We start from the raw sequence: 65,773 nt of genomic DNA on the forward strand, positions 1-65,773 counted from the left end.
ACTGACATTCAAAATCACTGCTCAGAAAATTACTGTAATTACTGTAAAATGAACTGTAATGTCCAAAATTAACAAATGTTATTTGCGTAGTTGCAGATAACTTTAAATATAATTCCACTCAGATTTTACGCAATATCTTGGATCAGTTTGCAATGTTTTTCGTTTCAGTGATGAATGATTCATGGTGACTCATAACACTGCACACCTTCTCTTTTGTGTGACTGTCCACATGAACAGTTTCTTAAACGGTGTTTCTCCGGCTCTGTGTGGAACAGCTGCCATCTAGAGGAGATAAACAGACCTCAAGATATGCACTGAAGGTCAAAACATTTCAGTAATATAATTACAATAATTATTACAGTAGAAATGAATCTGCTCTCCTATTAATTCACTTATCAAAATAATGACAGGAATTTCGAATTAGATCATTATATAAAAACAGCTTGAACAAACATGAATAAAAAAATACAAATAAACCGGAGCTGACTTTCACCTTCAAACAACATATGAACCAGGAATTAACACTGTAAAACAACAGTTTGAAAACATTATCTTTTATTTTTGTTCTTCAGACAAAAGTTCTTCACAGAAGACCCTGATCACTTCACAAAAATGTGAAACACTCAAATGACCAAAAAAAAAAAAAAAATCACATTCCTACTTACTAAAAACTATATATAAAAAGTCTGTAAACTGAACGTTCTGATTTGGCAGACATGATTTGCATCTGAAAATATTAAAAATAACAGAAACCCATCAGAAACTAGAGAAACAAAAACATTTATCATTACCACAGAATATGAATTAACATTCCAAAACTTATAAAGGGGACAAAATAACTGCACTATTATTAGAAGTGAATAGAAAAAAAAATCATTTTGGAAAAAAAAATAATACATCCCAAAAATAATTTAATTATTTAAATATAAATATTTCCAGCTTTTATTATTTTGGGCTATTTTGATTCTCTTACATATCAATAATTATGTGAGAAAACAAACAAATTTTGCTCATATCTATATTAGATATAAGCATAAAAACAATATATTTTTTTCTTCTCCTGATAGTATGAATATTCCATGTTCAAATTTATAGTAAATAAAATATCTTAAGAAATCCACTTTTAAAAATGATACAAATGGTAAAAAAAAAAACAATTGAACAACAAGGATATTGTTTTCTCTATAATCAATGCATTATTTCAGACTATAAAAAAAAAGATTGCTTGTGGGTTGCTTACTATCTGAAAAAACAACAACAAACAAACAATAAACAACAACAACAATAACCTAGATTGCTTATGGTTATGGATCATTAAAATATTTAGCATATTCCCTTATCAAGTTAAACAAAATGAACTATTTCGTTACATATGATTCACATACCCAAATAATAATGTTGTAAAAACAAAATGATGATGTTGTATGAACCTGATTAAGTGCCTTATTAAACACAAACAGACCAATCAGAGCAGTCCACACTGGAAAATGACTGATCATGCCCTAGTGATGAACAGGAAGTAGTTCTTTCACTTCCTGTGTGGTTCAGGCAGGCCATCATTCAGTCACACAAATTCCAAATTTCAAATAAATTTGAATGAAATTCAAGACACAAAAATTCCAGGATATTCCAGTTAATTCCAGAGTTCTGGCAGGTTGCTTATAGTCAATACAGCAAAATCATCTTTAAATGTTGTGGTCTGGCTTTGGTTTCAGTGTATTCCTTTTTTCAAACAGAGAAAAAAAAAATGTACAAAAAGTTGTATTTTTTTTTTTTCCAAGTTGTTGATGATTGGATATGTTAGTGAGCACATGTATGTCCCTGATCTTCCACTCAGTAGTACAAACAGCAGGAGCGGGAGCTTCATCCTCCTCGTCTTTGGCTCAGTTTGTTGTACAGTAGGACAGAAGGAGAGCAGGGGCTTGTAAAGGAATGTCTGACTCTTAAGGACAGATGGATTCAAAGAAAATGAACAGTAAGATAAGCTCTATGAAGGTAGATTAGTGTCGCTCAGCTACAGAGTAAACTTTTATCAGAGCAGACAGGAGTAAGAAGCCACCGAGAGTGGACGGGGAGAGAGAGAGAGAGAGAGAGAGAGAGAGAGAGAGAGAGAGAGAGAGAGAGAGAGACTGCCAGGAAGGAAATGGAGGGATGGAGATTAATAGCGTGACAAAAATGACAGAGCAAAGGAGAATGAGAAAGAGAGAGAGAGTCTGTGTGTGTGTAATCTACAGAAGTAGTACAAGCATTTACTGTAACACAACTGGTTACGGAGGAATATCTGCCACAACAGAGAACTTGGTTTTAGTTTTTAAGTTTTAGGAAGAGATATTAGAGAAAAAAAGGCAACAAGAGGAACATGAGGAAGAGAGGAAGTCGTCCGACTGTCACTGGATGGACAGCGCTGCTGTGTGACGGCCTCTCTGTGGCTATAATAATCATAAAAAGTGAAAAAGATGTTAAAACATATGCAAAGAAAAAAAATCATGTAATTGTTTTGTCCATTTTAACAGTCACATAATTATCTAGCACCTATTATGTCACCTCAAAACTAAGAATGCAGTTTTAGATGAATAAAAATAAACCATGAATAAAAGATTATTTGAATAAAAAATGTAAACCATGATAAAAATAATAATTATTAATACACACACACACACTTATACATATAACGCATATAATTAAATCATTAGCTTTTTTCAATGAATAAAATAAATGATATCAATTTTTTAATTCTATATCATATAAACCAAGGGATTAGACACTAACCTTCTTGTCTTGATGATTCAGCTGTTGCTAGAGGATTTACAAAGAGGGTGAGAGAGACAGACAGACAGACATGTGAGGTCTAATTTTTACTTTTTTTTTTTTTTTGGAGAGCTACAAACTTGAAACATCATTCTTGAGAACAAATGAGGAGAAAAATGCACATGGAGACACATTTACTATTACTCAGGCAGAAACATACTGAAAAATTACTAACGGCTGCGCAACCCCAAAATACATCCTCAATGTATATTCTCTTAAAGGTCGCACACAGAAATTGTATAGCGGGGTAAAAAATGAAGGTGGAAGGAGATGAAAGATTCTGCAAGAAACACAAAAGTGGACTGGGAGGATGAACAAGAGAAAGGAGCGTGGAAATGGAAAGATTTAGAGGGGGAAAAGGAGCAAGAGATACAAGACTGAACAGAGAAGGGCCACAAAAGCAACAAAGATAGAGTGATGGAGCGAAACACTGGAGACGACAGAGAAGAGAAAAGACGAGAGGAAGAAGTGTGAGAAAAGCAGAGGGAGAACGAACAGGGAAGCTGAGAACCTGAAAGAAGGTCAGACGGTAAAAGGAAAGAGACGAAAGTTGGAAGGAGGGAGGGAGTTTGTGTCTGAGTGTCACTCTCTCAACGGGGGGTCAGACTGAGAAACATAATGGAGAAAAGATGAATGGAGAGAGAGAGAGAGAGAGAGAAGTGGAGGAAAGTAGAGCGTAATAGACTAAACAAGAGCAGTTGTCTAAAACTATAGAGCGAGATGAAAGTAGAGGACAAGTGTACAAACAAATACTTAAGATAAACATTAAAAAGAATCAACATGAAAATAAAAAAGTTTATGTGGTATTCTATGACTGTGCACTTAAATTTAGTTCGGAAATCGACTTCTTGCCTTCATTGGTTTGTTTGTTTAAAATGGACAAATAACAATAATAAAAAATATTTTAAAGTTACAATTAATTTAATGTACGTTCTCAGTTAATCTGCTCAAACTGCATTTATAAAAATGATAAAATATCTGGAAAAATGGCTTACATGATTTTAGCCTATAGCATGTCACACCGCAGGACACGTCAGTTTTCCAAAAGCATTTCACCTCAACTAATTGGCTGCTCGTTAAGCTAAATCAAGTTAACACATATTAGTTCAAGTTAGTTTAACCCATTATTAACACTTGACCAAACGGAGAGATGGAATCCGTCATTAAAGATTTCATTCAGATAAAATGAAACTGCCTCATTAGAACAGAACTACAAATGAGTATCAAACAATCGAAACGTATCAATATTAAATCATAGTTAATTAAAAGTTCAAAAACATAATATTAATAAATGTAATGCATTTATAATGAACCACTAATCATCACATGGACTGCCATACATCATGTACATGTACATTTACATTAAGCCATTTAGCAGACGCTTTTATTCAAAGTGACTTACAAACGAGGACAATAGAATTAATCTAAATAAAAAAAGGGGAAATAATATGCAAGTGCTATGACAAGTCTCGGTTAGCATAACTCTGTACACTTAGCAAGGACTTTTTTATGATTATATAATAAATAAATAAATCAATAAAATATATAGAGCAGAAAAAGAATAGAGAAAGCTAGAGTTAGAGGCCTTTTTTTTTAAAGAGTACGAGTTAGAAAACAAATCTTTTTTTTTATTATATAATAAATAAAAAGAAACCAAATAGATAAAATAGAATTTGAATAAAGAGTGTTAGAATTATAAGGTCAAATAAAGATGGAAGAAATGTGATTGTACCATAATGTACCATTCTTCTACCCCCCCCCCCCCCCCCCAAAATATTTATTTGAATACTAAACTATTAATCTATAATTGTTATAGCTTGAAGGGTTAATCTGTAATATAGGATTTATCTAATTGTTTTAAACAAAAATAAGATTAATAAATAAACAAATCATTATTAATAAGATTAAACAAAAAATAAGTTTGACAATACACAAAAACAGCATGCAATGTTTGATTTTGATATGCTGAGAGTCTCAATTTAACAGTGGTTTACATCTAACAACATACAAAAAAAGGTTAAAAGTAAACTTATTTAATAAAATCAGAAATCTACAAATACAATATATGTATTAATTTACAAAGTAATGGTACATTTAGCCATGCAATCACACAAAACCTTAATCAGGCATTAAATATAATGATGATAAATATAAATACAAATACAATACAATATTTTCTTATCTTCTAGAATTATCAATAAAATATTCCAAAGTAGCCTTAATTATCTTCTATTTTTTTTTTTTTTGCACATTGTTTTAAACAGAAATGTCAGGACTTAACTGAAAAAAAGGGAAAACAGAGAGAGAATATAATTACAGTCTTGATGTAAAATCTATTATTTGGACAAAATTTAAACCTATTTTTCCCTCTTACTAAAGTGAAATGAAATGTTTGCGTCAACAAAATGGCAGTTATTTTGTTTTCAAGCACAAAATGGCTGCAGTTGCACTTTCCATGCATTAAACATGGCTACCATGCTACTGTATGATGCAGTGGACGACTGGGAAGAGGATGCGAGAGATGGAGAACAGCGTTCCTGCTTCATTCATCTCCGCATTTTTACCCTTTACTTGTTATAACAAAACGAAAACATTCGACTGACATGCCAAAAAACCTAATCGTATTTTCTTGTTTATAGTTTCCAAAAAAATCAGTCACTTCAAGGAAAAACTACAATTGTGAAAAGGCACCGAATTACAGTTTTTTTCTTTTTCTCGCTTTAGAAAAATGCTCTGGTGAATGACGAAAACCAACAAGCCGAGAGAGATGAGTAAAAGGGGGAGGACGAGGTATCCTCTGAGGTGGGCAGCGCAAAACGGACAGAGTTTGGGGTTTTTAAAACAATTAAAATGATTGAGAAACGGACAGAAACTGGAAAAGGAAATGGTGCGCTCACAGCAGGACCGAGCGAGTTAAAAAAGAGTCAAAAAAGACAGGGATCAATTAGAGAGAAAGTAGAACTGACTGAATTAGTTTTTCACAGCGGGGGATAGAAGGACCGAGTAAGACGCCGAATGAGAGCGAGGAGGGGAAAAAACAACAGCAGAATTAATGTTTTGACAAGTTGCCCCGAGTAAGTGCAGGGAGCGGAGCAAAGTGAATAGGATGAAAGACGAGGGCACCCGGGAGCCGTTTTCCACGAGACGCCGCTCAATCAAGACCGAATTTTGCCGTGTTTTTGTTCTGCTCGCACTTTTATAGTTTGAGCGAGGTGTCTTGCTACCAAACTCCAGGTATGAACATCACAAAGCTTTTATTTTCTTTCTTCTCATTTTGCGATACATACGAGTGAGGGGATGGATTTAACTGCGACACGTTGCCAGCTTTTAGGGATCCTTCAAGCATGAGACTGTTGCTGTTCAGGGGGAACCATTTCACTGTTACACTCCATGAATCCGTCATGCTCTATAATGAGTGCTACATTCAGTTATTTCCAATATACCAGACTTCTAATAATTTGCATGCATCTCAATAAATTTAAAATGAATAGAAAAGCTTATTACTTAGCATTAACCAACCTTGCAACCAACTTAGACTGGATTCCCTCTGGAATTGCAGATCTATTTGCAGTTCTGTTTCCCATGACTGGTCATTAAGGCTCAAATGACCTAGCGAAATGAGCTCGACTTAATTAAACTTTAAATAAGCTTGCTGCTAGTGCCGCGTGACTGAGATTTAGCTCCAGCTGCAGTGAACACCGACAGGACCCTCAGTCCAACACGGTCTGTCAGATAAAAGACCTGCCACAGGAAGGAACCGAAGTCGGTTTGTGGCATTACCAGGAGGGACAAACACCAGCTGTGCAAAACATGCCCTGTCTTTACATACAAATGATCAGAGGAAAACTGCACAGGACAAATGCTGTAAAGGTGTGCAAGAAAGATGGAGGGTATGAAAGCAAAATGTGGCGGAGAATGTGGAGATATATGAAAGCAGATGAGGAAAATAAGAGCAAGACATTTTGTTTTTAGGCTTGTAGTAAAGAAACCGTGAATGAAATACATTTTAGTAAAAGAAAAAAAACCTGGTTAGGCTAATCGAGACTTGTCATTTGCACGTCTGGTAAATGACTAAATGTAAATGTACAGTAGTTGATGTCAGGAAGGGTTGAACCTCGGTCAATGGCAATAAATATTACAATTTAATGTAATAAACTATACACACAAAATTGCAGAATTTAAATGAACATTTATTTAGCTTGTCATGGACGATGAAATGTTAACTGGACTAATCAAAAATTAAAGAAAATAAAATTGTGAATAAATAAAAAAGTAAATGCATGAAAACCGTATGAATTCTCCTACAGAAAAAAATTATGTTTGAAAATAATTATAACAAAGATACAAAACCTCTCCTATCGATTATGAATAAAATATAAATAAATATAATTTAAATCATTAATTGTATTTTGTATTATGTGATATTATATAATATTAGATGAAAAAGTATTTGATTGTATTATATAACACTCTTACTGCACAAAAAATGCTAAAATGTGTTATACATTGACAAAGAAAGAAAGATAAAAAGAAAAAATAATATGATATACATAAATAATACAATTATATTATATAATATTCTTCTTATGGCAAAAAAAAGGCTAAAAGATGTGTGCCATACTTTTAAAAAAGAAAGAAAATGTATCCTGCTAAAATATATACTGCTAAAGACAAAATATATAATGTTTGAAAGAAATAAGAGATACAAAATCTCTTCAAAAGATTATGAATAAAAATAAAAATATCAATAACTAAAAAATTAATGGTATTATTTTGTATTGAATGATATTATATAATTAGATAATAATTTAATAATGAGATTAAATTATATGTTATTGTATTATAATATAACACATTAATACAGCACAAAAAAAAATTGTGTAATACCTTGACAAAACTGTCACAAGAATGCATAAATACTTATATTAATTGGCCAGAAAAGCACAACAGTCAGCTAAAATGCTTAAAAATGGTCAAATATATATTTATGAATATAAATAGATCTGTCTATAACTATTCAAGAACATGATGCAATGGACAGATGGAATGGAATATGAGGAGAAACCCAGAAATGGACCGAGTTTGAAGAGAGTGGAGACTCAGGGAAAGTGTAGTGGATAAGACTCTGATTAGTTTTGCTCTGGTAACGACAGATCATAAAAATGAGGGAGAGAAGGAAAAGACTAAAAGAAACAGAGTGGGGGAGATTAGTGCCACTCCAGGAACGACTAAACACTCGAGGAGAAAGGAAAAAAGAGAGGGAGGGAGGGAGAAGAAGGGATGCTACAGTTTAGTCAGGATTAGTTTCGGTCAGAGAACAGAAAAAGAGGGGAAAAGATAGAGAGAAAGGGGAAGAGAGGGATAAAAGAGATGGACCATCTGAAGCGAGAGCATGAGAGGAGGAAAATGTGAAAAGAGGAAGAAAAGTTGTCATTCCATGCATTCATTAAAGCATCCACAGATAAAGGAAATGTTAAGTCTGATTGAATGAAGAACATTTTCCTTCTCAAAACAACAAAAAACTCCATCTTCCCTTATCAAATTTTGCTCCTAAAATACACAACATCCACCTCAGATCATGATGTTTCACATAAAAACATTTCAAATCAATTGCACAAGCATTTCCTGCTCCAACCACAAGCTAGAAACTAGAAATTTCACAATACATCTCCTTAAAGACTTCAAGAATTTGATTTCACAACAAAAAGTTTGTTTGATTTACTTTATGTGGAAAAAATGCAATGGTTACCCACTTTTCCAGCTATGAAAAAGTAACTTAGATGTTTAAATACAGTGCTATTGATCTCCAGTCAAACTAGCCCATAACGAACATAAATCATTTTCATAGCTGAGTAAGTACAAATGGTGTCATGAAAAGTTAAAGAGAGTGCGAGAGGCCAGAAGGCAGGTTTGGGGCCAGGACAGGACTTGGATATTGGGTTCGACAGCTTCTGAGTTGGTGTGTGTGTCTGTGCATGTGTGTGAAGCAGGAGGTGGAACTGGGTCGGACGGCTTACGGACTGGCCTGCCATTCCGACTCTTATGGGCGACATTCCCTGCTGATCCCGCATCAGCCAAGCCGAGCGGAAGGTCAACATAACTGCAGGGGTCTGAGAGCCAGCCTCGCTCCAAGCACACACACACACACACACACACACACACACACACAAAGTACATTTAAATGCACTTGACTATATAGACAATATTTTTCTAGATTATCTTCTATTCTTCTAAATATACATATAAATTCCAATTTCAAAACAAAATGTATTTTTCATTATAAGTTTACTGTATGTCAAATAATAATAATAATAATAATAGTTTGCTTTTGTAAATACATTAATTGTATACAACTTTTGTTTCTATAACAATCTAATGATTGTTTCGGTTATATATCTACAAAAATACATAATACAAATTTGAATTTCAAAACAAATGTATTTTTATTATGTTTATTGTAATTCAAATGAATAATAATAATAATAATAATAATAATAATAATGTATTTGTTTAAATACATTGAACAAACATTATTCATATATATACATTTTATTTTGTTTCTATATTATTTAACTACAAAATATACATATACGACAAATTTGAATTTGAATAAAAATATATTTATAATATGTTTAAATTCAAAATAATAATAAATAGCAATGCTGTGTTTGTTATTATTATTATTATTATTATTATGGTGTTGTTTGTTTTTGTATATACATTGTATATACTTGCATTATTTGCATATAAATTAGATTGTTGCTTTTTATTTACACAAAATAAATAAGTTTCAATTTAATTACAAATTTATAATTTTTATGAATGTTTATTATAATATTAATGTGTTGTCACATATTATTGTTATTATACATTTTTATTACATAATATAAATATATTTTGATATGTAATTCTACTATTAGTGGTAGTAGTCAACAGAGGTTGGTAAAAGTGGATTTTGTTGTTATATTATTCATCTACAAAAAAAAGCATACAAAATCCAATTTAAAAAAAAAAATATTATTGAGGTAATGTTGCTTATAGTGTGTATTGTATACCTATAAAACATAAAAATTCTCATTTGAAAATAAATGTGTTGTTTTCCATGTACCATCTAAGGCGACTTTTAAGCCCAAAACAAGTATGCGACTTTCTTTACAATTTATTTTGCTGCATTTTAATCTGCATTTTAACCATCGAGAAAAAAAGAAGAAAGGATGAAAAATAGAATGATGAACCAGAGAAAGGGTGAATGCATTAGCAGAAGAGGAGAAGTGGGAAGATGAGGACAAATCTGCAGTAGGTAGGCAGAGAGGAGGGAAAGCGAGTGAGCGAGCGGTTGCGTGCAGACAGAGGGGCATGTCTGATTGCGTGAGAGGGTGTGTGTGGGGGGGTGACATGCTTTTTTTCACAAGGAAATAGCGTGGACAAAAAAAAACCTAGAGGGTGAAGAGAGGACTGTACTTACTCGGTGGACAGCACACAGTAACTCGTAGTTTCATACATGGGAGGGGGGGTCCGTCATCTGTGGATAGTGCTGGAAGGAAAGGCAGACAGAGAGCGAGAGTAAAACAGGAGACTGATGTCTTTAACACTGGGAAAGAGGAACCTAAATTTGTTGCCACCAAATCGATGGTTTAGACTGCAAACACAAAACACAAATACACACATAACCCAGAACTATAAAACGAGTGCTTGACTCTGATGGAATGGCTAATCCATTAGCGCTAGCAGGAGCTGTAACGGGCTCGTTAATGCTGAGCTCAGCACGACCGACTGTGAGCCGTTCCACAAATGATGGACACTCTGATTCAGTCATTCACACTTCATAAACTTACATGATTACACTGTTACGACATTTTTTACACACTTGGAGGTCATATTTGCTTTCAGCTCATCTCTAAGTATGATCCAAGCATGACTGCATGAACAAAATTCCACAGCACAGTAGCTTTAAAATGCTCAAAACACAGAAAAAAAAGGTTGAACGTGCTCTGATTATGAAACATTCAGGATATTGATGGTAATGTGTATGTATTTTACATTACACTACACTTCTGCTTTGTTCTTTACTGCAAATTAAAGGTTGTGAGAGTGTTTAAGCTCTTTAGGAAGCATATAATGATATTCATTTAAGGCTATACTGAAGCTGCAGCTTGTCAAGCTGCTCATTTAAAGTTGTTCAACTGCAGTCAAGAGAAGCTTTTGGAAAAAGTAGTTCAAAATACAGCGAGCACACAGACACTGAAACTGAAAAAAAGACTCAAGGTTATGATTGAATTGAGTCATTTGATAAATTTTTACACTACGTCTTCGTCGTAAGTTGAGCTGAACCTGTCTGACATATTATAAGAGACCCAATTTCAGTTATAACACAATTTTGACTAAATGTGTAGTTACTGCATTTGCTGTATCTAATTATAAGCATCTAATTTTTTTTTTATAATAAATTTCACAGGCGTGTGAAAGCATTACACTGCACTTTACATTAAATATTACCAAATACTTCACAAGAACTCTAAAACATAATAATGAACAGTCCTATTTAATTAAATACTATATTATGTTGTAAAATTCATAAAAGAATAACAGCGTTTTACGACAAAATAAATAAATAAAATTACTTCCCACTGGTAAAAAGAATTGCAAAAAAAAGTCACATGGAAATGATTTGTAGATATATTTAATGCATGAAATATATAAATGCACCAAACCAAAATGGTTGCATATATCAGACCCCATGAGACGACCATCTCCATGTCAAATAAAACAGCTTTTAATGGGCTACTTATGAGTTTTTATCTCATGAGTGCACACCATTTTAATGTATTTTGCAAAAAAAAAAGTCATTAATTTCTACATTAAAGAATAAAAAAAATCTCGCTGCACCTTTAAATTGATGTCTCGTTCTGCTAGAGTCTGCTGCTGGAGTTTTTAGCATGCTGCCTTAACATCAAGGGTAAGTCTGACGTTACAGATGTAGATACAGACAGAATTCATGTATATGAACACACACACACAAACACCCAGCAACATGTGGTCTATAACGCTGTGTGTTTACACACACTCATACCTCATTAGCATCAGGCCATGTTATGAGCGCTGTAAAACGATAATGAATCTCTTCCCAGAACCTGAGCAGCAAGTCTGAGGTAGACTTGAGTGGGTCTGCCGTTTTAAAGAGCGTCTCTGGCTCCACGTTTAATCATAACCATAAATCTATAACAGCCATTTCAGTAACACACACCACAGCAGCGGCCATTTTCATCTAGTAGAGAGGCTTTTAACCGAACGTCTAACAACCACGGATACATCCATTTAGTATGTGCAGTAATTTCACATTGACGATAATGAGAAAGGCTGACTACAACGGGGCTTTCTCTCTCTCCCTCTCTGTGTGTGTGTGTGTTTATGTGTTTGGTGGTGTGTGTTTTGGTTTTTTGAATCCCATAGGCATTCAACCGTACCTTTTGGGTTTTGTGTATATTGCTTTTGAGTGACTTTGGATTTTAAAGCAAAAGTCTGAGACCAATAGTAACACTGCCTCTCTCTTTCTTATTGAATGCCATAATCAGCATAGAAAATTAAGTGGCAAGTTTAATTGAAAACAGGAAATTAAAAATGTATTGGTATTTTGTATGGTTGAGGGGGGGGGAGGTAGACGCCATACTGTTTACATGATAAACACAAAAAAAATCTTGTAGAAATCTAGTTTAAAATGTGCCATGTTTTTAGAAAGTGTACTCTTTGTGTTCATATTTGTTTCATTTGGTTTTGAAACTCTTTTTGATCTTTTTGATGATTTGGAGGACACATTTTTTTATAATATTTTATTTTAATTATTAATCTTTTCTAAGAAATATGAAAAAACATTTTTATTTAATCTTAATACAAAGTAAAACACGCTCATTTTAGAATTGCGTCCAGTCAATGTATAAATTTTATGTACATTTTTAGTGTATCTTTTAATAAAAAATAAAAGAAACACGTCATCATGTTATTGATTCAACTCTTTAGTAGTTATCTCTTCCATTTCATCCTCAAATGCTCTTGCACGTGCGCACGCACGCACATGCACACACGCACACGCACCCACGCACACACACACACACACACACACACACACACACACACACACACACTTAAACTACAACTTGAATTTAGATTGGACACACTGATCCCTTGTTTTCAGCTACAGGATTGAGCTTAAACAATTAAAAAGACAGACACATTGTTACTCTTTCTTTGAAGTGAACAATAGACAAACACACACACACACACACACACACACACACACACACACACACACACACACACAGAGTATTAGGGTAGGGGTGGGATCGTGAAGTTTGACACAATGGCTCTGTGCTGTGTATACACTCTCATGCTTGAACAATGCTCTATTGTCCAGGTCAGCATTGCTGTAATTTATGTAAAGATACTTTCCCCCCTTTCTGTCTCTTCCTCTTTTTCCCACCCTCTCTCTGGCCTTTGTTGCCTCACTCTTTCTTTTAAGGACACGCTTTCCTCTTCTTCTACGCTCTCCCTTTCGACCATCATCCTTCATCCCAGAAGACCCCAGTGTTTGCAGTCCACTGCTCCACAGTTTTTCCCCCTCCGTTTATTTTGTGTTCCTACAGTATATCGATTCTCTTTCTATTCTTGGCTTTATCATGCTATTCCTAGGATTTTATTACGACTCTTTCAGATTGTGGCACATTGATATTATATGGTAAACTTCCAAAGTTTCAAAAAGCTAAATCTAATTGTTCTCACAGCATGTTAGATAAACTCATAATCAATTTAGCATTAAAATACTAAAAGCAGCTAGTTTTAAGCATAAAATATCTGTATCCCTATAGAGTGATTTTTGGTCTACCTATCATAACTCTTTTTATTACTATTTACTGTTTTATAATTAACTGCAAACTGTTTAAATAACAATTTTTAATGACAAAACCCCTAATATTTAGCCCTAATATTTCTTATTCTGTGCACAACCATGTTACTACATTACAAAGAGCATAACACTGCTTACAATTGCAACAGTGTAGCAACACATGCAATCTCATCTCAACAGCCCATATATTTTGCTTGACCTCCTGAGGTTAATGTCAACATTTTCTAAAGGTTAAGCACCTTCTGTCACTGACCAAAGGTTTAAAAAATGTTTTTATTTATATATTTATTTTCCCCAAAGAAATATTAACGAAAAATGCCTTGTGCGCTTTTCTAACCCAGAGAGAGAGAGAGAGAGAGAGAGAGAGAGATGAGAGAGAGAGAGAGAGATGAGAGATGAGAGAGAGATGAGAGAGAGAGAGATAGAGAGAGAGAGAGATAGAGAGAGAGAGAGAGAGAGAGAGAGAGAGAGAGAGAGATGAGAGATGAGAGGAGGGAACTTAAAAGCTTTGGCTTGAAACCAAAGCTGTAAAAAAAGGAAAACTGTCACGTAATTTTATGGCCACAGACCATCTTTCCTTCCTTTCTGGAGCCGAGAGGATGAGGGCGGAGCCAAAAGTAAGAAAATTAAAATTTTCACTTAGACTCTCGTGAATATTCATAAGCAGATAAACACAAAAGCATAGACCATCTCCTTCTCACCAGTGTATAGTGTAGTAACTAAATCAAAGTTGCTGTACCCGAATGTGTTTTCATAACATTACATACCATACTACATGACATAGGCTGTATCATTAATATATATGTACTGTATCTGTTCAAGGTTATGCTGTCACCCTGATTGATGTTTTTGTGTATGTTCTCCACTTACAGCTATAGTAGTAATGGTGTCCGGGCAGGAATTCAAAGCCCAGGGAGAAGGGTGTGAAGCGCTGGATCTTTTCAGAGAATCTGACAGGGCCATAGGGAGCGAACGGCTGGTTGCACTCCCATCTCTTAATGGCCTCTTTAGTCTCCACGCAGCCCCTGAACTGGCCCTCAGCCACCAGGTAGAGAGCCAGAGTCTCCACAGGGCCGCTCGACGTGTGTTCGGCAGGATAGTTTGGACATAGTATATCAAGATAATCACTCAGATTGACCTGGACAGAGTAATCATCACCTGTTAACCTGAGAGCAAGAGAGGGAGAAAGAGAGGTATATTAGAGGGTATATTTCTATCATGAGAGAAATTCATGGCCACAATCATTAAAATGGCATTTTTCCAAGTCCACAGAACAGATTTCAGATGCGTCAGCAAGATCTGCACTGAATCACACTCACGTCGGCACTCGCTTGGCCGCTCCGTGGAATATTATTAAGAGTTAGTGATCAGTCACTGCTGGGAAACAAATGCTTCAACGCCTCAGAAAATTAGTTATACCTGATGATACGGATAGAAGAATGCAATGACGATGCTTAACTGTAAAATAAAGATTAAAGTTCAGCAAGCTACGTAATTTAGGCAAATTTTATGTTAGGCTACTCAAACGATAGTGCACACAAATGCTGAAAGGGAAGAGAAACCCATGAGATTTCAGTAAGGTCAAAAGATTCACAGAGAAGAAGATACGGACTGTGGCTCTCAATAACGGCTCCATGCTAATTAGAGAGACTTTCATTCTTGGCTTGCCACACACAAAGTCAAAAGTCAAGCTGCACTAATAGGGGAAGAATTAACATAGAATGGCCCTTAGTGGCTTGGTAAATAAATTCACATTGCCATTTGTTTACACACTGTTGACTTTAAAAGGAAGTGTGTACAAGACACCATCAATAAAAAGAACGTGAGAGAAACAAAGAACAACAGAGGAAAAATAAAAAATATAAAAGGGTTAAAAAAAGAATAAAAGATGGAGAAACAAAGAAAGACAGACAGACAGACAGACAGACAGACACACACACACACACGCACGCACGCACGCGCGCACACACACACACACACACACACACACACACACACACACACACACACACACACAGACACACAGACAGACAGACATAACTAGAAACAAACACAGACAGAAAGAAAAAAAACAACAGTAAAAAGAAAAAGTTTGCAGCTAAGTTCACAGGTAGTTAAGAAGTGCAGATCAACTAAAAGACTGTGGAAAAACAAGTGAGAACCAGAGCAAAGGAGCAGCGGAGACGAAGCGAGACAGGAAGAGAGGTGAGGACTGAGAGAGAGAAGGGTTAGACAGCGGAGAGACAGACACATGGAGGGAGGTAAAGAAAGGGTTCTATTTTAATTAGTGGCCCTAGAGAGAGTTTGGTGGGAGACAGCAAGAAGACAAGATGGATTTTAATTGGTCTTTCTTCACAGCGAACGTGCGTGTGTGCCAGAGAAAGAACGCGATCGAGGGATGAGAGGAGGCCACGGCGGAGAGGAAGAAAAGACAGGATGTGAGAGTGAGGCGGTCGGTCCAGGTCCGTCACCGGGAGTCTTTTGTGAAAAAGCGACAGAGCGAAGGAGGCAGAGGAAGTCTGAGAAGGAAAGAAGGGAGAAAGGGAGCGCACACGGACAGAAGATTGAGGAGGGGGTTATCCAGAGTTAAGTGGGTGGACAGAGAGACGACGGAAAAAGGCTAATGAAAGACTCCAGACCAGAGAGAGAAAGAGCAAGGGAGCCAAACAGATGGACAGCAAAGGGAGAAACAGACAAAGTTAGAGACTAAACTAAGAATCTGACCCGCCGTCTATGACCTAGTTAAGAAATTACCTCGATACCTGATTGCGTAAACTCGTTACAAAAGCCAGAAAATACAAGATGTGGTCTGGCTGAGGTCATCTTTCCATATTAAATCATCAACAGTGACTGGAGATGAAGAAAAAGATCATATCTTCATCAAACTATCATGTCATAGTCAATCCAAGATCTGACAGCAAATGTCATATTTACAAATACTGCAAGCTTGGCCAGTGATGAGACATCCATAAGTTGCTAATTAGCTGTCAAGCAAATGTAATTTTCATCAATCAGGCCCATTTGAAGGGACAATCATCTCATGTCGTGAGCGTTTATGGTGTCACAGCTGAATGAATGAACAACGGACCAGAATAAATGGAGTTTGTTTGACCTTTTCTCTGTTTTTTCACATGTTAATGCATTAAGAAATTAATCTGAGGATTAGTTTTCATGTTTAATTGCATTAGAGATCGGTACTGGGTATTATTTATCGGTTAAGGAATAAAGAGCCATTCATACCAAGGGTGGTAACTATAACTATAGATGTTATAATAATCATTCTAATTCTATTAGAATACTGAAATCCATACCACATCTATAATGATAATGATGTTTGGTTGGAATCACTTTCAGAACAATGTTTTCCAGCAGATGAATGATAACATGGAAGTCAATGGAGACCAGCAACTGTTTGGTTACTAATCTTCTTTTGTGTTCAGCAGAAGAAACAAAATGTATACAGGTTTGGAACAAATTGAGGCTGAGTAAAAGACCAAATTTAAAATTTTGGTATAAAGAGAATTTAAAGTGACAGATGATATAACTGCAGTGCACATTCTGAATAAACAAAACGTTATCATCCATTAATATGGAGACCATCAATATAGTTTTTGTTATATTTCCTGGTGTGAATAGGCCTAGATTGCAGAGTAATGCCTTAAATTATAAAATAAAATGTGTTATTGTGAGATAAAGATTAAAATAAAGTCACAGTCACAACTGCAAGATATCAAGTTACAGTTGTGAGATATAAAAGCCACATAGAGATGGCAATTAATACTGTAGGATGTTGTTGCATTTGTGATCTAGAATGTTTCTTCAGTGGTGGAATCTTACTGTCACAGGTTATCTGTGTTTTTGAGTTTATGCTGCCTTCAAGTGCTATCAGAAATTTTTCTATACACCACTTCTGAAGTTGTAATTGAGTTTGTTGCATTCAAGTGCTTTGTTGTTATTAAATCATGGAGTATGGCCCATGAGTTTATTCTTGCCTATTTTTGGGGAAGCCTGATTAAAGTCAAAATGTATAGGAGATATTTAGTCAATATTCAAAAGATTTTAAATAAAAATGTAGCATCCAATCAACTGGTAACCATATAAACATTCACTGCATCTACATATGATATTCAACTTGCTAACAATTCTGAAATTTTGGTCAAATAAATCCTATTGTGTACAATACATACAATATACAGCAAATGGTTATTAAATGGTTACTTATATACAGGTGCATCTCAATAAATTATACTTCATGGAAAAGTTAATTTCAGTAATTCAACTGAAATTGTGAAACTTGTGTATTAAATAAATTAAATGCACAAAGACTGAAGTATATGAAGTCATTGGTTCTTTTAATTGTAATGATTTTGGCTCAAAATTTAACAAAACCCCACCAATTCACTATCTCAACAAATTAGAATATGGTGAATGCCAATCAGCTTATCAACTCAAAATACCTGCAAAGGTTTCCTGAGCTTTCAAAATAGCCTCTCAGTTTGGTTCACTAAGCTACACAATCATGGGGAATATCTGATCTGATCTGACAGTTGTCCAGAAGAAATCATTGACACCCTTCACAAGGAGGGTAAGCCACAAACATTCATTGCCAAAGAAGCTGGCTGTTCACAGAGTGCTGTATCCAATCATGTTAACAGAAAGTTGCGTGAAAGGAAAAAGTGAGGAAGAAATAAATGCACAACCAACCAAGAGAACTGCAGCCTTATGAGGATTGTCAAGCAAAATCGATTCAAGAATTTGAGTGAACTTCAGAAGGAATGGACTGAAGCTGGGGTCAAGGCATCAAGAGCCACCAAGGCTTACCTGGCATAGCATTTGAAGGCAGCAGTTTATTTGTCAAGAAAAGTTTCTTGAGCACCAAATCAGCATTTTGGAATGATTTCTGAAGGATCAATGATGCTGAAAATTCAGCGTTGCATCACAGGAATAAATTACATTTTAAAATACAATACAGGGTTTTTTCACAACATTACTGTTTATAAGTTTTTGATCAAATATTTTTGCCATTTTGACATCAAAATCTAATCTTATCGACCTTAAACATTTGAACAGTAGTGCGAAATAAGAAACTGTAAAATCTGAATACGTAAAATGAATTAAATAAAATTTTTCAGTGTTTAGTAAGTTTGAACCTCGAAGTGTAACCACACAAATGACAACATCAATCCAAACCAACTTCAAAAAGACTTTTCAAATCATGGGGTAATGCACCGCAATTACTACTATACATAAGTTATTATGATGAAGGCACTGTAAAACCACAGCCTGTCTGCAGAATTGAATGCTTAGATGGTTAAACCTACTGGAAAAAAAAGGTTAGCAAGGTGTAAATGTGAGTACTGGATCTGAACTTTGACAGTGTCAAACCACATTATACTTAAGTTATAATATTTAAACTGCCATTATTCACAGAAACCAGTAATTACATGTAGCTGAGCTTCCAATCTTAGCACACATCTCTTTTACAGTGTGGTGGAGATGAAAGAGCAATAAACAAGCAAAGGGAAATGTGTTTATGGCTCCCTCTCCTCCTCCACACAGCAACTCTAGCGATGACACAACCGGCGAGCTGATCAATAGCTGTGACTGAGTATTTGTGATCAATCTTCATGACAGGCCAAATAGATCAGGAGTCAGTCAAACGTAACTCAGACAAGGCCTTATAATAAATTTTGTGCTATGTTCAACACTCTCGAGCTGCATAACACATCTCAATTAACACAACCGCATACTCCCAAATACATATACACAAGTAAATTAAAGCTTTAATGAACTGTCAACTAAAATTTAGCATGTCAAACGACTTCCCCACACACTTTACTAAAAGCTAGTAAATGGACTTGTAGATTTACATAATACTTTACAGTGGGTTACTGAGAGTAAAAAGGTGAGGGAGCGAGAGGGAAAAGGGATCTGTAAGGGACAGGAGACATAAAGCAATCAGCAGTTAGAGGTTAAAGTGTCAGGCTCTGTCTGGTAGTCTGAAAAATGACAATGCTCTGAGTAATAGAGAACGAGTTTGGTGGTGGGTGGGTGGGGGGGGGGGGGGGGGGTCTGTAAACGATGTGGTAATCACAGTCATATTCAGCACACTGATAATACAGCTCCTTCTCTCGAACGGAGATCCACCGTGGACTTGGGCTTGATGCAATTCAATGGATGCATGAATAATAATAAAAAATATTTCTCAGTTTACTGAAGAAGAAATATTTTACACATTCATGCACTAGGGGCTGCCATTTTAATGTATTAATTTTGTGTGATTAATTACATTTTAAAATAATCCAAAAAAAAAAAAAAAGGATATTAGAAAGATGAAATATAAAAACTAGATTAGAAAATGGTTTGCTAGTGGACTGTAGAACACGATGGGGTTGTGATGAATGAATGAATGAAACCAGTAAATATTCAAATCAAATAAAATACAAATAAAAGCACAATTAAAAAAAATAATTATAAAAGAACACCAAAACATATAATTTAATGAATTTGAATAAATACATTAAAATTAACAGATTGGTCTTTATGATATCAACATTTTTGATACAATAGAAATGTAAAAATTATGTAAATTAAATATATTTCTGATTATGTCAGTTACAAAAGTGATTTAGTCAAAAGCATAAGAGATTTTCTCTCTTTTGTTGTTTGATTAACATGAATGACAGACAGCAGGAATATTAGACAGCTGTCACTTTAAGAGCTGCCTGGATCCAATATAGGCCTAATGTCGTATGTGTTTTCTTTCTCAGCTGTTTGCCTTCTCAAAACACAGTAATATAGGTCTTAAAGAGGATACTTTCATTCTGACATACAATTGTGTGTATTTAACTGTTTAAGGCCAAAAGCGGCAAAAATAACTCCATTTATTACTCCTGGGCTCTATAAGCACCGTCTTGATGTGCGCTGCTGCCTCTCTTACGGTGCTCGGAAACAGTCTCTCAGACAGCGTGCGTATGTAGTCAAATGAGTTCTCTTTTGCAGCTGATTGCGCTTCAATGGCCAGAAATCACTTTGTTTTTAAAATGCATTGCTTAAAGATGCGTGCAAACTTTTCTCAGAAAACATTGATATTTGCAGTTAATTGTGATTAATTCAATTAAAGAGATCACCCAAAAATGAAAATTCTCTTATACCATATTCACCCTAATTTCTATATCACTGTTTTTCTACAGATAATTTGAGATTTATTTTAACTTGATTTGTTTATTTTATTTGTTTGTCAGTACAATGGAAATCAATTGTAATCAAACCTGTTTGACTATACCAACATTTTTTAAAACATCATCTTTGTGTTCCACAAAAAAAAAAAAAGAAAATCATACATGTTTGGAACTACATGAGGGTAAGTAAATGATCACGGATCTGACAATTTTCTGGGTGAATTATTCTTTTAATTAATTTGCATATAATTTCCCCCATTTTTTTCCACAGACCTGCTATGCATGAAAAAATACTAAAAAGGCATGAGATCTTAAATGATTAAAACATTAAGTGATTAAATACAGACACAGTAGATTATCCTACAAGATCCACATAATGTCTACAACATATATTGTGTCTGATTAAATCCTGCAGCACTAGAGCCAAACTGGAGTCATTATACCATTACAGCAGGCGCTTCAAGATTTTAATAATAGAACATATTCATAGTAAAACTAAAAAAAACGCCTGTGTGGGAGTATTCGCCTGAGCACGAGCATGAATGAAAATAGGGGCCAACCGTGCCAGCAGCACCTTTGATCCCTTTATAAAAGAGAATAATTAAAACACGAACAATTTCACAACCATGGCGGAGGAATACAGAGCAGCTTTGACAAGGTGCGCATACCAAGTGAGCTACGCAATCCCGCTTCAGTCTTACTGTACGACATAACATAATTGCTAAATGGACCCGATAATTGATCAACAATGGCAGGCTATCCACAGAAAAACACGAAAACATGCTGGGAAAGGAAAGGGGGGTGTGAGGGGTTGGGTCTAAGCAGGTGAGCTGATTGGCTCCTTGAGCTTCAGGACTGTTGAAGGTGAAAGACAGGGGTCCTGATGGACTCGGCAGTAAAGGAACCTTCTGAGAACTCCGAAGTCAACCAATAAGGAAAGGAAGGGCAAGTTTATGTGGAGCTGCCCTGAGGCGGCCATCAGTAGGTTCATCTGAGGAGCTTTGATAGGAGATTGGAAAAAAATAGGGACTTGGAAAATTTTGAGAAGACACTATGTTGTGAAGACACAGGGACTGAGAGAAGAAGAGAAAGTTGTAGTGTTATTGCAAAAATTGAGGATTTGGTTGAGTTAAGACTCAAGGTGGGCTGGTGCGCTTGGCCAAGCTGAACTCTTCCAAGGAGGACACCAGCATGGGAACAAGGGATGCATGAGAAGCATGAGAGGAGCAGAAAGGGTAAAAAATAAAATATAAATAAAACAATCCTTCGAGACCTTGGCAACAGGCAAAGCATCTGAGGGGAATCGAGGGGGCTAGAGGGGTGAGAAAGAGAATGAGTTAGAGAACAAAAGAAAAAGAGAGCATACTCATTCCCCAAAGGGGATCCAACGCTTCACTGCACTTTCAGTCAATGGTTCATCCCTCCATCACAGAGAGTAACAGGAAGATGAGCAAACGAGGTGATTTAAATAAAAAAGATAAATATTTTATTTATAAAAAGAGGCCTTGGCGATAAAAAAGTGAGCTAATTTGGTGTATAGTTATGTTTAGAACTGTAGCTTTAAAACAACAAGTCAATTTTGCGCACATCTTGTGTTGATGGGTTCAGCACTCGATAGACACAATGCCCAATCAAAGGTGTTTAAGGTGGCAGAGGTGTCAGTGGCACATCCACCATAACCATTTAAAATCTGGCTTATATTTGATGCAAAAATGATGACATCGCAAAGGTCCGCCGAAGTTCAATAACTTAAGCAGAATCATACTTTGATTCTGTAAGGATAGTAAATGTTGAAATACAGTTTATGTACAAGATTAAAAGTAGGGAAAATCTGTTAGTGTTATTTTTTTTATGTTTCTGTTATGTTTGAGTTTTCGGGGTAACCTCATGCTGAAAGCCTGTGGTTAAGTCGAGGATGAACTCAAGCATAAGACTATCTTTATGCAGTTTTGTTTAACCACATCAACTCTGGGGACCCACCGGTGGGTCCAATATTGCATATGCCTAATTCTCAATAAATCAAAATAACAGCTCAAGTGGTTAAAAGCAGTATTGACACTTGTTGATACAGTAGCCGCGTTTCCACTGCTGGGCTAAAAGCGGGTGAGCTAGTACGTGCCAGGGCCAGTCGCATTTCCACTGTCACTTGATCGTGCCTCAACCTTGGGCCTTGGGCCAAAGCGGGCCAGCTGGGGCTAGAGGAGTGGTTCTGAACAAAGGCAGGGTTTTTCCACTTCTTGAGATGGTCAGTGCCACGGATCTTTTCAGAAAGCTAACACCACCAGCATTAAAAATAAAAATAAGTAACATAACAAAATAAGTTGAGCTCAAAAGTCACTCTTAGTCAGCAGCGAGTGTTTGAAATAACTTGATCCGATGTGGATTATAATCACTAAACAAGGCAGAAATATTTATAAGCGATGTAAAAAACTATGCACGCTAAGTTACCAAAGTAAACATGGTAAATGCAACCACATGGAGAAATCAGTCGTCAGCTTCTTATTCTCTATCACAATTGTGTATTTATTTAGTAACATATTTTATCTGTCATAAGTCTCATCTCGAGAGTTTAGCTCCGCATGGCATATCATAAAAATATAATAGCCTTATGTTTTTGATCTGGACCTTTTATAAAAATAGAGAAATGATGGAAAAATTTGCATAATGGCGGCCAAATATTCACGCAAAGAAAGAAGGCGTGGTTTCACTAACCACAGTTAGTGTTGAAGCAGCCATGTCAGGGAGATGAAGTGTGTATCTAGGCAAAAGCACTGTATTTGGCCTTCCGAAAGTAGATGCATTTAGGAATCTTTAAGATTACTTACAACAGAATAGTAACGCATTTTATGGACAACCGTTTCATGAACCTAGGAGAGGAGGTAACTCTGACTTTGCTACGACAATCTGGCGCTTCTGAATCAGCTACTGGAAGTATGTTTTGTTACTAGTTTAAGTATTTGCTATTCAGTGTTCAAATGTGAAGTTCTGCGTGTAACGCGCACATGCGTGTGTGTGTGACAGAGAGAGAGAGAGAGATGGTCAAACAGTGGAGTCAGCTGTCTTAACCATCTGTGATTTGTGTACTGCAAACACATACAAGCTCCATCACTGTGTCTGTCACGTGATTCTGTTTCCCTTTCGAGCTTGAACTGATGGTAAAACTAAGGACATTATTAACGATCTCTACATTTATTTTGAAAGATGAAGCTTGCGATTATGGAAAGGGGCGTTACATTTCCGACGAGTGCTTGCGGTGATCGGCCAATCACAATATACTGGGTCAGTTGGCTAATCAGAGTAGACTGCGCTTGTCAGAAGGAGGGACTTTGTAGAAAAAAAAACTTTGTCTAACCCATACCCCCCCCCCCCCCCCCCCCCCACCCCCACACCGTCTTTATCGAAAATAGCATGCGTTGAACCTAAACGACTTTGAAGTGCATGCAGTCAGTACAGTATAGACAACTTTATATTGTTTTTTTTCCAAGTAAACATGATTTTAAATATTCCTTATGTGTTTGTTTAATAAAATATCGCCCATCTCTACATTTTCCTGATCAATATCAACAGCGCTCTTTCATCCAGTCGCTCCATCTTCCTTTGGCTGCCACCCCATTTTAACTCAGGAATATTTTATGTGACATGCATACGACCTGTATCAAAGTCATCCTCATATTCACCATTAACCCTCAACCTTGCATGTTCTCTCTTTCTCCTTCTCTCCGCCAATCTCTCGCTCTCTTTCTCTCCCTCTCATCAGGTCACGTTAGTCTCTGGGGTTTGACAGTCATGCTGCAGATGCAGCCCTGTTAGAGCCTAGTTGAAAGAGGACTTCAAAACCACTGAAACAGAGAAAAACTAAAAACTTTGGAACTGTGGAACATTACAGTACTGTAGGGTTAATGCAGGCACAGAAAAATGATGCTAAATACAAACTACTCTGTGATGCAATCAAGCATTGAGAAAGTAACAGAATGAATATGCTCTTTGGAGGAGGAAAAAAATACTTTTTAGATGATGTCAAAGGCTATGCATCCAATCAAACTTGTAAATATTCCAGTGTCACTCGTGGAAGCTACTCAAATCCTGACAAAAGCCAAAATGGACAGGCTGCATGACATGTCCTTATTCTCCATAAAGCATGAACACAACTGCACAATAAATAAAATATGACCCAGATTACATGAATAGATGGTTTGTGACAACCGCAATGAGTTTTGTGCAGCGAATTATTAGCTGCCGAAAGCATGATACCATTGAAATTTAATTTTGTATAATGAACAATTTTGGTGTTGTGGTGGGTTGCCAAATGATATCCAATAAAAATTCTGGTCCTGAAGCAAAACCAGTGGAGCACCACTGCACCATAAAATTGAAGACCAGCAAAGTCAGATGCTCCCATGAATCCAGCAATTTAAATGCTATGATTAATCACTTATTTTTCATGACAAACAGAGTTATGGAGTCACAAATGCACACACTCATACATATTACACACTACCACTCCAAAGTTTGGCATTTGTGTTTAATGTTTTTGAAGGAAGCCTTTTATTTTCACAAAGGTTGTATTTATCTAATCAAAAATACAGAAAAAAACAATACTGTGATTTTCTGATTTAATAAAATGCTAATTTATTCATATTAATAAATCTGAGAGTTCTCTGACCCTGCATAGAGAGCAAGGGTTCTACAACGGTCAAGATCCAGAAACATAGCAAGGACATTGGCAAAATAGTCCATGTGACAACAGTGGTTCAACCGTAATTTTACGAAGCTACAACAATAGTTTCTGTGCACAAAGAAAACAAAAATAATGACATTTCTCCTCCATTCAGTCTCCTGCAACGCCATTATGGAGACAGGATCACGATGCACACACATGCTGCAGCTTCATGTAAACCATGCATTCGCATGTCACAGCTGCTTACATTGAATATGCGCAAGTACGTGCATAGTGATACTCTTTTCATAATGGGGGCATGTCACAGGAGACTGGATGAGGAGGAAAAAAATTGTTAAATAAAGTTATTTTTGTTTTCTTTATGCACAAAAAAGTTCTCCTAGATTCATAAAATTAAGGTTGAACCATTGATGTCACATGGACTATTTTGTTGATGTTCGTGTTACATTTCTTGACCTTGAATGTGGTAGGACTCTTGCTGTCTATGGAGGGACAGAAAGCTCTTGGATTTAATAAAAATATCTTAATATCTTAATATTTACCGAAGGTCTTATGGGTTTGGAATGACATGAAGGTATTTAATGACAGAATTTTTAATTTTGGGTGAACTATCCCTTTAAGTATTAAAAAAAAACTCTCTTGCCTACAATATTGTTAAATCGAGAACAAATCTATAAAGAACAGAATCTGACTGGCAAGTTACTACCAAGTAATGAATAAATCATTTAATATTTTCCATAATGTGTTTCAACAACAAAAATTTAGCACAGTTAATGATTTGTAACCAAATTTGTAAACAACATTTTTACATAAACCAAATTATTCATGGCTCTTTTTGTCTTTTTGGATTAGTAAACTCTAAATACAGTGTAGTTATGCAGAGAAAAGTGGGTAGACTTCAGGGACTGTGAGCCAGATGAAGGCAGCCATGCACAGCCACTATAACTGTCACAAATCCAAAAACACATTCAGACCGCCTCACGAAAAAACCAACCCTGCCACAAATATGTCCTTCCCCTCTGCGATAAACCCACCGAAGCTCCAGCATGTGGTGCATTCCTAAACCCCATGTTAGCCCCAGCACTAGCCCAACACTCTGATGTGTTCAAGCATTTCAGACCATGTGTGTTTGTTCATTCAGCCATGTTGTGTCTAACCTGACTATTAAAGGCTGTTCAGACAAACACCTACTTGGGTTCCCATTTTGGCCATCTGCCACCCCCTATTTGCCCCTTAACAATCTCATTCTTTCTGCAACCATTTCCTGTGCGCTAATCTATATGACGTTCTTGAAGTGGTCGTCTCGGCCTCCTTCAGGTCTCGCTCCCTCCCTCTCTTTCCTAAAAGTGTTGGGAAGCAGGATCCAAACCCTTTGTTAAATGGATGTTATTTTAAAGTGTAAAAGAGGAAACAAGGAAACGCACACACAACAAAAACAAACCGGACTCCTGACCTTAAGCTTCCTTTTTGGTGCCAGCATTTGCGTGGCTCTTTCTATCTCTCCAAAGGCGCCAGGTGTGGGGGCACATGTGGTTAGCAACTTAGTTTGTTTCCTGTGAGCTGCTGGCTTTCTGCATATGCTAAACAATCTTGCGGGTTCATACAAGGAATGAATTATTTACGTTAATGCATGAGAGTTTATGAATGAGATAAGGCAGGTTAATTCGCTCGCGTTCCAGCTGAGAGTACAGCATCAACCCGTAGTTACCTTTGTGGGGACAGAACAAGGTTGTTCTGCAGGTGCAGCAATTCACGATATTGATTTTAACATTTTTCAGGACAAGGCTTTTGTGGCATGGAAAGCTGTAACTACACCCCAGAAAATTAATTTCTATCGTTATGCTGAGAAGAACTTGACAAAGACAAACGCTACTGACTGGGCTAAGCTGTATTCGTTTGTCTGTGGCATTTTATAATAACTAACGCAGGGGAATTTCTTTTGGTCAGTGAAAAAGCGATGCGGGAAATGCCATATTTCTGGTTCCTAATAAATGCGTTTATAAATGTAGGTTTGTGTCTTTCAAAAGACCAGTGCTCATTTAGAAGATTCAGATTAAACAGTCTGATTTAAAAGAACAATAAATACATGTATACAAATGTGAATAAATAAAATAATAAAGATCTTTATAAAAAAATATATAAAAATCAAATATTCAACAGAACAGAAAAAAGAAAAAAAAAGATTTTAGGGCATTTTTAAGGCTGTCAAAGTTATTGTGTTTTTTCTTGCCAATTATTTTGAGATCAATAATTATTTTATCCTGTTGCATCCACAGGAAAAAAAAATGTGTGAAAGCAAATATTTTAAATGTTTTCTAAATTTGCTGTAGCACAATGGCAGTATAAATGCCAATTATTTTATTAATTTTGCATCACACAATTTTTTTTTTAGATGTATAAACAAGTCTTTTTGCATGAAATAATATTTTATATTTTAGGAATGGAGCCCTCACAAGATAATTTTCATTTACAGTTCAAAGACCTTTAGGAGTTGTTTGTGTGTGTTTTGTTTTTGAATTTATTAATTGTTTTCAGTTTCGAAATGTTTAGAAGCATGAATCAGGCTTCACGCTTAAATACACACGTATGCGTGATTAGCAAACGAGACCCATTGTCCGTTAATTCAATTCATTAATTCGTTCATTAGGCTTGCTCATTCATCCATTCAAGCTAATACAATACACACAGACATTAAAGAGTGACCTACATGCTCCTGAAATCACCATGCAGCGGTGTAACGTGTGTGAAAAGCCGTTTCTGTGCTCTGAGGAGCTCAGGCTCGCTCGGGGTACAGAGGTTGGCTGCTCCTCAGCAAAGCTGCAGGAGATAGGTTTGTAAAGTCGTCTAAAAAGGAATGCGCCGTGTGCATGTGTATGAATGAGGAGGGTGTTTAGCATTTAGCCAGGCACCAGAAGACTTTGTGTGCCCCCTGTTTTTAAATGCGTTTATCACTGGGCAACGGTGCGGCCCGGGGCTCTTGAGGCCAGAGCTCAAACAGAGAGCCGGGTCTATTTTCTGCCTGTTAGCACAGCACCCCTTTCACCAAGAGTCAGCAGGACCCACAGCATTACAAAGAACAGGAGGGGATGACTTTAGCATGGTATATATATATGTGCGTGCGTGCGTGCGTGCGTGCGTGTGTGCATAAGTCAGGATCTGAAAGAGGAAGATTAGCAAATGGCCTTCTCAGCCTCGATGCGAACCTTGGTGCTGATGCTCTACTACTGAAGTGGACACTGGCTGCTTTTCTTGCTGAATACAGATAAAGCCTATACCTACATAAAATAATAGCTTTTCAATGAATAAACGCAAGCATTTTAAGGCTCTTTTATAGGCTTTTACACCCATTTAATACCATGAAAGAAACTTAGTACCTACTTTAGACTGTGAAAGAAACCCCAAGAGCAAATAAAAAAAAAAGAAAAAGAATGAATGGAAAAAAGGGATTCATTTTGTTCATTATAAACTTATAAAACACCAACGAAGTGCAAAAGAGCCACAATTAGAGAGTGTAATTTTGGAAAGTGTGCAAAGGGATCGTTCACCTGGACCCTGTTAACTTTCATTGTATGGAACAGAAAAAGAAAAGAAAAAAAAAACACTAAACATAACATTCTGAACATGTTATGGAACAACATAAAGGGGAGTAAATGACAGATTTATTTATGTTTTTAGTTAGTGAACAATTCCTTATTTACCAGTGATACAAGTTTATGGCCTTTTTAGTTTTTATTTACATACCCCCAAATTCAGTTTTATTTTCTCCCACAATTTTCATTTTTCGGGTTTCTATTTATGTTATGAAATTTTAACCATAACAAATGAATTGAATGAATTGAATTCATAACACTAACTACTTAATAATTACAATTTCAACAATATGAAATGTGTTTTAGTTTTTCTAGTGTTTCTACAAATTTAACATCAAAAACTGTGGTAACCACATGAATATACCATGTTATAATGTCTAAAAGTTAAACCGAACTCTTATTTTAATGGTCTGTGTGTATTTAATGTCAAAAGTCATTCCTATAAACACATGCAGAACATGAAGACTTCAAGAGTCACTGACACTAGTTCATGTTGCAATTTGGTTAAGTGTATAGCCCTACTTATGATTTATTCATCCAAAGTGCCAAATGCCATGGTACAGTATGCATAATACAGTACACATGAACATATGTGAATCTGTGCATGTGGGTGTCCAGGGGGGAATGCAAGGCCAGAGGTGCAGTGGTCTGGGAGTCAGCCAATCTTGAGCTGGGAGCTACGCCAGGCTCTCTCCGCCTCACCCTTTCCTCTATCGCCACTTCCAAACCTCAGACTAATGATGGTTCTGGCTGTTTTAAAAACCTTTTTGCCTTCGCTTTAAATACAACTTCCTCCTTTAGCTACAGTACCATACAGCCGACTGGGCCTTTCCTCGGGGGGTCTTTAAAAGGCCTGGAAAGATGACGAAATGAATGAAGAAAGGAAAGTACACACAGTGGAAATTGGGTTTGGAGACAGGTGTCTGCCTGTAGGATTGGCGTAGCGGCAGCTGTAGGGGTCTGCGGTGCACAAGCCCCTCTCTGGTCTGCAGGCCCAGCTGTCGCTGGTAAGTGGGTTAGGGCGAGCAGCCACTGGAGTTACATGCTCCAGTGTTCAACCCCGCTCCGCACTGAAAAGGGCGCCTGCTAAGCAAATAAGCAATAACGATAAATCTGAGCTGGCTTTGGGCATCCATCATTGCGAAAGTGGGTCACAGTTTTGATAGGCTTGGAACTCTTGCGTCCTTCTGCCTCTCTTTCCCGCACACGTCCCTACTCTATTGCTCTCTCGCTCCTTTTTTTAATCACTGGATGTTCTGGCTCTTTTCTTTTCCTGGTCCATTTCGTCTCTAGCCATCCACCTGTAAAGCAATGACTTTGCTGTACCTGACTTTGATTTACATATAGTATAGATATATTTCATTTACAATATATACACCACATACAAACGTTTGGTGTATGTAAATTTTTTGTTATTGTTGTTTTTTTCTAAAACAAATTCAGCAGGGATGCTTTAAATTGATTAAAAGACACAAAAGCCTTTATAACGTTACAAAAGATTTCAATTTCAAATAAATCTTTTGAACTTTCTATTTATCTATGTATATGTAGTCCTCATGAAAATGTATCAGTTTACATAAAAATATTAAGCAGCACACCTGTTTTAAACACTGATAAGAAAGCTTTGCCATCTCTTGCTATACCTCCTTTTTTATTTGCTGCATGTTCTTTTTCTTTTCTTTCCTTTTCTAGCCCATTTTCTCACTTCTTCTCCACCTGTGAAGCAACAATTTGCTTGTCCATTACTCTTCCCTCTCTATATTCCTCTTCTTACTTCTTCATAACTACTTTATTTTATTTAAATTAATGAAGTTTGGCAAGTATTAATTTGGTTTTGCTCATACTTAATTGCAAAATGTTAATTTTCACCATTAAAAAAAAATCCTGTGGTGACATTGATGGAGGGTCCAGATTAATATCTAGGGACCAGAATATTAAGAAACTTGAAATGGACCCTTTTCACTCACCTGTAATTAACCACTTAACAATCATCCAATCAACGCCCCAGCAAGCTCTTATAACACCTTAATAAACACATGGCAACACACTGGCAAATACTTTAACGTTGTGGCTGTGATTCTTGCAAAAGCAAGCAGCACTCAAATTTTCTTCAGAAACTGTAAAATTTGAGTCCCGCAATCTTTACTGCTGTGTGTGCATACATTTACATTAACATCTGTCTCTGGGTGCTAAATGTCTTTTCTGTTTGACACGAATGTGAATGTCTCAGCAGTTGTTAGTGGCTGAATTAAAACACCTTGCCCTACTAAAATTACATTAAACATTTAACATTATTGAGGTGTAGTGTAAAGACTAAGTTTTGGCTACTTGTGGATCAGCTGAAATTATTGGTCTTTGTGTTTTCTCTCGCGCCCTAGAGCTCTCTTTTAAAAAAAAAAAAAAAAAAGAACTGATCTCTAATGCAGTTTATTAATTTTACTCTACAGTTTGAATCAAGGTATTCAGTGTTGCTACATAGGTGTGTTACCCTTTCCCCAAATGATTATGATCCAAAGTTAACATTTAAACTGCAAAATTATTTCAGAATGTGTTTTGAGCAACAGCTTAAAAAACGCTAACAACGTGCAACATCAAATTAACACTGCATGCTTCTAATGGAATAAACTACAGAGAAACTTGTAGGTGTTTCACATTGCTGGTTGTTCAATGAACAATGTTTGGGAGTGCTTGTTCACTTGGTTTCAAATTGCAAACAAAACTAATGACAAAATGTTTGTTGCAGTCACAACTGGTTAGGATAAAAATCAGATCCGGAGGAGATGGAAGCTTTTATATTGCAATATAAAAATCACCTCTCTGTAGGAAACCATGACAGAGGTAACAAGCCTCCTCTTTTCTTTTTTCCTCTCAGACACACAAACACACACACACACACACACACACACACACACACACACACACACACACACACACACACACACACACACACACACACAGAGAGAGAGAGAGTCAGAAGACATTATCATCCTGAAGTAGAGGAGGGGGACCTGTCATTCATTCGCTTATTTGTGGAATTTGTAGCTTTTTAATCAAGTTCAGTCTTCCCTCCCCCAATCTCTGCACTCACTTCCTTTCCTTGTCAACAATTTTCTCTCTCTCTCTCTCTCTCTCTCTCTCTCTCTCTCTCCTTCCTCTCGCTCGTCTCCATTTCCCAGTGCCCGTCTCTCTTCCTCTGGCTCTTCCTCTCTCACACACTGTTTATTTAAGCACTTTCACGGTCACTGCATTGTAATCTCATGGGACAAAACTGCCCTTTCTCTTTTACACTCCCTCTCTCTATCTTTCTCCTTCGCTCCTTCTTCCCTCTCATCCCATTCTCTCCTGGTAACCTTCCCTATCTCTCCCTCAGCCCCTCCTCTCCATCTTTCTCTGTCAAAACGTTTCAAATTCAAATTCAGATTGGTTTTTCCAGAGCTGAAAGGGCATGAAAGAGTGCTGGTGCTTGGCAGCCTTGAGCTTTGTGGTGCGGTGGCCAGGCGGAGAGCCGGAGGAGAGCCAAGCACCTCTGAACATGCTCAGGTCACAAAGGCCCCAGCCGCACAAAGAGAAGAACTCGCTCCATACAAAAAGCAGCACCCACGGCCTGCATTAGGCACACATAGTACAAAAGACTCAAAAACGCATAACATAAAACAAAAGAAGCCAAACCACACATTAGTCCTCTGTAACACAAAAGAGAAACTGAAAACAATGAACCAAAATGCAAAGCATCTTAAGTGTGATTATGTATGATAAAAGAAGTAAAATGTGAAATAATAAATAAAATTCAATTTGTTCAAATTACAATAATAAACTAATAATTTGATAAAAACATGAAACAACTCAAATTAAATACAAAAAATAAATAAGAAAAATAAAAGACAACACATTTAACAAATATAAAAAGTATCAGAAAAAAATTAAATACTACTTCTATTAATGATGCTATAATTATAATACAAAAATAAAATAAATTAAAATAATGAAAATTACAATTATACAATTTAAATAATTAAATGAAAGACAAAAAATAAAATTAAGGTAAAACAAGGTAAAAAATGTAAGGTAAAAATGTAAATAATAAAAAAACTAAATTAAATCTAAATAAGAAACTTACAAAAAATGTAAACTAATAAAAAAAATAAGTATAAGATAAAAATACTATAGTTCCATGATTCATCGCATCCAAAATAAAAAAATGTGTTTATATAATGTATGTATTATTTATAATTACACATCTATTATATATAAATACACGCACATATAGGAAATATTTAGAAAATATTTACATGTATATATTTATATTATTTCTAAATATATTCAGTATATAAACATAAGATATCTTCTGAAATATATATGTATGTGTTATTATATATACATAATATATATATACACAGTACACAAACATAACACTATGTAAACAATCTTATTTTGGATATGATTAATCAAGAGAAAAAATCTATATAATACTAATGTTGTAATTACAATAAAAATACAATTCTAAATGAAATTTACTGAAATAAGCTTCTATTTAAATATCAATTTAATAAGTAAATATTAAAATAATAAATTGCATTAAAATGAAAATACAATTAAAAATAGATAACTACAATGTAGCCATAGTAACTATGTAGTACTACATAGTTTACTATGGGTAAACTACAAATAAGAGTGTAAATATAAAACTAAAAATATAAAAACTATATTAAATGCATACAGAAAATAAAGTTTATTTAAAAATAAATTAAAACAAAAAATAATAAACCAATGTAAAATCTATAAAATATCAATACAAAATGAATGAATAAATAACATTAAGAATTTATAATAAATATATATAAAAAAAAAATTAATATATAAAAGAAAAGAAAAAAGTCTCTAACTCAGCCGATATCAGTCAGAGGCAGCTGGCTGAAGTGAAACACCAGGGCCACCATTAGCTGTCTGTAAACAGGAGGACGCTCTTCAAGTACAAAACTCTTTTAAATGGCCCACACAATACTGAACAACAGCCGAGCCGTGGGGGACGCAGAGCCAGGGTGGGTTCAAGGAGGACACATGTTGTGTAGCCATGGCTTCTCCCATGCCCCACGCAGAGAGTGAATTATCCACTTAATTTAGGATTACAGACAAGCAGCTACCACAAGAACAATGAGACAGCCCAATGCAGTCTTTTCAGATAACATTACAAAACCCATCAGGAGGGGCATCTTCAACACAAGTACAGCTGTCTCCTCATATACTCACAAGCAGAGACGCAGGATGGATTCAAAAAGTGGGAGACACATTGATGCATGAGTATTGATGATCTCCTCATAATAGTGTGTCCAGATGAAAATAGAAATGTGTAAATAAAATGGTTTCTACGCCCCACAAGAATCAGCAGAATTATTCATCACTAGGTTTCTAACAATGATAAAAACGCAGCAGATGGTTACTTGAAGATTAGTAATTCAATACAATTCAAGTTTATTTGTATAGCGCTTTTTATGGTACAAATCATTGCAAAGCAACTTTACAGAAAATTAAGTTTCTACAAGATTTAGAAACGATGTAACTATGTATCAAGAGGACAAGAGAAAGTAAAAGTACAGTGTAATTTCTCTTCTTTTCTTAATGTTGTAAATTAAACAGATTACTGAAGTAGTTTTTACAAGAACATTTCAGTCCTTCGACTTTAAAATATAATTTTCTTTGTAAAATGCTAGAAATTTTTGAGTGAAGTATTATAGCCAAGGTGTAGTGCATGTGCACCTGAACTGTTGAGCTTTGATGCTCATGTGAGTGATGCAGGTTCGAGTCCGGCCTGCAACATGTCCTAAACTGATTCCTCCTCTTTCCCAGAAAACGTTCTCTATACTGCATTTCTCTGATTTAAAAAATAAATTAATAAATTTATTAAAAAAATAATAAAATTAATGTTCTTCAGGGAAAAAAATAATAAACTGCAACCTTAGGAAGGGTATTCGTAGAATAAGATATCGTCCTGTATAGTCTCAGACAGATTTCTATAAAATTAATTTCAGAAAAAAGAGAAAAAGGTGCATTTGATCCCACAGTCTGCACAATAATGATGGCAAAGCTGCCCACCATATGAGAAACGGTACAGGGAGCTCTGCAGGAAATCTGTTCAGTGTGTTCCAGACCTGCTTGATGAATAGGACACAGTCATCATCAGCACTGCTCGTTTTGATTACGTTCTGCTTCCACACAGAGAGGACAAATTTGTTTAATAACCGGAGAATCGTGTGCTGCTGGTTTCAAGAACTGAAACGGTTATCAAAACACGTCTATCAGAAGCACACACCCAGACCTGCACGTGCACACGAGCTGTATCCTGTGAACACATGGAGCAAGAGAGCAGCACCATACCCAGCATTCCATGCATTCTGCTCAAGACCCTCCAGGTCTTGGTATCTGCTAAACTCCAACAGCACATCACAAATAGAGAAAGAACAGACGCCCCACACACCCCATATATAATAACACATTACAAGTCACCCACCCACAAAATATGTACATTCAAACAATAACATACATTCCAATGCACAATTGTTCACGCCTATATGCTATAAATCTGCATAGAAACCACATATACAATAAGATCAAAACGATAATCATTTCTTTAGTAATTTCTCTCTCTCTCGCTCTCTCTCTCTCTCTCTCTCTATACACACCATATATATACACCATATATCATGTAATTACATAATTACATTAAATCACAATAAAAATATGAATTTAATAAAATAAAATTATATTCAAAATATAATTTAATAAATACTAAACAATTAGACTCAAAATAAATTTAATATAAAATAAATAAATTGTAAAAAAAATACAATTAAATAAGAAAAAAAAAATATAAAATTATATATATATATATAAAATTATATATATATATATATATATATAAAATTATATATATATATATATATATATATATATATATATATATATATATATATACTAAATTAAAAAGAATAAGATGAAACAAACTAAATGCATAGATTAACATATAAAGATAAAATAGATAAAATATATACATTTCATTAAAAAAATTAAAATAAAATAATAAGCAAGTGTAAAAATTATATTCAATACCAAGCACATATATATATATATGTGTGTGTGTGTGTGTGTGTGTGTGTAAATTACAGGCCAATTATGCTTAATAATATAAAATAAAATATTATTAAAATATAAGATATCTAAAGTCATGATTTGTATATTCATTGCTTTGGGTGCTTTTATCAGCAAATGATACAAGACATTAAAATTTCACTAATAACTTTGAATATCATGTCAATCATATCAAACCTTTTCAGTGATTGATTTAATTGATTTTAATTCATATATACTCCATTTAACAATCACTAAAATAATGAACCAACAATGAAGAATGAACCAAACCCACTCACATATATACTTACTGAAAAAAAATATTAGAAATGTACACACAAATCATATAAACAAATAGACAAACTCACAATATGGTAATTTTATGATCCACACTATTCCCCAAATGTTCTCCCTTTAGGGTAAGTAAGCGTGACGAGGGTGTTTCTCTCCACGACTGCACAGTGACAGTGATAGTAATACCTGCTGACATCTCTTCCTCTCTCCCTCTCCTCCTCTCACCTCACCCCTTCTTCCCCAGAGGGGCTCTCCTACCGATTCAGGTGCTGAAAACTGTTGATTCCCTTCCTGCCATCCCTGCATAATGTGCTTGCCTTCTCTCTGCTCATTCAGAATGGGCATAATGTTTTTTCCTTCTCAGCAGAGAGAGGGAAGGAAGACCGAATTGATGCAGGGAAGGGTGGACTATCAGGATGTTCTGCTATGCCAGTGTGTGCACTAGAAAAATGATAAATGATGAATTGCAGAATAAATATGAGTCAACAGCGTATCCGTGAATGTTTCGCGTTGACTTGAAATGTTGTTCACAACCCATTTGTCTTCTGTGATTTCTGACAGCATTAAAATTTGGGTGAGACTTTAGAGAAACTAGCTAGTCACCGTTTCTAGAAACGTAGGAATGTTGTTACACATCCATCTTTCAAACCACTAATTAGAACTGTCATTATTGACGTCAAACGGTGGAGAGATAACTTGTGCTATCAGATTGAAATTGGCTAACTAGGAAACAGACACCTAAATGATAGCTTGCTAAAATAACACCCACAATGCTATTTGGCTGTTAGTTAATATTATTCAATATCCCACAATGCCTCATTGAAACCAGTAAGAAGGAATTCATTTCAAAGGAAGAATGTTTTAAAGAGAGGAAATACAATTTTCTTTGGAAGAACATGCACTGATGAATCATTCACAAGGCCAAGAACATGCACTGATTAAGAAAACGGGGTCAATTTTGATTTCTTGTTGACTTTAAAGGGGTGATGAAGGAATCAGATAAGCAATTGGCTACTTTTCAAGTTGCAAGATAAAGCGTTGGAGAAAATCAACACTATTGATAAGAACTAAGAAGTGGTTTGACAGGAAGATAAGAGTCTGAACCACAAATCAACACACACCCATTACACACACACTGCTACCCTTCAGTCAACCACAAATGTGTTCATAGATACACAATTGTCTCTTCATAAACTATATGATTGTACAGCCAAAAACAACAAAACACTTAAACATGATAGCTAAAGGTCCACTAGGTTTGTTCAAAAACAAAAGAATGAATCATTTACATTAGGACACTATATTTTCCTATACCTGCATTTAACACCCCCTACACTGTGCTAGTACACACATCTATTGTGACAGAACAAAAACAGCTAATGAAATAGTGATACGAGTTGCTTTTTGGCAATGAATAACCAAGTAAAAAGATAACTAAATGCTGGACTATGGTTGGTTTATGATTACCCTTTTCACTACTAATAGGCTACTCCACAGAAACTGGTGAACTTGTAATTATTGTAATTATTATAAAGAAAATAAAAACAATTCTTCATTCAGACAATATTTCCTACATTTTTATTATATGAATGGAAATTACTCCACAGTGAAAAAAATTGCAATAAATTATTTCTTTAAAAGGTTTGTTAAATCAGTTCACTTGTATTTAAGCATGACAAACCTAATATACTGTATAGCACAGTTAATTTCACAAGAATTTAAAGTATGTGTTATAGGAAATACAAAATAAATAAATAAATACAAATAAAAAAGCAGAAGTAACAACAAATCTTCAATGTAATTTATTCCTGTGATGACGAAGCTTAATATTCAACAGCAAATACTCCAATATTTAGTGTCCTCTGTTAAATCATTTTATTTTGATTTAGTGCTCAAATAACAGTAAAAAAAAACACCGATTCAGTACTAAAAACAATAATCTTTTTTTCAAGAATAACTTTTATTTGAAACAGAAAATACTGGTCACTTCATTTTGATGCATACTTGCCGAATGAAAGTATTAATGTCTTTAAAACAATATTACTGACGTCAAACTTTTGAATTGTAGTGTTTAATTTAAATATGCTTGTGCAGACACAACTAGAACAACACATTAGAAAACTGGAATGAGAAGCATAGTTGATGGTCCTGGAATGGTAGGAGAGAAAAGTGTTGGAATTTCTCCGACAACACAAGCTGGCACCATCTATATAGGGTCTAGCTTAAACAGTATATCAGGCCAAGGCACTTCTCTCCCTGTCTCTCAGATAATACATGTCCATTAGCAGCAAAAGGAGGACACCACACAAGATCAAAGTCTCAAAGAGACAGAACATCCTATACATCCCACACAGGAAATAGAGCTATGCGTGTGTGGATGGGTGTGTTTCTCTAGAGAAAGTAGCTTTTCCATTAAACAATTCTGTATGTGTAATATTGAAAGCCAAAACAATATGATTTCCGATCCACATTTGATGCCTCACAACAGGCGATGCTAGAAACGCAATATCTCCCAGCCGGGCTAATACAATTGCACAAACACAGTAAAACCCCCATATTCCGCAGTAATTCAGTTTGCCCGTTGAAGAGTTGGCGCAGGTACCGAGTTGGAGGTATTTTCAAGAGGGCACCCTGAGGTTAAGTCCAGTGAAAAAGAACAAAATACTGTTTTTTCCTCAACCACAGCTATATCCACCCCTGCATTCCTCATCGAACACTAACCGGAGTGAACAACTCCCCAACAATATGAGTAAAAAACATGTCCAAGAGAAAACATGGATGCAGTCCAATTACCACATGCTGTGTCTTTATGCTTCAATAGCATTAGTGAGGTGAATCAGCTGCTTACTGTACATAATAAAATATATTTTATATGCAGGTCAATAAAAGCACAGCGATTGCTTTTTTCAGGGCTCCAGATGGCAAATAGGCACAAATGCAACAAAGAACAAACGTGTGACAATTTAGGAACTTTATGACTCATTATCTTGTGAGCTCCAGTGATTTGTGAAACAACTCATGAACTAGTTGACGAATTAGTCAATAATATTAACAGTAAGCAATTTGAATCAGACTCACTCAGTTTACAACTGAACTGCAAAGACTTATAATATAGAAGGCAAATACAATAAGGATCACGGTCACTTAACTTAAGCAAGCAGCACTCAATAAGCTTAAAAGTTTCTGAACAACCATATCAAGTAGTTCTCTGATTTGGCAACTAAAAAGTACATTAGCTGCTAAATGTTTCAATTATTATTATTTTTAAATACAATGGCTATTTTGTCTTGGCACTGGTATACAATTTGCTTGTAAGAAGGCAGTAGATGCTGTGTGGCTCCAAAACTTCTTTGATAAATAACAACCTATTTCTTCGGACTCCAAGAAAACAAATTTACACATGGCAATTAAAACTTCATTTTATCTTCCAAAAGACACATTCAGGCCACTGGCTGGCATACAGACTGGCAACATACTCGCCCTCTAATAACGCAATGGTGCCTGCATGCATGTGCATGGGTGCACAAAACCAGGCATGCAAAGGATAGGGAACTGGTGAGTGATATTGATGTGGTCACGCTGAGAGAAGCGCTATTGGCCAATGTGGAGGTGTGAGATAATGGAGTGTACTTGCTGATAGCATCTGTATGGTGGGTATTAGCCAAATATCCAGGCAAGCGAGAAAATATGGAAACTCTCTCTTCGCCGTGTGCAGCAGGACGGCTGGGAAGCCAGACCTGCGCAATCACACAGAGAAATCTGAAACTCATAATATCACTAAATTATAATATTAAACAGGCGACAAAATATGACTTTCTCCAAGGTAGATTGAAAGGTTATCCCATACCAGGTCTGGCCAAAATCCACCGCTCAAGACCCGTTTTATAAGATTATATCCGTTTCATGCTTAGTTCATAAACTTATATCAGCTGGGACTTCTTCAAAGAATCCGAATGGACCTCACCGAATCGGGAACAAGCCATAGGACAGAGTCTGCCTGTAAAGTTTTTCTATGAACCTCCAAAATCTCTTCATGCCCACTGGGCCAGGTGGCCTTTACAGTACAGACTGATAGGAAACCACTGAGGAAAGAGGAACATCTCCTGAACAGTTACAAACTGAGCAATTTCAGAAGTAAGTTTTCTGTCACATATGTAAGCCAATGAAAATATTGCAATACAAAGAAAGGAAAATGTGCCATCAACAACAAAAATGTTACATGGGAATTAAAAGCAGCGACTATATCTAGCTCTGCGAGGGTATGTTTCTCGGAACATATTTCACAGTTGCACAGCAGGAAAAATTGTGATAAGGACATAGTTGAGGTTGTAGAGTACAAAGTTGAGGAATATTTCCTGTTTTCGCAACATTTTGTTTTGATTTATGCAGCCTAACTGTTTCTTAGGTCATCAACATTATCGGGAAATGCCCGTTCATGACAGCGTGCTGCAGATTCCTGAAGATTACTGGCAGCACAGACAAAAACAAACCTAAAGTAAATATAGTTCCATTCATATGGATAATTATACAATGTATGATGTATTAAGCTATACAGTCAACCACATAATAACCAGTGAGCGAGCGAAAGCAGCAGGGAGTTCACTTTTTTACTTCCCTTCCAAAACGAGCCTGAGAGTGATTATATCGGAGTAGGTTTGTTGATTATAGTTCACAGGTTCTCTTAGCTAATGATCTATAGAAGTAGTAGGGAGATTATCTGAAAATTGTTGAAGTCCTCGCCAAGCTCAAGGTGTGCTTAGGGGTCCAATCACAGCAGCCCTGATTGAGCAAAATTACAGTGGATCTTCAAGCCTTCATTTAAATTTGCATGCGCATGGTTGCGTCTGCTACCGTGCTGCCTGAGAGGTCCGATCCCGCCTCTTGCTGTTGAAACGACGAGAACACATACTACGTTGTATCTGGGGTGTGTGTGTGGGGGGTTGATGCGCTTGTATGCATGAATTAACACTCATGCGATCACACAATCCACCATTACACACAAACACAAATTATTCAAAGTTCCTGGGGTATTAATTGATGGTTTATTTCAAAATGAGCAATTAAAAAAAAAACTGTTATTTGCATCCTGTTCAGAAACATGTAGCCGTGAGAGGTAAAAGGGAGGTGTTGAGAAAGAGGCACTTGGAACTTCAAGAGTATTAGAAATGTGTTCAAACTTGTTGAGTAAGTGACTCACACAAGAGAGATGAACACACATAGATATAAAAAGCTGAATTTGGAAAATGTAGAGGTTTTATATCACTGAGGTACTTAAAACCTTTACCTTTCAAACTTGTGCCTATAAGGATCATTGCTGCTTTTCCCAAAAGAATCATAAGCCTAAGCTAATCATAGCTCCTTTGGTTTCAAAGGGTCTAGGATGTATTTAAGTTTACTATGCTTTTGGGAAATGCAGCCCAGTTCATCCAAAAATGAAACTTTTGTCATCACCCTCATGTTCTTCCAAACCTGTACAACTTCTTGTCCTGGAGAACGTACTATTCACTCTTTTCCATGAAGTTAGAAAGGGTGTAAAATGAAGGTTTCCGGCTTCAAAAAGGGAGCAAAAGCATAGTAAAAGTGGAGCACACTCTATGTCAAATCTTCTGAAGCAATACGATAGATCTGTATGGCAAAAAATTATTAAAAATGATTTTGTGAAAGTCTCATCAGTCTTAGTTCTTCTTGGCACAAGAATGTCCAATTCCTGAATAAATAATTATTTTAAAGATAAAACTTTTCTGAATCTGATTCAGTTAACAAACCCAGTCTAAATGATTTGTTCAGGGTCCTTGAGCTCAACTCACTGATTCGGTCAATAAGGGTAAAAAAAAATAATAATAAATAAAAATAAAAAATTCAATGAATCAGTAATGTTCAAAAAAATCATATTTTCACACTATTTAATTCTTAATACTCGGAATTAGCTTTTATTTTTCATTTTACTTTAAGTTTTAGTAATTGTGTCATGATCTGCTTTTTTATATATATATATATATATATATATATATTTAATTTAGTAATTTGTAGCCTTATCTTCAGAATATCTATTTTCGTGTTCAACAGAAGGAAAATCATACAGGTTTGGAATGACATAAGTGTGTGAAGTTTCATTTGTTATGAGAAAAAAAAAACTCTGTGTTTGTAAGTTAAGTCAGACATCTTCACCTTATGTTCACACTCAGCCGTTGCATCAGGTTTCAAACTTTTAGGTTAAGATCACAAGAAAACATGAGGAAATAAAGCAGTGAGCTGAGAGAGTGTGACAGATAAGAGAGCTTTATCCACTTGGCAGGCCATCTAAAATGTCAGCTGATAAACAAAAAGCAACAAGTTTCTCACAGCAGTTCACGGCTCAGTTACTGAAAGGCACTGGAAGACATGAGTGGAAATTTTTATATATGCACACACGCGCACACACACAGATGCATCTCAAAAAAATGTTATAATGGGAAAAAACTTTTATTTTTTCATTTAAAATGTATAACATTTAAAGTAAAACATATCAAAAGTTTTTATTTTATTTTGATGATTAGAACCAGTATCTCAAAACATTGTAATATTTCCTAAGATCAATAAAAAATATTTGCGAAAACAGAAAAGCACAAGTCCTTTAAAGTATTATGCACTCAATTCTTGGTCGGGCTCTTTAAGCACAAACGACAGCATCAGTGAGATGTGGCATGGAAGCGATCAGTCTGTGGCACCGCTGAGGCATTATTGAGCCTTCAGCTCATCTGTATGGTTGAATCGACTGTTTCTCATGAAAATATCTCCATGACTCCATATGGGGTTCAGGTCAGGCATGTTGGCTGGCCAATCAAGCAAAGTGATATCATGCTCAGCAAACCTTTTGGAAGTGGTTTTGGCACTGTGGGCAGGTGCTAAAGTCGTACTGGAAAAGGAAATCAGCACCTCTATAAAGCTTGTCAGCAGATGGAAGCATAAAGTGCTCCAAAGTCTCCTGGTAGATGACTACAATGACTTTGGACTTGATAAAACAATGGGCCAACACCAACAGATGTCACAACACCTTAAATCACCACTGACTTTGGAAACATCACACTGGACTTCAAGCAGCTTGGATTCTGTGCATCTCCAGTCTTCCTCCAGACTCCAGACCTTGATTTACAAATTAAATGCTCTGAGAAAAAGTCCAGTTAATTTTCTCCTTAGCTCAGGTAAAATGCTTCTGATGTGGTTTCTGTTTCAGAAGTGGCTTGGAAGCCCTTTTCCTGAAGACATCTGAGCATGGTGACTCTTGATGCACTGACTCCATCTTCAGTCCACTCCTTGTGAAGCTCTCCCAACCCAAGGGTTTGAATCAGCTTTGTTCAACAGTATTCTCAAGCTTGCAGTCATCCCTGTTGCTTGTCCACCTTTTCATACCCAATTTCTTTCCTTCCAGTCAACTTTGCATTTAAAGGTCCCATTTTCACGCTTTTTTGAAGCTTTGATTGTGTTTACAGTGTGCAATATAACGTGTTCATGTTTCGCGTGTAAAAAAACACAGTATTTTTCACACAATTCACCTATCTGTATACCGCTGTTTTCACTGTCATAAAAACGCGCTGATGATTTCCTTGTTCTATGAAGTCCCTCCTTCAGAAATACGTAACGAGTTCTGATTGGGCCAGCGGTTCCTGTGTTGTGATTCGACAGCAGCTGAGCACAGGCTGCCCTCCTGGAAACGTGATTGGACTAGTTTTGGACAAGTTTTGAGAAACAAGTGGGCAGGAGCATGTGCTGGAGATGTACTTATAATCACAGGAGCGTTTTTACTGACGAGATGCGCATGAAAATCGCATTCGTTTTTTTGCACAGCCCTAACATCTAGTTAACAAAGCTAAACAGTGTTGCCCTTTGTGCAATAAGTTACAGAAACTGTTAAACGCACCAACTTAAATAATTAAAATACACTTACCGGTTGTGGTCCATTAACAAAGCCTTCTCCAGACAAAGAGGGAACTGCTCCATCTTTCAAGAATAATCTTTGTGCGAATCCGGCATTAAACTGATTGAGAATGAGGAAGTTGTCCTCAGCAAGCTGTCCTCAGCAAAATGTGCTGCACATAGTTTTACATGTGGGTTATAATTTTTGGGAACCGAGTTAAACAAATTATAACCATTAATCTCCAAGTACAGCGTTCCTGGGAAGGCCAAACAAAGATGATTGGACTCAGAGATGAAAATAACAGCGTTTCGACGACATGGCGACAAACCGAAACGCAGCTCTTCCTCTTCTCCATCGGAGCGCAACAAGACCACGCCCCCCTGTTTGTGTATTCATGTGGGCGGAGGTTAGTCAAAAAACTGTTTTAGTGATGTCATTACTGCAGGAACTAGAGGGATGTAGTCCAAACGGGTCGTTATTTGTAGGCGAATTCTGTTAAATAAAATATCTCGCTTGGCATTGAACTTTGAGCTTTAAAATTTTACAGATATTTATACTCTAACAACAACATTACACTAACTAAAGTTTAAAACATGTGATCACGAAGAACGGGACCTTTAATATGCTTTGATACAGCACTCTGTGCACAGCCACCCCTTTCAGTAATGACCTTCTGTGACTTACCTTTTTTGTGGAGGGTGTCAATGATAGTCTTCCCCATTATTTAGGTTTAAAAGAACAAAAGATACCTGGAATTTATACTGTAGGGACGATCATTTAATTAAACTCAAATGTAAATATTTTAATATTTTGATATACTGGATTTTTGACTTTCATGAGCTGTAAGCTCTAATCATCAAAAAAAGAATAAAAAAAAAAACTTTTGAAATGTTTTACTTTACATATAAGGAATCAAGAATATATGAAAGTTGAACTTTTGGAAATAAGTTTCAAAACTAAAATTAAAATACCACACAAATATCACACATACACACCAAACACACAGTTGGACAGAAACCTAAAAGTCTTTCTCCCACTCTTTCCAAAGTGATGTGATGAAACACTGCAAGGTAAACATGACTACCTTGCAGCACTCATGTCTCCAATAACCAAGCCTCATTAATCTGGTTACAGTACACTATTTGGTGTAAACAGCAAATCAATGTCTGTTACGCATTCATTGTTTGCAGCACTGGAGAACTGTGAAGCCAAGGATTTTACGTTTAGTCTGCAGATGTCTTTGTCTAATTCTGTTAATAAACCACATCACTGTATAACAATATTAAAAATGACTACACTGAATGCAAGTGTAGATTTGTGTACGTGTTAGCATGCAAAAAAAAAAAAAAGAGAGAGAGAAAAAGAAAAATCAGTGAGCCCACAAGCTAAGAGCAAATTAATCTCTCATCTCTATCGTATAAATAACAAACTGAAAGCCAAACAAGAATTTGTAAAACCTTAAAAAGCCATCTTTCTCTGATGAGAAATTAATGAGCTATGACAAAACAACTTGTTTCAAGCATTTTAACAATTTGCATGTCACTACATGAGGACTGTTGCTGAAACAAGTCTATATGGATGGCTTCCCGTGTCCGAGGCGTTCTGAGAGGGGCGGAGCACAGCTGGGCCTCCAGGCTGTCCTAAATTAAACAGCCAGTCCAGACCAAGATAACACCTGGAGTGACAGGTGAGCGTGCCATCATCTGACAAATGACACCAATTAAACCATCATAGAACCAGACAGAGGACAGATCTGTGGCACTACAGGAAGAGAGATGATACGCACACATCATTAACATTGATTTATTCAATTAGTGCTACGTTCAGCACTAATTGATCAAACCTAGAGAAATTGTTCACCAGACTGTAAGGAGCGGAAGGGCATTGGATTTTACAGCATATAGTTGATTCACCCATTCAATGGATACAAAAGCTCTGACCCCTGATCCCAATTAATGAAACTGGAACACAGATACAAGATAATTACTAACTGCTGCCGCTTCACACCGAAGCTGTTTGTTTATCTTTTGTTTTGATCCTCTTTGTTTGTTTTCCTCAGTCTCATCCTGCAAACATCCATAAAATGGACATACATTGCAGCACCTGAAATCACCAGTATTAAGCATTATTTATATAGCATTTTATAAATTAGCTTATTGTATATTTTAAATTTTCTTTAAGGTTTCGTAATTTTATATGCTTTTGTACTTTTTATTATTTTTTATTTTATTTATCTTTTAAACCCATTGTTTTAGTAATATTAAATAAACCTTTTATTTTTCAACTTTTTTCAATGCAGTTGAAAAAAAGTTAATTTGTCAATGTTTTTTATTTTATTATTATTTAGAATTATTCAAATTAACAAAATATTTGTATTTGTTTTAGTTAACGATAGCAACACTGGAAATCACACATTTTGTTTGTTTGTTTGTTTTTGTCCATATTAAAACAAAGTATGTTAAGCATGCATAAAGTATGAATACAATCTAGACTTAACTACATCTGACCTACAACAGCAGTTGAATCACTGTTTCCCATCAATTACAAATATGACATTCCTCTCCTATGGCCTCATGGGATAGAAAAGCGTCCACTTAATGCACACTTTATTTATGCATGATAATTTCTAAATGCTGTGTAATCAAAACTACTAATTATTTGACATACTGCTTACCAATGAAGTTGCCATATATACTTAATGCTGCAGCCTGTTTCATCTGTGACTCTGTAAAATACCTTCAGCACTGACTGAAAATCTATATAAATTAAACATTGTTGTTATTGGTTATAATAATTCAGTTGCATGATCATGTGATTACAAAATGGCTGCGCCCATAAGGTGACAACCTGCCCTAATCAGAATAAAACAGCTGTTTTTCTTAATCTTCTTCTACTGTGAGTGCACATAATTTACATAATACTTATTAAAACACTAGATAAAAATTCGTATATGCATAAAACTTTCATTATCAGAAATGACTGAGTGTACCTTTAAGGATAAATAGATCAAAGTTTGACTGGTGGTGTGGGAGGACAGGATACCACGCTCAAACCCTTTAATAAGTGCAGGTGTGTTTTAGGCTCTCAGACATGAAGCAACACAAATCTGGGAGCGTTTTGGGGCTTAGTCATTTCACATTCACTGGGCTGAGATCCTGAAGAGCGCCGCGCTCTGAATTACGCACAGAGGACGCAACCGCAATCCTGCGTAATAAGGTTAATTGGAAACAGTCAACACGATGAGTATGAATTAAATGTAATTGTGATCTTACCGTGTGTTTGTAGAGTTCCAGTATACAACGTGTCTCTTTGCTGTCGTTGACATAACGTGTATAAATAGAGCCAGAAGTCTCATCATAGCGCAAACTCCAGAGCACCTTGGCACATTCATGACTAAAGTTGACTAGCTCTTGTGGGAGGCGGATATAAGTTCAAACCGAGCTGAGACTCAGTTTTGAGTCAAGACCAGTTGAAGAACTTCACTGGACTAGAGGAGAAACCCAAATCCCGAGTCTTTAAGAAATCTGAGCGCATTTACTAAGAAACAGAGGCATGTTCTGCTTAATAAATGCAAGAGGTTACATGCTTAAGTTTAGAAAGATGCGAAACATATGCTGACGTGTGAGACCATTTCATAAAGAAACATTATTGCGATTTCTTGCGACGTTTAGTATTTCCTTGTGAAGATTTGAGAAGTATTCCACTTTACTGACATGAAAAGAACTTGTTTTTCTTCAAATGTAAATCCAGTGTTGGTTTATAAGGTCCGAGTTTGACAACAACTCCAAACTTGTCATGAAAGGAAAAAGAGACAATTGTTTGTAGTCGCAGGACGCTCTCAATCACGGCCGTTGATGGTTGACAGTGATTAGGAGTGACTGGAGTGCGTTTCAGAGCAGGGCGGAGGACACGGGGGCGTGTCGTTAAAACTTTGAACCAATCAGTGATATAGGGGGTGTGACCAACATTCCTTAGTTTTTGAAGGTGTGCTGCACACACAGTGCCCTGACTGCTCCACTTTCGATAAATGTGGGACAAAAGTCTAAGTTTTTTTTTTTTGACGATAGAGTAAGTTTTAAACAATTATGGTGACCACCCCAGTTTCTTAAATAAAAATTATTTTGCCAAACATATATATATATATATATATATATATATATATATATATATATATATATATATATATATATATATAAAAGAGTGAATACTGCAGTAATCAGTTCTTCACTGTGAATTGATGGATTATGAAATTTATATTGTGTATATAAATAAATTATTTAATTTAAGGAAATTAAGTTTTTTTTATACAGGGACACATTAAATTGCTCAAAAGTTATGATAAATACATTTATAAAAAAATACAGTTGGGTTGAACTTTCTAGTCCTAAAATAATCCTCAAAAAATGTAGCAACGTTTCAACAAAAAATATTAAGCAGCATCACTGTTTTAAACAGTAATAAGAGTAATAAGCAATGTATGTTATGGCATCAAATCAGCATATTATAGTTCTTTCTGAAGGATCATGTTACACTGAAGACTTGAGTGATGACTGTCTGAAAATTAATCTTTGCCACAGTAAATAAAATTACATTTTAAAATATATATTTAAAAAAAGTATATTAAATTTACTTTATCTTACTTTTTTTTTAGCTTAACGTGATTTAGTTAAAAAAAGTTTGTTGTTGAAATTGTTAAATTTCACAATAATGCTTTTTTTTTTTTTTCTTTTGATAAAATAAATGCAGATTTGGTGCACATGAGATACTTTTTAAAAAAATTTTGACTCCAAACTTTTGAATGGAAGTGTGTGTGTGTGTATTAATGTACGTGTGTTTAATATATTATTTTCAATAATATACAATTATATCATGTTTCAATTATGATCATGTTTTTGTTTAGCTATTGTCACCATATAATAGGCTGTTTGATTAACCAGAATAACTAGCTCCATAACAACATTTAAACAGATACTTTTAAAAACCATTGAACATAAAGGACATTTGCTTGGCAGCAAAATCTCCACAGTTAATACACACCCTAATTCTCCTCCTCAGAAACTGGTTATTCATGAAAAGAGCTGTTTTCCTTCACCATTGGGAATGTATTAAGCGCATTTAGCGTGTAGCATCATTAGCCCTATTCAATTACTTTTGTCCTTCTCAATGTGTTGTTTCCGCATACTTTGTATGTCTTTATTGTTTTCTTTTGCTCGTTCTTTCAGAATCCCAAGGATGAAGTGGCATTATCCCATACTTAAGTAGTGCATGAGGACGTATGCTTGATATTGTTTGAAGTGCTCGGCAGCTTCTGGAGACTTTGGCTCAGGTCCTGCTCGTCTTTGTGGGAGTCTACATGTTTTGTGTTTGTATGTTTACGTGTGAATGTGTTGATAGGTAAGGGAGAGGCAGAATTAATTCACCTTGCTGACGGCAGATATCCCGGGAGAGTGCGTGTTCAGGCAGTAATCACCGTGTGGGGAAGCAGTCGGTGGTCCCTTGTTATTATCTGTGTGAGTTAAATTACCAGCCCGAGATGTGAGTAATGCGAGGCAGGTAAGACCAGCAGTGCGGCAGGCCCATCACTCTTAGCGGCAGGTGGAGAGTGTGTTCGCCAGTGACGTTGGGAAGCACGGCGGTGGGTAGATTCGGTTGCTAATTCTTCCAAGTCTTTCCCCCGCTATGGCACCACCTATTAATTCCCCTGTCCTCTTCTCATTAATATCACATGATCGTGCGGCGGAGTCTTCCCCTGTGTGATTTGTCCCTCTGGAGTATCCATAGTCCATTGATAATGAAGCAGAATTCCTTATTCTCTTGCTCTCACGAACGCAGGATAATTACACAAAAGGTCTCACACACAGAGGCCTGAATTGGCCTCTTAGATTATTATCTAATTAATAACGCAGCATGATAATGGTGGCCCATACACCGGAGAGAGGTATTCACACCTGGGCCTTCGTATCTGACTCTCCTGACCGCAGTTTTGTCCTGTCTAGGAATTAACAAGATATATCCAGGTTTTTGTGGCGGTGGAGCGCAGCTGAGAGCCCTTGTGGAGGTCATATCTGCAGCGCAGCAGAGCTCTGATTTATATAAATGAAGATCTGTGTGCCAGTGGTCTATGCGGGCCGGGTCTGGGCTATTGTGTGGGAGTCTCAGCAGTGCTGCAGTAATTAAGAATCAGGGCTAAACGGGGAACAGTCACCTTGTGCTCCTCCAGGAGCTGCTCTGAAGTGTGTTTCCTGCTTGTGCGATCAGGTGTTGTTCCAAAACCTGCGTCCCCACCTCACCCTGCTCCTGTTTTATGTTGGTTTAGTTGAATAAGAGCACAGGTTGATAAACTGCCAACATGCACTGTAAAATGATTCTTGGTGAAAAATAAAACCTCAAAGAATTGCTTGATTATTGCAGTTATTTATGTTTGCCTACTATACTGAAGTTCCAGGAACTTTTTAGGAGCTAAACTATGTAGTATACTCAGATTTAGTTTTTTCAGGTATGAACATGCAAAGAAAGTGAGTTGTGTTTAAATAGGCCTGAAAACTGAAAAACTAGTCTTTTTCTTCTTCTTCTTCTTTTTTTTTTTTTTGTGTGTGTGTTTTGGTTTAGTCCCATTCACAATCTTCCCAGCATGCACTCATGCTTGAATTGTTTGACTGTGTTTTAAGCTAGAAGTATGCTTTCTGCAAGTATGCAATAGATAATGTTCATTCCTGCGTTGGTCTTGCTGTTAACAACCACAGTACTCCAGGGGTGATAGAGTTAACTTAAAATGTCAGTGCCATTTAACCTGATGTGTTAGTATTTCAGAAAGTTGCTTTAAAAAGTGCCTCATTCATTAATGTTGTCATTAGTGTACATATGCACAAATTTGTGCAAGAAATCTGCTTACAAAAACACTGGATTTAGCTAACTGAGAATTTCTTCAAACTGTGCCATGACAGTAGTTGACCTGAAAAATTACTTTAACCAGACTCCCTTTATTGGGATATTTCCAAACAGTTGCAAGTAACCACTAATTTCTGACTGAGTCAGTGGGCACCGGCAACTGTTAGGTTGCAAACATTCATTTTGTGTTCAACCAAAGAAATTCATACATGTTTGGAACAAGATGAAGATGAATAAATGATGACACAATTTTTGGGTGAATTACCCATTTAAGGCAATGCTGAGAATGCAAGTAATTTTTTTGCATTATGAATTGCGGTCTTAAACAATTCAAAACACAATAAACGGACAAAATCAAGCTTTCATAGGTGAAAATATCTGCATTTACATATTTCCGCAGAGTGTGCGAATACATTTATGTAATTTATTCAGGAATTTTTTTTACAGGTGCAGATCTCTGAAGTTGCTTCATTTTTGCTCCAGGGCAATTGAGAGGCTTCTAATGACTCGGATATGACTAGCTCCACCAAGAGAAAAAGAAGCTCAGATGACATTTTTCATGTCTCGTAGGACCAAGTAAGTAGTCAAACCTTTTATATTTTCAAATATAATGTAAATGCACAAGAGCGAATGACAGAAAAAAAATATATATATATATATATATAATTTGTTTTTAGTTTTTTTGTATGTAGGGCCTTGAATATTATTTTCTAAAAAAAAGAAAAATCAAGAAATACTACTTAGTCATGGCTGTAGAGTGAGATGTATATTTTCCACATGCTATGGTCTGTGTGATAAATAAATGAATAAATACTTTTTTTTGCATGTTTGATGTCTGCTTGTTTGTCAGTGAGGTTAATTGACAATTGTGACCTGTGCTACAAAACTTTCAGCCTCTGTAGCACCAATTCTATGTACAGAAAACATTAAGATACTGCCCTGTTAGTGTACATTTTCATTGCAGTACATTTCTAACTAATTTCTAACATTCTCAATGATCTGTTAAGCATTAAATGATGCAGTCATAGTAGTTAAAATTGATAGTTCACCCATACATGACAACTCTGTCACACGAGAGTGAGTAAATTACAGGATTTTCACTTTTGAGTGATGTTCATAATGATAGTTATTAGAAGTGGGCCTGTAAAGGTTGAAAGTTTTAGATTTTTAAGCACTCCATAATGTGTGATTTTCTCACAGACAATGCAAAATTATGTACAATTTAAAACTACGTACACTACAGTTCAAACGTTTGGATCCCCTAAGGTTTGTTTAATTTTTTTGAAAAAAGTTTCTAATGCTCACCATTTATTTGATAAAAACAGTAATATTATTACAATTAAATATATTTTAAATGTATTTTAAAACATAATTTATTCCTTAAAGACAAAACTGATGATTTGAATGTTTTCAGAATTGGTGCTCAAGAAACATATTTCTTATCATTATCATTAGTTACATTTGTGCTGCTTAACATTTTCAAGATTCCTTAAAAATGTATTTAAGGAGATTTATATAATAATGTAAGTCTTTACTTTCACTTTTGATTAATTGAATGCATTCTTGCTGAATGCAAGTATTAATTTATTTTTAAAGAATCTACCTATCCACAAACAATAGAGTACTTTAAACAGACCAGTTTGCAAAGAGCTCTATTAAAGTTGACACTTTTGCAATTTTCCAACATTTACTTGAATTAAGTAGATTTCGACTCAAAAACCATACAAACTTTTCTCTTCCTTTCTGAAGTTTTCTAAACAGCTCTTTTATAGTCTTAATAAAGCGTGAGGTTAGTAAGTGTTTTTTAGAAATGACAGGAGTTGGTCTTTCTCTCTCTCCATAAATCCCTCAACCCTATCAGTGTCACTTATGTCCTCCTCGTCTCCCTCATTTCTCTCTTGTTTCTCTCTCTCCGTCCCTGTTGTACTCCAGCTGTCAGGGGAGAGTTAATCCTGTTATCTGTACAGGCGCAGACTGACAGTCTCACACACATACACAAACACACATTTTCCCAATCTGCCGTACTGTAATCAACCAGGCTGTAAACACAACTCTCCCCTCTATAATTAACTTTCCTCTCAACCGGTGTGTAACACACACACAGACTCACAGAGGCACTGCTCAATTAATTAGGCTGCCCACATGCAAACTCTAAGGGAGTGAGAGAGAGAGAGCGAGAGAGACTGGTTCCCTTTCGCTTTTCACTCTCTAAACGGCCCCTGTTGCATTTCAAATTCAATGAAAAAAGCGCAATAGCAAGGACAAATGAGACCTGGGATTGATGGATTTACGCTCTGCTTTATATTTGGCCTAACACGGTGCATATTGTTGGCACTTCACAGCTAAAGACAATGTGACTGAATGCATCCATTCAGGTTTGTGTTGTCTTTTCGCTCTGTTTATGAGAGCGCGTGAGCTTTTGTTCATGTGAATGAAAGGGAGAGCGCAAAACTAGCCAAAAACCTGCCCTACCAACACAAAACACGCAAACACGTAGGAGCAGGAAGACACGTCACTCACAGACATTCAGGTTGAGCTGTAGCCTTCATGTTTTTCTCACAGTTTCTCTCTTAAGCTGTCTCTCTCTCTCTCTTTCTCTCTGAGGGGTAATTACAGTGGTGGGCTCAAGCCGAGTCGGTAAACGCTTCTCTTTTCCTCTTTCGCTCCCACCAAGCAAATTATGCACTGGTTACTATAGAGACCTGTTTACAAAATCTTCTTTTTGCCTTTTTCTTTCCTCCCCCCTCTGCCCTCAATCGCTCCATTTTCCCTTCAATTTTCTGCCGCTCCCTCTATCCTGTTTGAAACTCAGTGCGTTTCCTTATGTACTGACTAATGCCTTCATCCGCTTGTCCTCTTATTTCTTCCTTAGTCTCTTGCCTGCTGTCTCTATCCCTAACACACTAACACACAAGAATGTAAATTATATGAAAATATGATTGGGAATGATATTGAGCAGCTGTCTGTGTTTGACATAAATGATGAATGTCTTTTTTAATAAAGGTGAAATAAAGGAAGATTTTTCTTCATATGTTGTTCTGATGATGTGCAATTTCAGAATGGGTATACTGACTCACTGTGATATCTGCATTATGTTTATGCATCTAGTTGACATTAAACTTCAAGCAGTGACAGTGGCTTCCTGCTGTGTGACATGCTTATATTTCATCTAAAACTATCTGAAACTGAATATTGCTCTATAATTGTCGTGCACTTTTATAAGCTCACTTATGGAGAGACGCACTATATGTGATATATATTTTTAAATTTGTCACATCACAGGACTATTTTAATAAACTGAAAAAAATAAAATAAAAGGTGGTTTAAAAAAAATAAAGCAAAATGTTTGTTACAAATGTTGTTGGGATAGAAAATACATAATTTGATGTCACAAATTGGCTTTTTTGATTAGTGACAAAGAAATAGTTCGGAATTTGTATTTATTTTACATGACAATGTTTTCAGATGACTAAATCAAAGCACTTTTTGTTTATTTAAATGTAAATTTATAATTGAAATAGGGATGAGACCTAATTGTAAACAGGATTTTAACTATTTTAACAGTTGTCATCATTTAGTGTTCTAAACCGCTTTATTCTTCTGCTGAACACAAAATACGAGATTTTAAATAATGTGGATAACCAAACAGTTACTGGTAGTTATTGACTTCCATATTATGGAAAAATAATAATATGGAAGACCAGCAAGTGTTTGGTTACCCACATTTTTAAAGTCTCTTATTTTATGCTCTGCAGAAGAAATTTGAAAACTTGAGGGTGAGTAAATGATGACAGAATTTCCATTTCTGGATGAACTGTCCCTTTAAATCTATAGGCGGTAAAAAGCATTCCCAGTGTGAACACATATTGGCATAAAATCTTAATAAAAATCAAATAAAATCTCTGAAATTTATTGCAGTACATACAAGATGTCCATGTTATTAGTATGTGTGTGTTTTCCATAGGAATCGATCCCAATATCATGTTACTTGCACATCTTGTCTTGTCCTTGCTCAACTCTTCCTTTCTCTCTGCTCTGTTTGTGTTTCCTGGTTACACACACTTGTCTTTCCCACACACTTGTTATTGGCAACCTCCTTGTGGTACCCAGTGTGTTCAGAGGATATTTCTTGCCTTTTTTCCCTTGTTAAATTCCTTCTCATCACTCCTCTTTGCTGCCTTGGTGATCTGCTCCTATTCTATCTCATCTCTCTCATTCCCTCTTTGGGCATTTACTTTTCAGGCAGGGATTGAATTCTGTCAAAGCTGTTCAAATATGACAGCACTTAGACGATAAAAGTGCACTATCCTGGCAGCTTGAGAATACAAGACACAACCTGAGAAAGAATGTTTGTGATTCACATGGGTACAGCACAGCAAAGCATCTAAAGCAATGGGTTTAACTGGTTTTGCTAAAAAAGCCATTTTTTACATTGGACATCCAATCGTTACCCAACACATGTGAGATATACAGTAGAGGTGTGATTTGCTAGCCTGAGGCCTTTTTTGGCCTTTTTTACAACACTGTTCAAAAAAAATGTTTGAAAGCATTTTGCTCATTTTAAAGGGATAGTTTACCCAAAAATAAAAATTCAAAAATGGAAAGACCTTCGTTCATCTTCAGAACAAAAATTACGATTTTTGATGAAATCCAAGAACTTTCTGACCCTGCATAGACAGCATTGTAGCATAGTTACTAGACCCAGAAACGTAGTAAGAACATTGTTCAAATAGTCTGTGACAGCAGTGGTTCAACTGTAATTTTACGAAGCTATGAGAATACTTTGTGTGCACAAAGAAAACAAAAATAACAGTAAGGACACTGTTAAAACAGTCCACGTGACATCAGTTTCATTTTTAGTTGTCGTCAATACTTTTTTACATTTAAATGCTGATATAAGTATTTGTACATTTAGATGCTGAAAATACGTCAATTAAAAACAAATTACATTTTACGTTAAATACTACATATGTATTATCATGCGATCACGTTGGTTTTGAAGCATGGTAGCTGGTTTGAGCTGGTTCAAGCTGGTCATGTGTTTGTCCTTAGCTGGTTCTAAGCAACTAGATCCTACTGAGGACCAGCTCATAACCAACTTCTAACCAGCTCAGAACCAGCTTAAACTAGCTCATGACCAACTAAGGACCAGCTCATACCAGCAGCCATTCTTCAAAATAAACCTAACCAGCATGCTGTTTTTTTTTCAGCAGGGTATGAGTGAGTGTTTTACTAGGCTATAAGTTGATAATCCTATTTACTTTTCAATCCTAGACTATTATACACTTTTTAGCGTTGTTTTCTTCAAATCTTCAATTCCCAGAACAGATTCGCCACCCACCAGTTGAGAACCCCGACCCTTTGTAGAGTGTGTTAGCATCCCGATTGTGTGTATATATGGAGACCTGGCATAATGTTTATTACCCAGGAGTCTCTGATTCCTACACAGTAACTACTCAATGTCTTTCTCACCCCTATCCTGTTCACGCAGTGCTGGGAAGCATTGTCAGCACATAGTCCAGTGTAGTGTTCAGGCAATTAATTTAGACTCTTCTTTCATCTGGCTCTGTCTTCCCTGAAAACGAGTGGTCCGGGGGGGCTTTATCAGGGCCAGAGTTTAAAGGGTGGACGTATATTAGGCTGCATAACCACTAGAATTTTGGTCTTGTGAGATTTGACTAAGGCACATGTTTATAGAAGGCGTAATTTTGAATGGTTAAAGTGCGATAGACATCTTTTGTAGGTGTGGCTGGATGTATTAAAGTGGGTTTAGGGAGCATGGGCGGCTCGTGCTGATGGGAAGTAAAAGTTAATTGTTCCCAGAGGGCACATGCAGAGCCGGAGGACAGGATTGGCTCGAGATGATGGTGCAGATTTCTTCCTCCTTCATTTCGCCCCAGTCTCCTCTACTTGTTCCTGTTCCTGTGTTTGTGAAATAAATAATAAATATGTTTAATTAAAAATCTAATACCGCGTTTCTGTTAATCCCAATTCTCCTCAAGCTTTGTTAATTGCTCACGCATATGTAAATATGAGAGGCAGTCGGATTGATTCGGGCTTATATGCATAATAACAGTGTTTGATTGTGTCTTTATTTATGTGCGTGTTTCTGTAAAAGACATTTGCATTTTGGTTGACACTCAGAGGTGTGTGGACAGAGAGAAATGTATTATGCTGTCATAAAAGCGGTTGATTGGTATAATGGCCTGATACATAATAATATGTCTCGGCTTATTTGTTTACATGTCATGATGTAGATAATATATACACCCATCAACTCAAACAGATTAGCAGTAGTTTTAGTATGTACTCTGTCTGTCCATTTTTCCGTCCGTCCATTCATTCACTCAGGCTGTTTTTGTTGTATTTCTATTTGTCTGTGTGCTCTCTCAATCTCTCGCTCTTTCGCTCTGTCGCTCATTAGAGACAGAGGGAAAGTGATATCATTCTAATGATTACCCTCTTCTCCTCTCCCCCACTCTCTCACTCTTTTCAGTAAATGAGTGAAAGTGATATCTCTCTCTAATGATCAGTGTGAATAATCGGCCTCTATATAAAGTCTTACTTTAGTGTTGGAAATCACTCTCGCTTTTCTCCCACTCTGGCCTTTCATTATTTCCTCTTCTTATCCATTAGCCCTTTATTAGGATGGTTCTACTTTCATAGGCTTTCATGCTTTTTGATAGCGATTGAGGATTCAGAGGAATAATTAAATACAAACATGCAAGATCACATGCACCCACACGTTTGCAGGTACACTGCTGTTAAACCACTTGTTTGGCATTTGGCTGGCATTTCAGCTTTAAAAACATTAGAATAACTGAGAAGAACACACAGATAGGCATTTATGATTTACTTTTATTAATCAAATTTCACAAAGTGAAAGTGTATTGTTGTTTCTTTAAGAAGCTCATTCTAACTGATCTGACCCCTTTTCCCAATTCATCTAATTTAGTCATTTTAATTTAGTCACAATAATGAAGACTTTCTTCACAGCTAAAGGGAAGAAGAAATATATGGTTAGCCTACAAAACATTTTCCATTTGTGTTCCTACCGTTTTATTTTTTAAGAAACAACTTGGAATGTCAAATGAATAAAAAAAAATAGTGTTGACTATAAGCAAGCAAAAAAGTTTTAAAGACATTTTTCTACGACAGTTTATGTTTAATATACCACTTTCCTTAATCTAGATTTGGATCAAACTGGAAAAGGCTTGTGTTTCATGGAATGACCCTCATAAAAAAGACATGAAAAAAGACAATATATATAAAGAGAAACACAGAAAAACAGGAAAAAGTGAAAACCAAGCTTTTTTCCACGTGTTCATTTTGTGCTTACAAAAGTTTTTTTGTTCTCTCTCTCTCGTTCTAGTGTGGAGGACTTGAGTTATTAAAACGCCAACCTTTCCAACAAGAAGCAATAAATCAACCTAAAGATCCTGAGAGAGAGAGAGAGAGAGAGAGACAGAGACAGAGAGAGAGAGAAAGAGGCAGAATGAGGAGAAGCAGATCTGAGAGTGCAAGGCCTTGGAGAATGGATGGATTGGTGAAGGAGAGGAAATAGTCGAGAGACGGCAACACTGTTAAAGAATGCAGCCAAAACTAAATAAAGTCCACAGGTGCTGAAGACTGAAATCCTGAAATCGCTTTAGTGCAACTAGATCCACTTTTTTTTTGTAATTCTTAATGTTTTACAGAGTGCATTATTGTATTACTACATCTGCTGTGTCTCTGATAGTGTAAAATAGCACAGTGCACAGGCACATACACTCCGTCAGAGTCAGCCGGGCCTGACAGGTAGAGCAAAGCTGGGTGAAACGCTTAAATAGTTTAGTCTCTGCTTAAGTGGCTGTCTCTCTTGATATCTCTCATTGTATTCTTCTCCCTTCCTCTCTTTCCCATCTTTATTCACTGCCAGATTCACATAAAAAGACATCCATCAGGATATATACAAATCTACAGAATTCTCTACAAATGTGCTTACATTTATGCTTTAACGTGCTTCTGTGAATGAATACTATAGTGTATTCAGTCTAATGCTATATTATTACGTGATGAACACCAAAGACAGTTAAAAACAAATTCATCAACTCTCTTACCTGTTTAACTCTATAAAATGAACATTGGTTTTCTTTTTGGAATCTACTGATATCAGATTTGAATCTACTTGCTCTGTAGCTGCAGTTTTGAACAAGTATTAGTTACACTTAAGTTAAACAAATTATTTTACAAACTATATTTAACGAAATATAATACAAGCTATACCATCAAACTACATTTAAAGTTTAAAGGGACTAATTATACTAATTATATGGCTTTGCTACTCTAACCATAGTTTAAAGGGTTAGTTTAATCAAAAAGGAAAATTCTGTCATTATTTACTCACTCTCATGTCGTTCCAAACCTTTAAGACCTTTGCACATCTTTGGAGCACGAATTAAGATATTTTTGATGAAATCCAAGAGCTTTCTGACCCTCTATAGACAGCAATGAAACTATTACGTTCAAGGCCCAGAAAGGTAGTAAGTATATCAATAAAATATTCCATGTGACATCAGTTGCTCAACTGTAATGTTATGAAGCTACAAGAATCTTTTTTGTGTGCAAAGAAAACACTGACAATTTCTTCACTACCGTGTCACTCTCTGCCATGCATTCACAAGAGTACCACAAACTATTCATTTAACCATGGTATTTGTAGCAAAACTGTGGTTATACAAATGATAATGAATCAGAAAAAAACATGGTTACTACACATTTACTATAATAAAATAATGGTTAGTACTTGTAAGGTCAGCACTACATATGAGACAGAGCTAATAACAGCTTCTAACCATTTTTCTGACACTTTCAGTGCTATTTATAAGAGAAAGGGCCGTTCAGGTGAGTGTGTTTGAATAAAAAAAACAACGATGGGGTGCCTACCTCGCCGAGGGAAAAGCTGTGCTACTGTCACGCTAGTGAAAATGTAGTCTGCATATGTTAGCCTACACTCTTTATGCTGTTTTTTAGAAAATGGGAAATAGGTTGGATCTCACATTCACAGATTATGAGATTAAAGCTCTGTGACTCACAGTAGAGATGGGTTGAGAAGCTCCTATGGCTCTGATAAGTGTGGTTTAACCTCTTGATAGTGTTTTGGGACTCACAATGCAACTGAGCATCTAAACGCGCACAGAATATTCCAACAGACAGCGCTACAGCATTTGCAAATATCACCGCTGTTCTCACCTGTGAAATCACTAAACCTCCTGGTGGTTGGAGAAAAGAATAAAGAAAAGAACCATTTGACTCAACCGTGGCACCACGGGCACCTGCCGTGTGACTTAATCAACCTCCCAATCATTTTACTGTAAAATACCTGGAGTGAAGCAGAATTGTCTAGACATAACATTAGCTCAGTGTCGTAGGAGAGATGAGACATTATTTCTTTGAGCGTATGTAAAGTCTCAGAGGAGAGAGGTTTTTGTCTGTTTCAGGAAGAATACTATTAAACCGGCTAATGACCCAGTAGAACTGAAATCCAAAACCATGGCAACAACTGCAAAAGAGCCACTTCTCTAATTACATATTAGCAAAATTGGATACTGTAATTAAAGAAAATTATATATGGAGATTAAACAGATCTAGAATGGTAACTATTTTCATGGAAAATAATTTGTCATATGTGTTTTAGTTATCTGGTTATTGTTGTAATCCAGTGAATACAAGCATCAAACATGTCCACAATTATTTAAACTTTTATTGGCATAATTGGCAAGTAATGTAAAATGTACATATTTATTTTTCATGTTAATATGCATATTTGAGTCGCGACATGATGCACTTTTAGCATCATTAGATCATTAGCAGTCCATAAATTCTAAAAGGTTTGATATTATAATGAAGAAAAAACACACAATTCAAGAATATAATTCTATAAAAATTCAAGAATATAATTCTTGAAAAGAAAACCTTATTAAATTGTCCGGTGTGTCGTTTTTCTTAGCAAGTAGAATTTTGTTAAATATTCAATTTCAAATATAAATCTTTGAAAACTACCAAATCAAAGTGGTGCAGAAAAGTGCATGAAAATAATAGAAATGATATCATACAGACCCTCATGACTGTGTGTCATATTAATAAATCTCTTAAATAATTTCATAATTTGACCTTTTTATGAAATGGCAAGGATAATTCAGGTTTTAAATTGGCACGTGGAACACATCAACCAAAAAAAAAATAAACGAAAACAAAGATGAACATCTGAAGAATTTTAAATACTTTCCCCCCACTTTTTTTCTTGTGCGCTCTTATGAACCATTGACCCATTTAGTGTGAACATATTTTATTCTGTGCTGAGTAAAATATTTTTTTTTTCTTTACAGCAAAAAGTTATCCTGCACTTATAAAATACTGTTATGTCATTTTATGCCCTGATTTTTTCCCCAAGAAAGCCTGTTCAGACAGTCAGATTTGATTTGTGTTTCTGTCACCCAGCTGGTGCTGATCAGCCTGTGAATGCTGGAGGTTATGAAACTATAATATCTCTCATTTGTTCCATATTTCTAACATCAGTCATAAATGAGATCTATATTTTCAGATCTAGCTCACCGACTTACATCACATCTTCCCCCTTTGGCTGTACTTTGATTGTTTATATCCATTTGTCTCACATTGGGAAGATACATCAACAAATCCTAGAAATTGTATATGCATTGCATTTCTGACACTCCATTCATTTGTTTGTTAAATTGATGGTTAAATCATTCTGCCATTTGAATTTGAAATTTAAATTGTAATTTAAACCTGGAAATATTTAATAATTTTTCAGTAAATTTATTATTTTTAATATAAACTATATATATATATATATATATATATATATATATATATTCATTCAATTTAAGTTTTTTTTTTCATTTCAATTAGATAAATAGTAGTTATTTCAACTTGTGAGCTGTAAGATGGATGGATGGATGGATGGATGGACAGACAGATAGATAGATTTATACCAAATTCTGAGACAAAATTGTTTCTATACCATTTTTTTCAGTATAGATGGATTGACAGATAGATAAATGGAAGTTAAATGGAGCGAGGGAGAGCAGAAAGAGAGACATGGTACATTGACAGACTAAAGAGATCAAGTGAAACAATAAAAATTGTGCTGACTCTGAATTTCATGTCTATAATAAAAGAGAGAGGGAGGGGTCAGAGAGAGGAGAGTTTAAAAGAAGGATGAAGATGGGGGGAGGGGCTCGTGTGACTGAGGTATCGCCACAAAAAGGAAGCATAAACTAAGACAGCAATATGTAAAAATGTTAAAGAAGAAATAGAATAAAATGAGCAGAGGAAAAGACAGAGGAGAGAAAGGCTGGAATGAGGGAAGAAAGAGAGAGGAGAGTGGAGATGATGGATGCGCTGCTCTCGTTTTGTGCCCCCTAACGAAGACTCTAATTAGTGTTTGTGTAATTCTGCACTGTCTTCACTGCCTGCTCATCTAAATTAACTACATTCATCTTCACCTCCCTCCTCTCTCTCATTCTATCCCTCGCTCTCTCAGTCTCTCCCATTGCTCTCTTAAAAATAACGCCAACTGACTGCGTCCCACCTGGAGCAGATCTGCTTTTACTGTACTGTACCTCCTCCTCCCTCTCGCACACTTGTTCTTTCTCTGTGTGTCAATAAAAGTTTAATTGGTATTATTTTAAGGAATTGCAATACTCCCAAAGCATCTACGTATTTGCTTATACGAGTGTATGATGAATAATAAGAGTAAATGATGGAAAATGTTACATGATGAGTATGAATATAATACATCACAAGTGCAAGTTGTATGGTGACCATATCCTTGATTTAAAGTCATTACACTAATTAAATTAAGGAATTGATTATTATTTTTATTTTAAACATAATTTAGTCTTTTTAAGTTCTGCCTGTCGTTTAGAGTCCATTGATCATTATTCCTTTGTTTTTCCCAGATTTTTATGCCTGCTTTTGTCATTATTAAGCTGTGATTGCTGACTCTGTAGTTGCTCAGATTTGTCTTTGGCAAGAGTCCTAACAGTAATGAGACACGCTGCCAATTTGTGCTCTCGTTTTAGAGGCCGAAAGCCGTTTAATTTGCTTTGTGTTTGGGGTTTTATTTTCCATATGTTATATATATGTTATATATATATATATATATATATATATATATATATGCATATATATATATATATATATGCATATATGCATGCTTCTAAAGCTTCCTAAACATTATAGTATGTCTCCATTCTCTCTGCTACCTTACATCTATTTTGAACAAATAGAGAGAAAGAAGAAAGAATTTTAACATTGAAACAGGCAACGCTGTTGTGTGACTTACACCTTCGAATAATGTGTACTAATCTAAGAGTTGCATTATTATTCCATACAGAGCTGCTATTGCTTATCATCAAGTGAGCATGCAGTTATGTTGAAATGTTTGAATGTGATAATGAGAAGGCAGCTGATAGGTGTGTTGTGTGATCTGAGGTTGTGTCACTGAAGTTCACTGGAATCTGTCTTCATGAAATCCAGGATTTCCCCCCATTTTCTTTCTCCGTTTCTTAATTGATTCACTCATTACAGTTGATGTGACATTATATGACGTCAGTTTAAAAACAACAGTGTTGCTATTCATCATAACCACATCGCTTCAGACTCTTGCAGGCTGTGTGGGGGAGTTGAGTTTGAGGGTTCAATTTGATTGCCATTACAGTAAAACAACACTATATATATAGTTTATTATGCTCACCATAGCTTTTTTAAAATAAAAATGCAGTAAAAACAGCAATATTGTGAAATATTATTACAATTTAAAATAATTTTATGTCATTTATTCTTGTGATGCAAAGCTGAGCAGTCTTCAGCGTTGCATGATCCTTCAAGAAATCATTCTAATATATTGATATGCTGCTCAAGAAACATTTTTTATTATATAGGTTGTTCTGCATTTTTTGGAAACTATACTTTTTTCAGGATCCTTTGATGAATTATAAAAAAGGTAAAGAAAAACCTATCTTTTGTACTGACCACAATCTTTCCAATACAGACCATATCTTCTCTCAGCCTCAAATGCCACAACCAGTTAACAGACCGTCCGAAGCATGTAGAACACAAACATGGCAAGAAACGGCTGGAATAAACAATTCCAATCTGATTGCCTGGGTTTCTGTAAAATTTCAGGTTGAGTCAGGATGAACAGATGTTTATCAGCACGTTGATAAACCGTGTTTACAAGTTACCAGGATTATTATGATCTTGCATTTACCCAGTCTAATTGGATTGAAAGAATAAACAATAATTTTGTTCATCAAATGTTTATGTAATCATTCCATATGCACTTTTAAGTTTAAACCCAACTGTTCTTTAATATTCTTCTGTGTCAAAAACAAAAACAGGAGTGCATTTCTACATATAAAGACTCAAGCGACTGTCAAAAGATTATTCTGATGCATTCTAATTGGCAATACAGGAAGTGTGCAATCACATCACTCTGAATCATAACCCATTAGAAATGCCACTGTAATTCATGAGTCAGTGTATTTTTGTATTTTATATATATTATATTTTTTCTTCTGAAAAGCATTCATTTTGCATCCTAACTAAGAGCATGTGATGATATTTTGGCTGTACAGCTGTGCAGATGATGCAGATCTCTGTGAAGCGATGGCCCGGTGAGACCAGCACACTCAACACAACAGCTGGGAGATGATGCTATAAACTGCCATACAAATCTCAAGCTGCACCGCAGTGTGAAATTATCATCAGGGTCATTGTCACACATCCACTGGGTTTTTTTAATTGAAAAAACTATACATGTCTCAAGCTTATAAATGCTGAAAGGAAGAAATCAGCGGCCATTCAGAGGGATGAAGAGAGAGCAGGAGACAGTCGATGGCGTCCGGTGAATGTGAGCAGAGTCACCGTCTCATATTGGCCAATCAGTCAACCTGTCTGACAGTTATTACGTTAAGCGGCCAATCAGATTGCTCTGCCTCTTTGCCTGGAGGCTGAAAAAACAGGAAATGATGTGATCTCTTGTGGAAGTAGGACGTGGCTTACTGACACAGCTGGTGAGAAGAGCAGACTTGGAACACTTTGGAGAAAATTAGTGTTTCTGTGTAAAACAGAATGAAGCCAATGATAGTACCTAATCTTTGAAATCTGCTTTGTTTTGTGGATTCTTTGTAGCTTTAAGGACATCTAGAACACATTTTTTTTTCAGATTTACACATTTAAAATGTACATTTTCCTTTTCTAAACTGATCAAATTTATTGTTGATTCCTTGTGCGCTACAGCTTTTCGTCCAATCAAATGTTAGCTAGCATGGGAAAGTCCCGCCCTCTAATTGACCTAAAATGACAGCAAGTAGGAACTGCTTCATGGCTGTGACATAACTAAAGTCTATTCGG

At 35.9% G+C, this 65,773-nt stretch overlaps 1 protein-coding gene across 1 annotated transcript; it reads right to left on the reverse strand.

Moving 5' to 3' along the window:
• Positions 1–538: 538 nt before the first annotated feature.
• On the reverse strand, positions 539–47,903 carry si:dkey-246i14.3 (ephrin A4). The gene is made up of 5 exons (XM_059567756.1): positions 47,737–47,903; positions 14,576–14,871; positions 10,274–10,342; positions 2,770–2,796; positions 539–2,429 (listed from the first exon to the last, which is right to left on the reverse strand). The coding sequence occupies exons 1-5, from the start codon at positions 47,853–47,855 to the stop codon at positions 2,332–2,334; spliced, it is 609 nt and encodes a 202-aa protein (XP_059423739.1). The 5' UTR covers positions 47,856–47,903; the 3' UTR covers positions 539–2,331.
• Between the last annotated feature and the right edge of the window lie 17,870 nt (positions 47,904–65,773).

Source organism: Carassius carassius, chromosome 15 (assembly GCF_963082965.1).
Source record: "Carassius carassius chromosome 15, fCarCar2.1, whole genome shotgun sequence".
NCBI classification, from domain to species: Eukaryota; Metazoa; Chordata; class Actinopteri; order Cypriniformes; family Cyprinidae; genus Carassius; species Carassius carassius.

Excerpts from the sequence above, each read along its gene's own strand:
- si:dkey-246i14.3 (XM_059567756.1), bottom strand. The coding sequence starts at position 47,855 with ATGAATGTGCCAAGGTGCTCTGGAGTTTGCGCTATGATGAGACTTCTG. Across the intron at positions 14,872-47,736 it reads TGGAACTCTACAAACACACG|GTTAACAGGTGATGATTACT; the intron begins GTAAGATCACAA and ends TCTTGCTCTCAG. Across the intron at positions 2,797-10,273 it reads TACTGTGTGCTGTCCACCGA|CAACAGCTGAATCATCAAGA; the intron begins GTAAGTACAGTC and ends TAAATCCTCTAG.